Source organism: Rhipicephalus sanguineus, chromosome 8 (assembly GCF_013339695.2).
Source record: "Rhipicephalus sanguineus isolate Rsan-2018 chromosome 8, BIME_Rsan_1.4, whole genome shotgun sequence".
NCBI lineage: Eukaryota > Metazoa > Arthropoda > Arachnida > Ixodida > Ixodidae > Rhipicephalus > Rhipicephalus sanguineus.
The window spans coordinates 90,441,683-90,511,249 of record NC_051183.1 but is presented as its reverse complement, the minus strand read 5'-3'; the positions used below and the strand labels follow the sequence as shown (position 1 = coordinate 90,511,249).

Here is a 69,567-nt window from a genome sequence, read left to right as displayed (position 1 = left end):
TGGATATTTGCTAAAAAAATCTAGAACTAGTAACCTAAATAATCATTGATCATTGCGTTAAGCTGAATGACTCATTACATGGTACAATAATGCTACGGTTTGTGTTGGCCTATACGCTGACACACAGAAGAATTCGCTGTCTATATTTTGAAACTGTTAAGCAGTTTTCCCTGCTTCGTTTCGAGAAGGTCATTACTGAAGATGGCCTTTCGAATCCTGTACCCAGTACCGTACATAAGCGACATCTAAAAAGCCCCTGCTCCTTCGGACGAATCGGGCTCTCGTATGTTCAGATAAATAAAGACGGAGCTGTCATTCTTAAAACAAGGCCTCAATGTTACTTCGTGATGTGTGATGAGTAGAAGCAATTCAAAAATGTGGGAAGAATGTCGTAAAAGTCTAACCTACAGTTCTTTTTCTCTTTGTTACAAAGAGCATCCTGAAACTCCACCAAAGTACAGCACCTTTAGTTTCTCCGATGCATATAAGACGAATATGTTGCGCTTGCACTTTTTAGACACAACAGGATTTCAGGGGCAGATGGAGGATCGAAATTGCGCAATCATTGCACAGGATACGTCGCTGGAGCCAGTGTTTGAACAATTTCACTTGTCGAAACGCTCGGCATTTTGGCAGATTTCACGCACTGTCGGAATCGATTTCGTGCAAAGCAGTCTGCAAGTACCTGCCTACACTCTAAGGCAAAATTGCCGGAAAATGAAGTCACGGAGCCCAATATGCGCGCGCGATGAACTTATAGATCGTTGAAGGAGCAACCACAGAGGGATGCGTGCTTTGTGCAAACCAGATAGTCTGGAAAGGCAACAAAGGGATCAACCGCGCGGGAGATGCAAGCCGTGTGCAGAGAGAGACGTTCCGTGTAAAAGCCGCTGTCAAGGGAAATAACCGTGCTCCTCCTCGCTCTTGGGTCAATCTTCCCACTTGATTTCCCGGTGGCGTGTTGGCGGTTGTGTCGCGCTTGGAGAATTCGATGATCGAGGCACTACGCTGCGTTGGTTTAGCGTTTGGTTATGCTTTTACGTTTCGCCGCACCAATGAAATCTGGAGCTGGTCTCGACACGTAGTGACGCCGCGCTGTATATCCCCGGCGTAGTCACGGTACTGCGTCGCTACCGGCTGGTAATGGCGGCCGAGAAGACAGTAGGCCTATCGGTTCTATGATTTCACTCTAACTCTGGGCAGAAATTGGCGCTGGATTATTTCCCAAGTAAGTGATCATTCTTTATTCTGCCGTACCTGTCGCACCCGCGAAAAGCATCACGCTTGCCGGCAATGGGCTCGATCATGTTGAATATCGCGCGCACAGATTGCACCGCGAAGGCCGGCTTCGGCGTTAGCTCTCCTGTGCTTTGTGACCGCCTGGAAGTCAGCCTCCATTGCTGTCGACCACGCGGACGCTCGCTTATCGAGTGTTCGCCGCAGTGATTAGCTGCGGGCTCGTGATATTGGGCAGGGGCCTTGCCGCTACGCCGCGACTGGTTCGAAATGCATTGCGGTGGCCGGCAACGAGCTCGGTTGTATGTCACGTGCTTGAAGTGCACCGGCATGGGTTTACGGGGGCTTTGGATAGCCGACTTTAGCTGTGCTTCGGAACTCTATGGTCTATCCGTCCATGACGTGCACCTCTTGGGCTCCGTTGCACCTCTTTCGGGTAAATTTGCCTTAGAGTGTAGGTGGCTAGATAGATAGGAACAGTCGAAGTGGCTTTGGTCGGCAAATGCATATATTATGTGAAGAATATTGCAAAAGTCTAAAGTGCAGTTCTCTCCTTTTTTTCTTTTTTACAAAGAGCGCACCGAAACTCCAGGCAAGTGCAGCACCTTTTGTTTCTCCGAAGCACATAAAACAAATGTATTGCGCTTGCACCTTCCGGTCGTGAAAGAAGCTCAGGGGAAGATGGACATCATTGCGCTGGGAACGTCATTGCAGCCAACATTTCGATATTCGAAACGCTGCCTCAAGCGTCATTGTTTGTTCAACGGTATTTGATCCCTTAGAGCCCACATCGTGTTTCTTTTTCGAACATCAAACTCCCAAAATTGGCCAGAAAGCAGGTAGAAGACGTTTGCTATAAACTCTTGCGATGGAAAAAAGCACCGCTGTCTCAGACGGCGAGTTCCATTTACGCTGTGCCAAAGCCGCTGCCCAGCGAGACATTTTTACTGCTCACACAGATGTGCTACTATCTTGAATTAGCAATTGCACGAAAAGCGTAAAAAGCCAATTACACTGTACTGTAAAGGGAAGAAAGTTAACCAATGCGCTGATGTCACTTTTACCACTGAAATATTCAATTCCGATAAGCAAACCATGAGGCCGAATTAGTCGCAGGCCACCGTGATGTTTTCAAAGGAAATATCCATCCTTACATCCTCCTAATAATGGGTCTGCTATAGCACAAATTAGAAATCTGCTATGCAGGTTTTATAAAATGCTAATACATTTTATCTGATAAACCCGTAGAATGTATGTACCCTACAAAAGTGCTGGAATTCAGTGTGGCTGGTTCTATGAACAATTTAGCGATTTATAGATCAATTACGTGTTTAAAGTTTCGCTCGAAATAAAGAGGGGCAGGGAGTGATAGACATGAAGTCGAGTTGACTGCAGTAAAGGTAACAGTAAATTGTAGAATCGGTACTCCAAATGAGTAAGTAAGAAAATAAATTCTGGAGGTGACTTGGACGTCTCGTATTCGTCGCTTAGCCAACTGCAGCACTCTTGTTTTCTTCCGGCAGCGTTTCGTGGAGGTATGCAAGGCTCAAGGCTAGAGTAGTAACATACGAGCCTTACGTCTTATGACACTCCCTTTATTGTTATCGCAATCATTGCTACACCCTTGCTACCCAGCCGTGACTTTCTTTAGAGCGTATAGGGACTTTGTGGTTAAATAGATAGTGATTATGATAATCGACATATTTGAGCAATACATTATTGAGGTCCTTGCGCAAAGTTCTTTTTTAACACGAAATTGTTTTATACCGGGGCCCACGAAGACTTCAGTGACGTATTTCCGTCACGGAAATGATGTCGAAAGATTGGACACGATCAGATGGCAAAGAAAAACTGAAGAAAAAAGTTCGAATCCATGACCTCTCGGTCTGCGGCAAAAGATGCTGTGAACGCTATCCACTGGGCCACGGTCACACACTACAGAGGCTTAACAAACGCGACTTTTTTTATCTCACATTTACCTTTCGCAGTGTACTTGGTCGGCGCGGTAGTGTCGGCCTCTGGGAGCGATAAAGTGAAGTAATGACCCTGGCCTCCGCGATTAGCTCCGGCAACGTGTCGTTGCTATGCGTCCGTCCCATTTGGCGCCTTGTGCAATTTTGTGAACATCTTAACACACCCCGACGTGGCCACCTTAACCCGATTCTTGGCCTCGCTCGCAGCATTGATCCATGTTACAATAGTCCTGACACGGGCGCCTGCCTCGCCTAGCTGTACCATCGCGTTCGCCGATTACGCTCGCCCCGAGAAAAATTGCGCCCGGGCTAAACAGGAGACAAGACGCGCGTTGCGTTATTCTCTAGTCCGGCTGTTACCACAAAGCTACCACAAAGCTTTGTTTTACTTTTACTTTTTACTTTAGTGTTATACCGATTTCTATGATGGAGGGATGAACCATGTTTCTTTTGTTATGAAAACATAATCGTAATTTAAACGAAGGGTCACTGTGTTCAATATTTTCTACTGATCAGTGAAACTGATTGATTTTTTTTACCTATTTACGTGGTTTTGTTCGCGCAGATGAGCATCTGGAAGACAAAACGGCGGCGGAAAGCATGGCAACACGTAAGTACTTCAGTGATACAATCTTTTTATAGGAGTATTACGTCTTCAGAGATTGCTGCCTGTCACACTATGGTTATTTTTAGCCCCTTCATGGTTCAAAACGCATTCCTCAAGGTGTTGCTTGAAAAGATAAACAGATCTTGAATATATTAGTGAGCCTTCACTTCTTACTACGGTTCGTTCCATATTCGATGAACGTTAACTTATCTCTAAATATCACGGCTCACATTTCTAGAAATATTGTTCCAATATGTTCATAAAACATGAGACGTGCTAAAAATAAATCATTTGGATATGCCGGTATCTACAGAGGCTTACAGTGGGGTGGAGGCTGGTAAGTGCAGGCTGATGTGCTTTCTTTTCAGTTTTGCATGCATCATACCAGGTATCAGTGGCGCAGCTATGGGAGTGGTTTGGGGCAGTTCAACCCTCTGCCCGCCCCCTCCCTTTTTTAGTTTTTTATGTATATACAACATTTGTATATTTTTGCTGATACATATTCAAGCAGAGATCTTACATGTAATTTGCGTACCGTTGCGTTTGTCGGGCCAATGTGCCGGGCAAACTATGGTGTACAGTAAATTGACAACCAAATTTTTCTATTGTGCAACAAGGTTCCTACATTAATTCAATACGCTAGAGAGGCTACAAACATTACACAATTTAGGAAGCGAATTATGAATGTACTAAACTGAACACAATTCGAGGGTACATGTGCTGAAGGCATTTAATGTATGTAATATATTTAATGTATCTAATATATTAGTTGTATTCATCGTTGTCCCCACTACGCTTTAATTTGTATGTATTTCAATATCTGTTAAATTGTGCTGGTCATAGTGTATATTGTATTTAATGCTGAGGAACAGCTTTATCTGCATCTTTATCTTGTAGTTCTTCAATTGCTGTAGTATTCCTCGTTTATGTTTTTATTTATATTGTATATTCTATAACTTGTCTTGCTGTAACTGCCCGAAGTGCCTCACGAAGAGTGGGCCAAGTTAGGAAACAAACACTGTCCTTTTGCCCTCTTCGTGGCAATTTTGTGAAAATGCCCAAATACACAGACTGAAATAAAAAATGAAATATATAAACGCACACATGCAAAGAAGCGAGCGAGAAAATTTCCATCAAGATGGGTCGGACCGCTAACCCCCCATCCTCCCCCGAAAATACCTTCTGGCTACGCCTCTGCCAAATATAGATTTACTTGATGTATGTGTTTAGGGAGTTCTTACGTATTCAACAATAGAAAATAGGCAGGATAGCAATTATGGTCTTTGACTTTTTTGTTTAACGCAATTTATTGTGTGCGCTGCCACGTCTTTCGCGGAGACGTAAATTACTTTGTTCGGCCGATGAGTTTCACTCGCACATAAAGGAGGTTCCAGAGTTGAACTCGAGGCCGGCTAACGTCAGTGGTAGCGAAAGGCAGCGAATTAACCGTTGAGACGGCGCGAAATTGCGTTCTGCCATTTTCTGCAGAATCACAGGAAATACTGACATGTGTAGAAAGCTTAGTCAGGTGTAGTAGCGGTTTCTGAAACAGCGATTTTGGTGCAGCTATCTTAGTTGTCATTTATATTATTTGTAGAAAGCGCAAAGAGCTCGCTTTTCGGCGTGGGCTCAATCGGTGATGGCACGATGTGTGGAGAGAATGTCACAGCCTAATTTGTCGTTGTGAGCAGATGATGGCAACGCAATTAGTTGTGACATACAGAACAGTCTCAGTGACGAGGCATCCTCGTTGACGACATCATCAATGTAGGCGCCGAACGGCCCGTCGTACTGCGTACAGACAGAAGTAGCCATAGACGTAGGGACAGTCCACAAATGGGCGCTGTCACTTCTCCATAGTTGTTGCAGATACGTAACATCTATCGCTAAAAGAGCAGCACCGCTGTCGGCAAATGCTGGCGCCGATATTCTCTCTAGTACCGAGGCTTCAAAAAGTTAGCAGCATCATCAACTCTCTGTAACCCTTCAGGGCGAAAGCCTGCCGCAAAATTCGTAATACATTAGTGAAACAAAGCAATTTAGTCAAGCTAGGTAATTAATTTACTTAATCGGGGACCAGACTTCTTGCAGGTTAGGGAGCTGTGCAGTGTGTGAGAGACGTAATAAATTACCTTCTAATTCTTACTTGATGGTACTGTGCGTACTTCAGCACATAAGTGTTCATTCCTATGTCGGCACACAATTTTTACTCGTGAAGTGCTAACGAAGTACTATTCCTCTACCAAATATTTTGCTTGTTTTCCGTAAAACCGCGCTTTACAATAATCGTGTACGTGCCGGCTTTTCAAAGATGTTGAAGACAGACCGCGGTAAGCAAAACAAAATTTATTTCCTGCAATATCACCTTTTCATTACTACCCTGTAACTTGCGTGTAAGTGGATACCCATGCTTTAAAGGACTACTGACTTGATACTGAAACTTCGCAAAATGGACATATTAAGTTTCATTTCATGCAGTGTTCAAGCTCTCCACACGCCGGAGCCCTTCAAAACGCACAAAATATTATAATTCGATTTCAAAGCTTTCGTCGCCCGTGATCTGCAAGAAAGCCCCACCAAAATAAATATTATAAATTCTAATCACGAGTCAACATAGTAGCAGTTAACGTACTGATTCTACTTCCAGCATGCGGCAAAAATCGTTGTCGAAGTCGTTGGACGACAATTCACTCGTCCCTGCTTACGTGTACCACGTGCAAGTGACAGGGTATGACAAAGCTGCCGCTAGAGCATTACGAGTGGCTGTCCTGACGTAACGTACACCATGTCAGACTGTTGACACGTCACAGTGAAACCGCCTCCTCAATATCTCAATCTAACGTTAGTTTTTATAGTAGCGTTACTTATTATATGCGCGTCAAAGCGTTCCGAGGTACGACGACGCTTTCTAAAGTGGTCTCGATATCAGCATTGTTTTTAAGAGTACAACACGAGCATTTTATAGTTCGTGCCAGGACTCCTTTAAGAGCGTCAGAAGAGTGTGTAGTCCTCGTCACTAAATTAGTTTCTTGCTCAGTTCAAAGCTTAATATTTTTATAGCAATATCTATTCAAAAAGAAGCAGTTGTAACAAAGGCTTGAATTCAAGTTTTCAAGCGGCGTTTTTTTCCAAACAAATAATTGGCATTCTGTCTCACGGGCTCCAAACTGTTTATCAGCGAGGATGCAACCCTCCATATTTTGTCTCCGATATGTAACCACTTGACATTCTCGATATATTCGTTATGAGGAAGGCGTACGAAGGCATCAGAAGCGACTGAATTATAGCTATTGTGAAGGAACACGGACGTGGAGAACTATATACTTACAAATATACTTGCATAACTTAGAAAAGGCAGGCTCCAATACATACGATATACTTACTAAATAATATTTACAATAGGCAAAATAATGTTCACGAAAGGCAGCTTGTTCATTTAGAGCCACGCCACATTTATAACATTCGCAGATCTGAAATGCGGCAGATTATAACGCTGCTAGTGATGAGACAAAAGTCGTGGTTCACTATTGTGAGTGCATAGCTTTTTTTTACAATAAACCATGGAACGTGCCTAAAACGATCGGGCTCCGTGAAGCTTTACCTAGAATTTCTTTGCCGCACTAGAACGCTTATAAAATTGTACAACAATGTCAACTAACCTTGTTTCAAAATATAGCATGCATGCATTCTATCGAAACAGGAGCAAGAGGAGTTTTTAGATTTCCTAAAAAAATCACAGCATATCCACGGAGTGAATGATGATGAGTGGGCCAAGCTGCGGAGGTTCATCGGTAAACCGTGAATCTTCCCTGAATTCTGCTCAGTACATCATCACCGACGTGAGATCGGGCGCGTTTATACTAAAGGTTCGATGAGTTATGACGACTTGCAGCTCACTTTAATTTTACATGTACGCTGTGAATTTTTATTGTTTAGAAAACCATTGCTTTAGAAAATATCTGGCGTCTTTCGTTAAGCAGCTGGCGTCTTTTCGTTTTGCTTTAGAAACATCTGGCGTTCCTTCGTTTTGCTTTTAGAAAACATCTGGCGTCGTTCGTTGGTTTATTTCATCAATCAACGGCGTTTTGAACAAAATTTTTTATTGTTTAATCACGCACAGGAGAAATCTCACCAGGCACTACCTTGGAGGTAAACAATGGCTGCTAATGGGAATGAGAGACAGAAGAAGTCGGCTTTTAGCTAACACTTACCCTTCTACTTCTACTAACATTTCCTGCTGGAACATGCCAATGGCTGCTAATGGGGAATGAGAGACAGAAGAATTCGGCTTTTAGTTAACGCGCACGCTGCGAATTTTTTATTGTTCAACAACGCACAGGAAAAATCTCCCACCGGCACCACCTTGGAGGTCAAGATCTGGTACTAGTGTTACGACTGGTTACGCACTACGACTACGACAACTACGAGGAACGAACGCGTGCCGCCTTAAGGAGCTTCGCCCCTAAAAGGCGGAGGGGGGCGGTTGTGTTTGTCAATACACAGCTTTCTGTGGCATTTACTTCATTAAACAGTTACCCTTTATTACACCTGCGTGTTTTGCGGTTAGTCACTTAACACTTAACAATTTTGTAACAGCTCTTCTTTAGAAAATGCGGCAGACTCAACGCACTCTGGCAATCAATTTTCATGCGCAGCACTCAGTCAGTAGCAGCCTTTGTCGGGTTTTTCGCTTTGAACAAGCGTTCTGAGGTGGATCGCCGTCTATGTCTAAATTCAATGCTTTTGCACACATCGTGCGCTTACCAGGAAAGCCAAGTACACTGACGTCTGAACACACTTCTGTTGCTGTTAAACCAACTAAACATGTATCGACTAAACTTCACGCCGTTGTGCACAGCATACATTTACCATGTCGCTCTTCATTTCACACGTCTTCGCGACTCTCAACTCCAATTATCACTGCTATTTCTTAGCTCCGTACTGCCAAAGAATTTACGATAGTCTCGCACGCTAAAATTTGAAATGCAGAAACGGATGACCTAATATCTGCCCCTGTTCGAAAAATACATAAGCTGGAATGAGGAAGACTTAATTTCCGGGCTTTTATTATTCATCAGGTAACACATAAGTGTGTAACCATGCCGTTAGTGTCATTAATGAAAGAAAAGCTACGGTACCTCCATCAAGCCATCTTGGTACTCATTCGCAGTCCGGCCTGTTTGTTTTATTGCGATATTAATTATACGGGCACTGTAAGCGCATTTGTGTTGTCGCTTTCGGCGTAGCCGTGATGCTCCATATAAAGTCCAAGTGCGATGCAACATTGCCCCGCGCTTTGCACGTTCTTTGAGCGAGTGAAATCGTGCGAAGGCAACCGTCGATAGCGGCTCATGCGAGGAGAAAACGCACCGGCTGCCTTCCGTTGCGCAATAGGGCTGGGGGAGCTGCGTGGCTGCGGCAGGACCTGCGAACGCTGAGCAGTCGCACTCGACCTATCTCGAAAGAGATGCGCACGCATCTCATAAATTTGTGCGTGCCGCGTTCTCACCACCCCGCTTGCGTTGAAGTGATAGAGAGCACAAAGGACGTTAAGCTCGCTGCTGCTGCCGTGTTTTCTTACGCCAGCGTTTCGTTAAGTTACGACAGGTTCAATGTTAACGAAGTTAGCTGCTAGCCTTACTTCTTGTGACATTCCAATTTTGTTGCAATCGCATTCATTACGTGGCCCTTGTGGCGCAACTGTGACATATTTGTTTAGCCTCTCAGAAAGAATCATGAATAGTTGAAATGCGAACATGTTAGAACTAATACGCTTTTATTCGTCGTTGTGTTGACCGGTACGCATAATTCAAACATGACTTCTACTTGATTTCAACATGATTTTTGCAATCCATAAACTATCGCAGACTACCACATAATTATCTGTTCGAGATAAAACAGTGAAGTTATCGCATGTAAAAACAGTTCTACTTTGTTATTTATTGTTTGCCTTTCATTTGCTTGTTGCTACACACTGCCGTGTTTCCTTCGTGTATCATCCTTTGTTCAAAGTTGGCGTTTGTCCCCTTCACACCATGATTGTCTGTGCGCTCAACATTAAATGAGAAACTTTACGGCAATGAGCTGAACGTGTAGCATATAGCTACAGGCGCTGCAGCCATACGACATAAAATTTACGAAGGTATAGCTTTTAATGCGGTGAGTGCAAGGGAGAAGCTGGCAACAGCGAACAAAGCAACAAGTATGTAGCGAAACGTAATATTTATGCCAGTAATTTATTGTTCTCTCCTACTCGTCACAGACACCGGGAACACGAACAGCAGCTGGACTTCCGAGGAAGCGGAAGCTACATCTTGTTCACCTGCATCATACCAGTCATTCTGGGCTTCCTGGGATTAGCGCTCATCTTCGTCGTGAGCCGTGAGTGAATTACGCGCAGTAGGCATACTACTCTTAAGCGCACACGGTTAGGCCCTGTACCAGCCATGTAATTAAAGGCTTTTTTGAGACCAATTTGCTCTGAAACTGCTATATGCAAAGCGCTCGGGTTTGTTTCATTTTATTTGCCTGCCTCTCTTCTTGCAATGGAGCCAGAATTACAATCGTATTTGAAGTGCTGATATTTTTGCAATTCTTTTACTAAATCAAGTAGTACTTGTCATTACTTTTTAAGTAAAAATACCCGAAAAATAAAACTATTCCGCATACATGCGCTACTTTAGTTCAGTAGCTTCCTGTTCATGCTTCGTTTATTCTGGTACTAAGTCAGCGTACTGTTTTTTCGAGTTGTTTTGATAATGGGGCAAATATAACAGAAAAAATGATTTCGAGATATTGGCAGTTAAAGACGAAAAAGAAGTTCATTACATGTTATGTTCAAAAAGAACTTGTACTGAACAATTTAATTAATTGCAAGCTGCCATACAGCCATCACGCCAATAAATGTTTCTCCTCTTTTCTTCTTTTCTTGGTTCCCTGACTTGTTTTTCATATCTTCTGTATCTCTATGGGTCAAATACAGTCGATGGCCGTCGAGCTCACCCAATCAAATCACATTCTAGCGCCTAGGGGACATGGCAAAACACCCTGACAAAGCTCACTGGGGCCATACAGGCCGTCTTTAAAGATAGAACGGTTTCAAAGGTGGCAGGTCTGAGTGTTTCCATTTCAAGGAACACGATCTATTGTGTTCTCTACGAGTGCCACGGTTTCTCTGCATTATGTGCAGACACAGTTTCTCTTAACGCGGTTTGTGAGCTCCACATCAATCAAACGGTAGCCATTGTCACTACAGGCAACACTTCGTCCTTGTGGCGACGCGGAGTGAGGACAAAGCTTACTTGCTGAAGTGCTCACGCGAGTGCTCCCGCTCTCGTTTCTGTTAGTAGACGAAGCGTGTCAATTTCTAATAATACTGCGCCTTCTAGACAGTTTTGTTGATTTGTCAACTGGCGAATATCTTTTGCCACCGCAAGAAAATAAACAAAGGCGCAACTCAACTCAAAATAAATGCACAGAACCACGTCTCTATGCGCGTCTGACACACCCAAGGCATGTGGGCTCGCTAAGTGCCACGCGTGTTCAAAACAACTGCACGACGGGCTTTAAGTAACCGGAGTATAACTTTAAAAATTTTATTAATACAAATTACTTGAGGCACAAAGCTAAGGTTATGACGACCTGAGGAAAGGGGGCTTGGCCGCTCGCGAGTTGGTTTTGAAAACCTGGTCCTTCTGGCTCAATCAAAACGCGCAAAAATGCGTGGGGAATTAGATATTGTTAAGAAAGGCTTTATCATTTCAAACAGCAAAAACCGAAAATTTCTTGCTTAGTGTCCTTGAGCATTACTTCGTAGATGCGGGTGCGTACACGCACACGTCCATGTATGTATATGCATGGCAAACCAATTTATGCATCGCTTTTTATGCACATGAAAACCTGTCGCGCCTTCCAGAAAGGTCTGTAACAAAGAAGCTGTAGAAGCAACGATTTATGCAGCATTGAATGTTTGCCACATACATGAGAATCGTGTTAGCCACAGCAGTTTACAATCGTATCAATGTTAACAGTTACTAGCTATCAAACCTTGAGGCCGTTACTAATATAGCGCATATATCGCCTCAGCACCTTGTAAGCAATAACAAATAGAGTTCCTCAATTGTCATTGCCAAAACTGACCATGTGTAACTACTGAGTCAGAGTAATGCGACTTTACTTTAATGAACACATCCAATCCAAAAGGCAAACGCTGAAGGGCTCACACACATTCATTTTTAATTCTAGTCACTACTTTACTAATCAAGTCAATAAAACTATGATACCAGGAACATTAGCATGCGTGCAATTACTTGCACTTTGTTGAAGTATATACAAAAGAAAACAGCATATCATATAACGAAATGTACACACAGATACAATGACATTTAGCTGCCAAAAATGTAGATGTAGTCACATTTTTGATAACCGTGCTCACTGTCTGTGTGTACGCATGCCTTGTCGGAAATTGTTCTAGTCATAGTCGTTAATTTGTGTGGTATAATGCGTCCTTGCAAGTGCGTAATGTAGTAGCACACAAGTGATAATTTGATTTAATGAAAGCAGTAATAATGAAAATATGGCCGCTGAGAAAATATCCTGAGCTGGATCAATGCACTAGTAGCAAAATGAGGGTGTAGCCATTACTAAATTACCTGAAAGACAGCTCTGAAACTGTAGCGTGACTATATAGCCGGAAATAAATGGTCACTTTCTTTCAAACGTAGTAACACCGGAGGTTACGAGCTATTTGCTTGCATTTAAAAGCTTTTTACTGCCCTCTTGTAATAGTGTAGACATTAGTACGTCTGCTTCATTCCTCAATCGGCGCGAAAATTCGCAGTTGTTTACAGTCTGTAGCTACAAATCACTCCTCCAGTATGTCGATGTGGCATTCCGAAATCAAATTTGTATTGATTAAAACGCACTGAACTTTATCGCTCATCTGTATTGAATATTTATCCACCATGTGGAATGGTGGATTGCACCATCCATCATTACGGTGGATTATGGTGCTGGAAGATGGCGGCATGTGGTGTCACGCAGAATCACGCAGCGTAAAACGGCTTACAGCGTCAGGACCATCGTGCCTAGCTGTCGCACATAAATAATTGTATAAAAGGCGATGTAGAAACCGTTGGTGCAAAAAAGAGGAAAAGAAAGACATATGCAAAAAAAAAACTTCTGCCACTAGGAGTCGAACGTTCCACCTTTGGATCCCGAGCCGAGCACTTTACCTGTACGCCATGCTGACAGAAGTATTGCTTTCAGTAGAATGACTGGTCAACATACCAATACACCGTTTGGATTCAGCTTTGTATGTCTCATACTCGAGACAGACGCGATCTCCACCTTCTACTCAAATTTGCTCAGTTAATAAACCCATACAAACAGCTGCCGGTAAAGAATGCCACGCCGATAATGGCATCAGCGCTAACTTTCTTCAAAATATCAAAATTTCAAAAAATAGCAAGTGGACCGAGCAGCGGGTATAGTTAACCGGATGTTACTGCGAAGTTCTATAGCCGTTTCTCACTTTTTCCAAAGGACGAGAGGCTTTATGTGCAGAGGCTTTATGTTGACTGTAATCTCATTCGATAAATACGCGCGTACAATTGATTGAGTAGTGTGATGTTTTTTTTTTTTTTCGCGCAACGTACAGCGCGGCCGTGCTAGCGCACTGATCTGACGTTATATCATTAGCTACAACTACATAACAGCTGGACCAAAAACGAGTGCAGTGAGGAGAAAAAAATATGCCATCATATTGATTCAGTAAGGCGGACGAATTGACAAGTCTATATCATCGAATAGGAGTAAGAGAACTGCCGGCGAGTGCGACTGGCGGCGGTTGGTGAACGGAGGCCTTTGCTGAAAGCGCGTCGCATCGATGCTCATCGCTTCTTGTGCCGACACCGTACACAAGAAAAGATGCTTTATTTAGGTTAGCCGATGCCACAGCTATGCTGTAAAGTCATTCGTACTCGTCGGATTCGTGTATCCTGAAACGCAGAAGCGCCGATGACACGTAGACAGGCTCGGTCGGTACACTATGCCTAACCTTTGCTGGAAATCATGGTGGTAGATTATGATCGTGAAATTCGTACTTGGTAGGGCTCATCTCGACGAAGGCCGAAGGTAAAAGTTTGTTCATTTTATCTGCGCGTGCATTTTCCCTGTTACCTTAAAGTGCCGCTGAAGTGTGCAAGAATTGCCAGAGTTGCGTATCTAGCGTGGAGGTATCAAGGGGCGGGTGTTTTCAGGTCTACCCGCTGGAAGGGGTAATTGCGCAGCCAGGCTCATTTACTTCTCGACAACTGCACGGCGGTGTAACACAGTTAGTGTCGCAGTTCACACCGACTCCCCCCCCCCCCTCTAGACTTGTAAACATCACATTACATCAACACATCACGGATGTAAACCTGATAAGTACTTGCGTAAAATGTAAACATTCATGGCTGCTATGCTCCACAAAACTTGAGGCGGTTATTGGCGCAGCATGAATGAAAAAAAAATGCCTCCATCTCCCCGAAGGGAATCGTGAGGAAATGGGAATGCATTTCTTGCGCCGAGAGTACACGGCGTAGTAATTTTAATGGCGTAAAGGTGGACACATCGACGCGCTCAATGTCTCCCTTTTGGGCGCCTCTTTCAACAAACGCTTCCTACGTGCGTTCGTAATCACCTCAGGGATGTTGCCACCGCCTTCAATGCAGCACAAACGCGTTTAGAACGCGCTGTTTTCAGGCTGTGCTAAGGCAGCACAAACGCGTTTCAAGCGCACTGCATTGAGGCGGTGGCGCAGGTAGGGGAGAGAGCGAACGGCGAGAGAAGCAGGGGCGAAGCACTCCACCTACCCTCTCCTACACTCTCTCCAAACACGCGGGAGCTCCTGCCGCAATGCGAGCACCCTCACACGCCAGAGCGCGCTCCTCCTCTCCACTCACTCTCCGCTACTCCACCCGCGCCACCTGCTTCGGTTGCTAGGGGCGAGGATAAGCACGCGCGCCCGCAGCTGTTGCTATGGGAGAGGGAGTGAGAGCGTAGAGGCGCGCGGACAACGCCGGATGCCTTACATAGCCCGACTAAGAAATGCATTCGCATTTAAAAAAGCGTGCTAGAAAACCTAATGATCGGCGTTGGCTTCATTGAACTGTAAGCATATTTTTCTGCATATTCAACAGGAAAACATAAAAAACGACAGCGATTTCACTGTTTCACATAATGTCACGTGCACTTCCATCATGCCACAATCATCCGTCGTGCTTCCATCATGCCACCGTCATCCAGCTTGTTCACCAAGCCATCCACCAAAACATGTTTTGCATCGACACCACCAGCCAGCATTCTCCACTTAACACCAAAGGAGCTCGCCACCACCATCACTATCTGCCACCATCAGCCACCACTATCACCACTCTCGCCATTATAAGTACCACAGCTTTCACTATTCTTATTTAAAAATTGTAGCGCTATATTAGACAAGAACAAGGAGAAAGGAACATGACAGGACGGGCGCTAACTCCAACTATTTTTATTGAAACAGCCGCGCAGCATTTTATAGAAATAAGGACAAGGCACGCATGCGCATTCATGAGGAACAGAGTATGGGGTGGGATCCGTGCACGCTATCACTTTTTGTTGAGTACCTCAAATTCACTAGCACGCAATGATACAGGTGTGGTGCTGACGCACATGTCGCCTTTCTGTGTAATGAAAAGCGCTTCTGATTGTTTGCGAGCTAATATATCTTTACTTCTGCTTTGGATGTTGGTTTTCTCAAGCCGTGGTTCACAGTTTCTGCAAGCGCTGCAATGAGCGGGTAGATTCTGGAACAACGCTGACTCATCGCCTAGCGACCGTTCATGTTCCTTGGCGCTCTGGTTGATGCAGCGCCCAGTCTGACCTACGTAAACATTGCCACATGAAAGGGGGATCTCGTAGACCACACCCGTGGCACACCGCACATACGGTTTGGCGTGTTTCGTTCCACAGCCGGGAATAAGAATTTATCACCAACTAGCCCCGCAACGTGTTTTATTAAGCTTTCACCACATCCACTATTCTTTTTCCTTGTCCACTATTTTTTCCACCATTTCCACCAAGAATGCCAGCGTCCCCCAAACCACGATTATCAATATGGATGCATCTACTGAGGCCGAAGGAAACGCCCTTAGCCAAGCGAATTCTGTTTATACAGCTGATTTCTTTTCTTCTCAGGAAAATCAAAACGCGTTCATAATATAAGATTTCTCACGGCCCAATATTTCGCGCGAAGGTGAAAAAAGTGTTTGCTCAAAATGTCTCAAAAGTAAATTCATGATCTCAATTTATTTGAACGTATGCGGAATATATTCTCGACCGTTTCTTTTTTTCTTTTGTGCAGGTCTTGGAACTGAACCCGCTGCTGCAAGTGAGTAACGTGGTTTCAAGTGCGCGAAAAAAAATATTATTTTACCTTAATCCATGACATCGGTGTCTGGCAGTGAGTATATTTCGGTTAACTTCGTTTTTCGAAGAGCTGTTGAAGTGGCTGTTAGAGGCCACGTAAAACGAAGCGCGTGGTGAAGACCTCCTCCGCTAGGTGCCGCTACGATCCTAGCTGCTCACAAGGAAACCGTGTGCTCTTCCAGTGAACTCGTTCAGTGAAATTTCAGCAATTATCCTGACAGTTATTTGTCCCTTAACCAAAATTAACTTAGTCTCTGATATCATACGTACCCAATAGAAATCTTGAAGCAGAATCATTGATTTCCTTTGACTTTATTATGCAAAATACATTTTCTGAATATTTCGAAAATCGCGCGCAACTGCCCAACCGGAAGTGCTCGGAAAAGAAAGAGGAGTGTCACTTAGTGCCCGTGTCACTAATAAATTAGATTCCTGCATTTTATAAAACCACGTTGTGATTCTTATACAAGCTCTAGTAAGTGGTTAACCTCCCACAGCGTGAAAAAGAATCACAAAGGGGGCAAGGGAACCCTGGTTGACATCAACGACCTCAGATTCCATAACGTGCACCTAAACGAAGTAGAACGGTTACTCCATTATAATCTCGTAGATTTGGGTCTATGAGGAACTCAAACGCCGCGCCCTTTCGTTTAGCAGAGCACGATGTTAGTTGTTGAGCTGTCATTATGGCTAAGCTTGTTATCAGAAACACGCTGTTATTAAGGCACTGTGCGACTTTCTATTACTATAATAATATCTGGGTTTTAACGTCCCAAAACCACGATATGATTATGAGAGACGCCGTAGTGGAGGGCTCCGGAAATTTCGACCACCTGGGGTTCTTTAACGTGCACCTAAATCTAAGTACACGAGACTTTCTATTGCAATGTTGCTGCCTTTAATCGTCCTGCTCTCACACTTTGCTTGCAACCAAATGTGACAGCCGGACACTTGATGTAAAACAAAGTAAGGTGACTGTGTGAATAAAGGGGCCTTCCAACACCGCTTCAGCATGATCCGAAAACGCTGCCGATCGGTAGCCAAGGCTCCTGAGAGCACGTGAGCCAAACATTATTGCACAGCATGTGGCTTGCAATTTACAATTCATTCGTAAAGTCAGCCTGATATCGTTCCCTTTTGTCTCGACAAATGATGCCATCAACTTAGCTGGCCGTGGTCTTACGTTGATGGCATCATTTTTGATGGCATCATCAGTCTTAATTTGATGGCATCATCAGTCTTAAGTTGATGGCATCATTAGTAACTATGCATCGTGAGCTGCATAGTTACTGCGGACGCCGGGGAATGCCGCCTCGTGCCCGCAAGCGTGTTCGGGATCACACTGAAAGTAAGGCGCGCTTTCGAAGAAATTAAAAGAAAGTACTAAGGTCATGACGCGCGCTGACGAAGGGACGCATCTTACTGCCCACTTATCATGCCCCTCTCTGCGTAGCTTTCAGTGCGCTTGCCGGTACGAAAGGGGAGAGAAGGCTCTTAAAGCGTGCGGCAAATTCCTGTAACTCCGCTCGTACATGAAGGATTATAAAAATTTTGCGGCATTACATTTGTGAGCTAATGAGCTCTTTTAATGAAGGGATTGCACTAGGGTTGACAAAAATGCGGTCTGTGGGCCGCATGCGGCCTGCATACCTCTCGCTAACAGCCTGCGGCTCGCACATTGCTGCCTTCGTCTCTTATTTTTTGTCAGGCACCGCATGTAGTCATCCTGTGTCGAAATTTAACAGTGCAACAAAAAAAAATCACAGTTTCGCCGCAACGGCGAAGCAATTAATGCGATAGCAACCAACTGGAAGGCAACGCAAAGAACGGAAGACAGCTCGAAATTTCCAGCGCGTCACTCAAACGCAAAGGATGCACGAAAAGAACACGCACTGGACGAGCGCGAACTATCAAGTCTCACAGTTTTTACTTATTTCTGTTCGAACAACATGCTCGTTATTTCTGTTTGAACAGCGTGCTCGGTCGCGTTGCAGCGGTCGCTGCAACGCGACCGTTGCATGCAGAAGTAAATGGTGTATATAAATAGCTCGCCGTTAGCATGCTGAGAGACGGTACTCTTCGTGGCCTAGCCATCTAACATCGTGCGCTGCGCATCAAGAGGTCCGCGGTTAGAATCCGCGCGTCGGATAGTATTTCTGAATTATTTTTCTTTGTTGCTTTTATATATATATATTATATATATATATATATATATATATATATATATATATATATATATATATATATATATATATATATATATATATATATATATATATATATATATATATATACGTTATATATATTACGTTAATAAAGTGCTTCGCACGCGCGTCTGTTTGATGTTTCTGTGAATATTTCATCGGACCTAGAAACCTTTTGTTGTTTTGATATATATATATATATATATATATATGGATGGATGGATGGATGGATGCTATGAGCGTCCCCTTTATCACGGGGCGGTGATATGTCTGCCACCAGGCTCGAAGAAAGAAAGAAAGAAGCTTCCTTGTTTCATGTTGGCCTAATACCTTTGTACAGAAGCATTAGAACGCTGTAATGGGCCGTCCTCTTGAGCGCCTTCTAGTGGGTCGCCCTCTTCGCCTCTTCTCGGAGAGCACGCCCCTCGTGCTCTTGCTCGTGAGAGTCTGCGAGTCTGCGCTCTGTCGTTACTGTCGTCGCTGCGCATCGTCGCCGTCGATCCCGCCGTCAATAAACGCCTTTACAAAGTGGTGGAGAGTGCTGTACCGTCCCCACAACTTCGGTCTCCATCTGATGCCCCTGGAGCTTCGATCCCGTACCGTGCCATCTACCATGCCGCAAGACGCCGCTCAGCAAACGCCGCCTCCTGACCCGACCGCTTGTCCCGGTGTCCCCCGTATCCGCGACCCTCCTATCTTCACCGGCGCGGATGGCACCGACGTGGAGGACTGGCTCACGATTTACGAACGGGTGAGTGTCCCCAATAAATGGGACGAAGCAGGCAAGCTGAGCAACTTGGTTTTCTACCTCGCGGGTGTGGCCGGCATGTGGTACAACAACCACGCATCCGATTTCCCGACGTGGTCCGCTTTCAAGACCGCCATCATCAACGTGTTTGGCCGCCCTGCCGTTCGTAAGCTGCAGGCCGAACAGCGTTTGCGAGAACGAGCTCAGCAGGCCGGCGAAACCTTTACCAGCTACATTGAAGACGTCCTCGATTTGTGTAAGAAAGCCGACGCCACCATGTCGGAATCTGACAAGATGAGGCACATTATGAAAGGCATCGACGACGATGCCTTCACGATGCTGCTCGCCAAAAACCCCAGCACTGTGGCCGAGGTCATCACGCTCTGCCAGAGCTACGAGGAACTGCGCCGGCAGCGGTCGATGACCCGTCGCTCTCCATCCCGCGACGCCGAGCTCGCTGGCTTGTCGACCATATCCGACCACTCCGCCTTGCTCGCAGAGGTGAAGTCATTCGTGCGCGAGGAAATCGCGCGCCAGTTCTCTCTGCTGGACTTTGCTCAACCTCAGTACGTTCACCAGCCGTCAACCACTGTTCTCCCTCCCCTCCGTCGAGCGATTGAGCAGGAAATCGCGGAGGTCATGCCTGAGTACCACCAGCACCATCCCGCTCCTGCACCACTGAGTTACGCCCAAGTTGTCGCAAGGACGTCCCCAGTAATGCCTACGGCAGCCCCACATAGTTACGCCGAAGCCGCCGCTAGACATCAGTCCTTCGAAGCGGCTGTGCCGGCTACCTACGCCGACGTAATGCAGAGGCCACGACCGCAGCCCACGATGCAGTCATATCAGTCGCTACCCCGTCAATCACGTCATGCGCCATGGGCGGGACCTGCTCCGGCAAACCGATGGCGCACACCTGACAACCGCCCCATATGCTTCGCATGCGGTTACGCCGGCCACGTGGCGCGTTATTGCAATCGCGTCCAGCCGCCTCAAGTCGTGTCGCCCGCCACCAGCCAGACGAACCGCACATTTTACGCCCCACCTACGCCTCTGTCACCGACGTCACGCCAAGCTCCATCTACTCGGCGCTCTCCGTCTCCCCGACGTCGCTCACTGTCGCCGATGCGCCCGCGTCCGGTCGCACGCGACCAGGAAAACTAGTCGTCGCAGTCCACGAGGCAAGGGCTGCGACGCTATCGAACTGCGAAAGCCCTCAGCGAAGCCCATCGAACGTAATAGACGTTTTTGTGGACGGTGTTCGCGCATCTGCCCTTGTCGACACTGGAGCCGCCGTATCCGTTATGGACGCTAAACTAAGCCGCCTGCTACGAAAAGCGACGACGCCACTTTCCGGTCTTTCCCTCCGTACAGCCAGCGCCCAATGTATTCACCCGACGGCGGTATGCACAGCCCGTGTCATCATTCAGGACGCTCTGTACGCCGTCGAATTCATCATAATTTCCTCATGCTCTCACGACGTCATCCTGGGATGGGATTTTCTCTCCCGCCACGACGCCGTCATTCATTGCGCGCCAGCCGAAATAGAGCTTTCACCATTCTCAGATTTGACGCCGGCAGACAGTTCATCGGCTGCGACCAAGGTATTCGTCAAAGACATCACAGTTCCTGCAAATTCGTCAACGGCTGTGTCAGTCTACTGCACCGGTTTCTGCGATGCCGTTGCACTCCTGTCTCCATGTGACCGCGTTTTCACTAGGAAAGGCTTGCTGGTGCCATTTGCGACCGTGGAAATCACTCAGGGCGACACGGATATTTTTGTGACCAACCCATCCCCGTTCATTGTTACGTTGGTGCGAGGGGAATGTCTCGGCAGAGCGGAACCCCTCGAAGACGCCCAAGTTATAGACGCACCGGGTGACACGCACTGCGCCAGCTCCCGTACGCTCAGTGCTGTTTCCACGTCCGATTCGTCACCTGCTGATGTGTTTAGGTCCTCCATTGCTGACAACCTCACATCGGTCCAGCGTTCCCAACTTCTGTGCCTGCTGGAAGAATTTCGTTCTTCTTTCGATGTCGGGCAAACTTCTCTCGGCCGCACTTCCGCTGTTACCCATCGCATCGACACTGGCGCCCAACCACCACTGCGGCAACGTCCATATCGCGTGTCTCCAGCAGAACGCCGGGTCATTAATGAACAAGTCGACGACATGCTTCGACGCGACGTTATTCGGCCCTCGGACAGCCCATGGGCGTCTCCCGTTGTTCTCGTTGCGAAGAAGGACGGTTCCGTGCGGTTCTGTGTGGACTACCGACGGCTCAACAAGATCACTCGCAAGGATGTTTACCCGCTGCCGCGAATCGATGACGCGATTGACAGTCTGCAAGGAGCCGAATTCTTTTCATCCCTTGATTTGCGCTCGGGGTACTGGCAAGTACCCATGGCGGATGACGCTCGAACGAAGACAGCCTTTGTCACGCCCGACGGCTTGTACGAGTTTAACGTCATGCCGTTTGGTCTGTGTAATGCACCCGCGACCTTCGAGCGCATGATGGACACCGTTCTGCGCAACTTGAAATGGCACACGTGCTTGTGTTACCTGGACGACGTCGTCGTTTTCGCTCCGGACTTCTCCACGCATCTCCAACGTCTGCGGCATGTTTTGACGCGTTTGCGCAACGCAGGCCTCCAACTGAATCTGAAGAAGTGCCGATTTGCAGCGCGGCAGCTGACAATCCTCGGCTACGTCGTGTCCAAGGACGGAATCCTTCCCGATCCGGCCAAGCTTCGGGCCGTGGCCGAATTTCCCAAACCTACGTCCGTCAAAGAACTGCGCAGTTTCGTAGGACTGTGTTCGTACTTTCGACGCTTCATACGAAACTTCGCCACCATCATATCGCCGCTGACGAAGCTCCTTGGAAGTAACGGACCCCTAAATTCATGGTCGTCCGAGTGTGACGACGCGTTCGCAAAGCTCCGTCGTTTGTTGACGTCTCCTCCCATACTACGCCACTACGATCCTACGGCCCCAACGGAGGTACACACGGACGCCAGCGGTGTAGGCCTCGGCGCTGTTCTTGCGCAGCGCAAACCAGGGTTCCCCGAATATGTCGTGGCATACGCAAGCCGTACGCTTACCAGAGCCGAGACCAATTACACAGTCACGGAAAAAGAGTGCCTGGCGATCATCTGGGCCCTTACAAAGTTTCGACCTTATTTGTATGGTCGCCCATTTGATGTCGTCACCGACCATCATGCACTATGCTGGCTGTCGTCATTGAAGGATCCCTCAGGCCGTCTCGCCCGCTGGGCACTTCGACTGCAAGACTACGACATCCGCGTGCTGTACCGCAACGGACGCCAGCATGCTGACGCCGACGCCCTCTCGCGCTCTCCCTTGCCTGACGACAATACCCCCTGCTCAGTATCTCACATAGCTGTTGCTTCAATCGACGTTCACACCATTGCTACCGAACAGCGCAAGGATAAATGGATCACCTCGCTGATCGACTTCCTGACGTATCCGTCGGCAACACCATCCACTCGCGCGTTGCGTCGTCAAGCCCACCACTTCGCCATTCGTGACGACCTACTGCACCGACGCAATTATAACGCCGACGGCCGCCAGTGGTTACTAGTGATACCCCGCAGTCTGCGTTCTGAAATATGCGAGGCCTTCCACTCTGACCCGCAATGCGCGCACTCTGGGGTATCCAAAACTTACCACCGCATTCGACAACGATACTTCTGGCGAGGGATGTACCGCTACGTGCAGAAGTTCGTTCGCTCCTGCCTCGATTGCCAACGCCGAAAACCTGCAACGCACGTGTCGCCAGCAGGTCTACAACCATTACCTTGCCCTAACCGTCCGTTTGGGCGCGTGGGCATCGATTTGTATGGACCACTTCCTCTGACTTCGGCTGGTAACCGCTGGGCCATCGTCGCTGTTGACCATCTAACGCGATACGCCGAAACCGCCGCCCTCCCAGCGGCTACAGCGCGCGATGTGGCCTCCTTCCTGCTCCACCGATTCATGCTGCGTCACGGTCCGCCCCAGGAGCTGCTCAGTGATCGAGGCCGTGTCTTCTTGACGGAAGTCGTCGAAGCCATTCTCAAAGAGTGCAACGTCGTTCACCACAAAACTACTGCTTACCACCCGCAGACGAATGGCCTCACCGAACGCTTTAACCGCACGCTCGGCGACATGCTCTCAATGTACGTCGCAGCCGACCACACAAATTGGGATGTCATTCTGCCCTTCGTCACGTACGCATACAATACCGCCTCTCAGAGCACTACTGGTTTCTCGCAATTTTTCTTATTGTACGGCAGGCACCCGTCGCACACAATCGACACCATCCTTCCCTACAGGCCGGATTGATCTGAATGTGCGCCTATTTCGGACACAGCCAGGCTTGCTGAAGAATGTCGCGAGCTTGCGAAGACCTTTACAACGCACGAACAAGAGCGGCAGAAGAGCATTCGCGGTGGCACCACCACTTCTGAGTCCACGTTCCTCCCTGGAGCGCTCGTGTGGCTCTCGGTCCCGACCGCTGCAACTGGCCTCTCTTCCAAACTGCTGCCCAAATACGAAGGCCCCTACCGTGTCGTCGAACGCACGTCCCCGGTCAACTACCTGATTGAACCCATTGAGCCTTCTTCGGACATGCGCCGTCGAGGGCGCGACATTGTGAACGTGGAGCGCCTCAAGCCCTACCATGACCCGCTCATAGTGACCAGCTGTTAGGTCGCCGGGCGGCTCCCTTTGCGTACCCGGGGTAATTGTACAGAAGCATTAGAACGCTGTAATGGGCCGTCCTCTTGAGCGCCTTCTAGTGGGTCGCCCTCTTCGCCTCTTCTCGGAGAGCACGCCCCTCGTGCTCTTACTCGTGAGAGTCTGCGAGTCTGCGCTCTGTCGTTACTGTCGTCGCTGCGCATCGTCGCCGTCGATCCCGCCGTCAATAAACGCCTTTACACCTTATCTACATTGATTAAATCTATGTTATTATACCAAAAAATATAAATTCATGGTCTATCTCTCTGCCTCTTAAGGCAGAATGACCTTATTTTTTCTCCATTATTTACTTTTGTTCTTTATCTCTACTTTTCTGCCACCAATACTCTAACCGTCTCTTACTTATTTCTATCGCGGACGTGTTCAGCTTTCCATTGTTGTCCCTAAAACCCAAGGCTTCCTGTAGACTCGTGCCCACACGTATACCTGGGTGAATATCGCCACATTCAATCAGTACATGTTCCATCGTTTCCTTAGTTCCCCCGCAGCATGTACGTTGTTCTTCTTCGTCACTGAATCTCGCTTTATAACTACGCGTTCTAAGGCAGCCCGACCTTGCTTCAAACAGTAAAGCGCTTCCCCTTGAATTATCATAAAACCTTTCCCTCCTTATTTCGTTTTTTCCCTTTCGGTAGTTACTCAGAGCCGGCTTCTTTTCCATCGCTGCCATCCAATAAGTCATCTCCGCCTCTCTGACCTTGCGCTTAATGCTCCTTGTTGCCATATCACCCGCACTGCTAGCCGTATATTTACTGGTGAGCCTCCTAGTTCTTTTTCTCCACTGCGTGTCAACGCTTTTTCTATACAAATACCTGAAAACCTTCTCTGCCCATCTACTCTTCTTCATTTTCCTCAGCCTCTCTTCGAATCTCATTTTGCTCTGAGCTTCCCTCACTTCAAAGCCTGTCCATCCCATATCTCCCTTTACAGCCTCATTTGTCGTCTTCCCGTGAGCGCCCAACGCGAGGCGGCCCACCGTCCTTTGATTTACATCCATTCCTGACTGTACCTCTGACTTCATGCACACCACTGAGTTCCCAAATGTAAGCCCCGGGACCATCACACCCTTCCACAGCCCTCGAAGCACCTCGTACCTATTGTACCCCCATAAAGCTCTGTGCTTCATAATTGCAGCATTCCTCTTTCCCTTTGCTACCGATGCTTTCTCTTGTACCTCCATATATCTATCCCCCTCATTTACCCATACTCCGAGGTACTTGTACTCGCTTACCCTCGGTATTTTTTGGCCCTGTATAAAGACCGCATGGTCTTCGTGAACACGGGGCATTACAGCGGCGCCCACAGCAAAAATCAGCCGAGAATGTCTATAAATTGCTATCACAATTAAAGTCTTCATTTCCGAATCGCCGCCCAGATTTCAGTCAATGTGGAGATCGGTATCACAATTTCTCGAGTCCTGACGCCTAATTCTTATCAGACATGACATATACTACAGGGAGAAAGGGTCTTTCAGATGGCAACGGTAATTAGCTTACGTTTCATTCACACACCCCTCCCTCTCTGCTCATACCGTCTTTACTGTTCCGGCCCTTGAGCGGCTAAATTTCGGGCGCACGGTCCGCTAAATGAGGTGAGCTTGCGACCCCTGGATTGCACGATTAGTTGAAAACGTGTTGCAGGGCAATTTCAATGGACCAATGGTAGTTGAGATACCATGTTTTATGGCTATTGCACAGCTAAAATGAAACTGCGTAGGTCTTAGACAAAAATTAGAAGCACACACTGCGGTGTAGAAAGCAAAGTTTGACAGCCATTTGCGGAATAAACTGCGTTTGTCATGCGCGGGTGTTGAACTTAGTTTGAAAACATGTGGACCCGAAGTTGTATTCTCATATTGGCCTCTATACTATTTTGTGCGTGTCCCTTGATAAAGACAGGCAAGTGAATTGCTCGCTGGATCGTTTGATGAGTGCCAGCGTTAGCACCAAATTGCAGAAGCATCAAGTGACTTACTTCTTGGTGCGCTTGCGTAAATGCAAGCGTTTTGCTTAGTATGTTTGCGTTAGTGCAAGGGCTGTTTCCTGTGAAGTTCCGAATTGTTTCAAGACGCTCATAGTTGAGCGCCGATCCGAATGTCGCGGGATCGAATCCCGGCGGTGGCGGCCGCATTTTGATGGAGGCAAAATACTGGAGGCCCGAGCGCTTAGAATCAGGTACACGTTAAAGCACCCCAGGTAGTCGAAATTTCCAGGGCCTTCTACTGCGTTGTCTCTCGTAATCATAACTCAGTTTGGGAACGTGAGACCCTAAGAGTTATTATTGTTATTATAAATGCGTGCAATATCCACTTCCCTTAGCACCCGGCAGACCGTTCCTCATCTGCCGAATGCGCAGCAAGGATCTCTGGAACGACGTGGTTCAACCCGCCACCGAGTTCTGCTCGCATCTCATCTTGACACCCTGGGGCGCAAACATCCAAGAGCGCGGTGAGACGTCTACAGCTTCAACAAGTTTCAGTCTTGTGCAACCTCTGTGCTATTAGGACTGCTTACGGCAGATTTCACAATGCCTGGGGTTTTACGCGCCAAAACCACGATATGATTAAGCCGCGCCCTTAACGAGGGCTCCGAAGCTTCCGACCATCTGGTGTTCTTCAACGTGCACTGAAATTACACATTACCGGCCTCTAGAATATTGGCCCTATCAAAATGTGACCACTTGGGCGGGGCCGAACGTGGACCTTCGGGTCAGCAGCTGGGCGCCGTAACAGGTGTATATCAACATCCACGACGGACTTAAGCCAGATTTCTTAGCTACATTGTAGATACGTTTGGCACAATTTTTATGACTCTTTTCCCTGTGATACACGAAGAGTCATACTCACAAACAAACAAGAATAAAAAAAAATTACACCATCCCCATTAAAGAGAACTATGTGGGGATGCGAAGCAGCGCATGGGTTGACCTAAAATTCCGTTCATCAAGGGCAGCTTGCCCGATGCTAACGCGTGCTTGCAAGTGGAGCACACCACGAATTTCCTGCAGTTGCTGTCGCTGTTGCTCGTCCCGAACTCTTGTTGGAGCACGCCACGCGGGTTCATCGCGCGTCTGCAGAATGTCGTTTCCCGACGCCATGACGTGATTGCTGAGAGAGTGTAATGGGGAGAGGCCACAGCGTCTTAACCAGCCCCTTACACAGGCCCGAACGCGCTTGCGCGTGCCGGCGCGCCCTGACAAGCAGAGGACGCGTAGGTTCATCGCGGGTCTGCAGAATCTCGTTCCCCGACGCCATCATATGATTGCTGAGAGAGTGTAAGGAATAGATGCCACAGCGTCTTACCCGGCCCCTTGCACAGGCCCGAACGCGCTACCGCGTGCCAGCACACATGGTTGCCTTTAGTGGGAGATGAGCGGACGGTCGCCAATGGAAGAGCGGACACAGCCCCGAGAAAAAGCTGCTTCGCATCTAAAAATCCAGGGATACCATACATACTGCGGGAATTCGTCATGCAAAGCAGTTTTATTTGGAGATCTGGCTGAGCCACATTGCACTTTTTGACGGAGTAACTTACCACAAGCAGCATATCCCTTTATGCCGCGAAATGCATCGGTTTTCCGCATGCGCATGGCGTTTATTGCACGTCTTATTTGATGATGATGATGTCCTATTTCTAGTGGCGTCCTCGCGCAATGAGATCGGGGCTGAAAACCGGGCGGCCGGATGCTTAAGTTTCCTGCTAGTGAATTGCCTTTTCATGTTTAGTGCACCGGGGATGAGTACTGGGATTCGCCCCATTTCCATGGCACATAGCTTCCCATGAGCTTTTTCACAGACGCAAAAGGAACCACAGATGCAAGCCCCTAGCCATACAAAGCTTCTGTGTAAAAATATTTTCCTTTCATTTGTCTGCTGGGAGGGAAAAAGCGGTACAAATGTGAAAAGTTCAAATGACAGCCAACAGCAGCCGACGTTAGCTATCACTTAAGCAGTAACAGCCAACATTATCTATAACTTGACCAACACATACCCACCCTATCCATAATTTCTCAACAGCGAAGCCCTTAAGGCTTGCCGTAATTTGTCCGTCGGAAACAGAAATGATGATCATCACGAAACAGCACGACTCTCTACATCCTCTTTTTCAACTTTGTTCTTCTGCTTCGCTCCAAGAACACGTGTGCCAATTTCTTAGGCGTGGCCTCTAATAACCCTGATGGCCGAGAGAACGAGTAGAAAAAGGGAAAAAGAAATAGATATGAAGGAAGAGAAAAAATATAAATTTTCGGCGACAAAAATATTCCGAAGTTGTATCCGCGCCAGCATATCCTCGCTCCGAATGCGAGCGTCCTTAGTACTCGGCTACCCAGGCACGCTAGCAGTGCATAACATAGCCTTATATTTTATAGTGCAGCAAGAGGGTGGGGAAGGGAAGTGGGCGTGAGGAGCGGAGACATTATGGGAAGAAGGAGTCAAAGGAGAAGGAAGAGAGCAAAGCATAACCTAGAAAGCAAGATAAAAAGTGAAATAGACAGAAACAAAATCCACAGAGACAAGGAAAGAGAGAACAAAAGGAAGAGAGGGAAGGAAAGATAGCGGCAGATAGAGAGAGAAAAGGATAGAAAAATAGAAAGATAGCAAGAAATAGAGACGGAAAGAAAGGGATGCGAAAGAAAATATGGGAAATAGAGCGAAACCGCAAAAGCGAGGACCACATGCGAAACCTAGCGAAACCGCAAAAGCCAGGACCACACGGGGAAACGTGCAGCACGTACAGGTGGCGCAATAATCCGCTGCGCCAGTGCGCCAGCGCCTCGAGTGTCCACTTGCGGCCACTCACAGTTTCTACTCGTGTGCTACGAATTGTGGTCTCTCCGTCTGCTACGCCCGTGTTGTATGCAAGTACGTGCGCGCCAAAGCGACAGTTCCATAAAAGGCGCAGGCCTTGACAAAGTTAGCCAGTGCAGGATTCTTTTAGGGCACCAGAGGAAGAGAAAGGATATAAGATAGCACGGACGTGCGACAGAGTGTTTCGATAAGGGCAATCCAGCGTGAACCCGAAAGCATAGGTCATCACCATCAATGTTTGTATGCATTGTTTCTTGTAATTTTAGATGAATATTGTTGAGTAACGAAGTGTCGGACAACTCATTAGGCTGGGCACTAGTAAACCCCACGATCACCGAACTGCAGGCGTTGCATTTAGTAAAGTCGTAGCCAGTGGCCTAGCCAGGGGGTAGCACACCGGGCCCATGTCCCTCCCCTCCCCGAAAAATTGCTCCGATGAGATAGAGGGCACAAAATGACACTAGACCACACACATCTGGCCAGACCCCATGTCGAATCAAGGCGGTGCCTACCCCCGAAAAAATTTCTGCCTACGCCACTGGCCGTAGCAATTCCGCGAAGTTTTCTGTGCTGTAGTTCCACTCAGTTTGTAGACGTTGCTCGCGCTGCATGAGTGCTTGAGTAGCTGTGCCACGGGTCAGCTCTGCACGTGATTTCTTAGCCGTCACCTAGCGGAATAGAGCGGCGTGGCGCGACTTCTCTCGCAAACAGAGTGTTGTTAAGTGGCAAAGGCATACAAGGCGAATAAATTTTAAAATTCTCGCGGTCCCCGACGCATTTTGCCACGCACCTAAGGCTTCTTCATTGCTGTTCCTCTTTACGGACTACGCAGACTGTGATGTGCGCCGGTAGGCGACCTACGGTACGGCGGAAAAACAGTGCTGAGCAGCGTACGAGGGAGCATTGCTGGATCTGTCGATGGCTTTCCTTCAACCAACAAAATATAGACTGCAGACTCGAGATCACTTTGCCGGCTGCGACTCAGTTCTGTCAGCACTGTGAAAATGTCACTTAACTCGCGTGGAGCCTAAATTGACAGCGAACTAGCTACAGCATGTACTTCATAAACATGCCTGGGATCACTTTCTTTACGCGGCGCACGCTTAGAATTGAGTGGTCCCGCTGCTCTCTGAAGCATCGTCAAGGCCGAAAACGGAATACCTTTGTTCCGGGTGGGTGGTGCTTATAGGTATTGGCACAGTTACGACGCACCTAGTCATAAGCGATATTTCAAAACACCGCTAACAACCTGACACGCTCCACTCATGGGTCGGCTGCCGCACGGAGCACGCCAGTTGCTTTCATTCACTCCCGCACCGCGGCACCACCACCTGAATGCACGTTTCCTATAGGTGCCCATCAGATTCCGCTGTAGTTTTAGCATTGCGCCACCAGTGCAAGCTACGCCAATTTTTTTCAATATGTGGGAGCATCTACCGATTTAACCAGTAAAGGCAGTACGCGGGCAAATGTAGTAGGCCAGTACACCACCGCTTACGCATAGTGAGAGGTTTCGTAAAGACATGATGTCGTACATAGTAAGGAATCCCAATAACGGGACACAATTTGCTCGTGCAGAGAGAAGCCAGCGTGAATTCTTCAAGGCGGCTGTAGGCCGTTCGCGTCTCTACGTGACCATCGACAGTGACCAGTGCCCGCAGACGACAGTCGCCGATCTCCTGGCGCGGATGAAGGTCCTCAAACTTACAGGCTACGAGTTCTACCTGAAGGGAAACGAGACAGCCGACAATGTGAAGGCGTGCTTCGACATCGTCGACCAGCTAGTTGCCGCCAAAAGTGGGTGTCTAAGCTGTAAGCAAAATTCGGCTTAACCAATGCATAAACATGGCACTGAATTACATCGGCTTAACGAATAGATAAATGCCGGGCTGATTTGCGAGAACTTCATTCAATCAAGGCTGGGCTTCTGGTTATGTACCTTCGTGACAAAGCGCTGTCTTCCGACAGTTTCAATCTGAGTCTAACAAATTTGGATCGGCGACACAGAATTCGGCTGCTTTCTTTAGATTCTGTCCTGTTGAAATGAGCGCCTATCCTATCCCAAACATCATGTAACTTAACAGCGTGAGGGTCCCAGCTAGTTGGTACTCCATATTCAATAATTTACTAAGGGTAAAAGCGTTTACAGAAGAGAGGGCAGCAGACATGGACAAGCGCTGACAACAGATCTTTTTTTTTTGAACACGAGTAGCTTATGCGCAACCAACACATCAGAACATGACAAATTTCTAACATGAACATGCGCAGTACGTCCAAGCACATCTCTCTCAAAGCCAGCGCTACCAAGCAGGTCATGCTAACGCATCTACTACCTACACACTGCATTCGGGTTGCCTCACCAATTTCTCGTGCAATCTGATTGCCGTCCCGGAGCAAAATTCGTTTAAAGTAAAATCTGTTGGAAGTTAGCGCTAGTCCTTGTTTGTTGCCGTCTCTTGTCTAAAAGTTCCTGCCATTAGTATTATTGAGTAATTACCACCTTTTGTATTAACTTGAAATGCATGTTGCGATTCTTCGTGAGTTCAATTACGAGAATTTTGCATCTGCATCGAGTTCAACATCACGCGCCGAAATATTTTGTTGTGCGTTCGTTAGTGAAAGCCTTGCTCGGGCAGACACTGTAACAGTGCGGTGCTTAATTTGGTGCTTCGCCGGCTTCCCGCAGGCTCGGCCGTGGTCATCTTGCGTAGCGGTCCTTACGGGACGCAGGTAAAGGCTAATGTGCTCGCTAACGTGTACCAGACGCACGCGCCCATAGACGGCTCCGGAACCATACGTGACACCATCTTCATGAACAACTTCAACTACACGGACCCGAATCAACAAGCAACAGGCCCGGCACTGACCATGGTGAACATGCTGAGCCGAGCCAGAAGCGACAGGGCCAAGAGCATCGCCTCCGGAGGTCCCAACGTCACCAACATCTGCTACAGCGAGAGTCTGATGGGTATAAGGGTGGACACGCGGTGAGTTTATTCCGGTGAAAGCCCCGTACTTCTCATGAATAAGAATTGTAGGTGACCCTAAAGCATCACGTAAGCGTCCGGCACTGGCGTTCGCACCTGGTGTTCAGGTGCCCTGGTGCATTCCTTGGGTTAAGAAAGGGAAAATAGACAACCACCCATTTGTAGCACGAAGCCACCAAGAAATCCATACGGATTTCTCAAAAATAAAGCCTCTTAGTCGCCGAAAAATTCGTCCTGGTCCATGGTTCGAACCCGGGACCAACGCCTTTCCGGGGCGGTCGCTCTACCAATTAGCTAACTAGGTTAATTGAGCTAACCAGAAAGCTAGCGTCCTCGTTAGCTACAAAAAGGTAACCCAAGGAATTGAAAATCAGTTTTCCGGAATCAAGGCGGCGGGAAGGTTAAGAAAGGGGAAATAGACATATACCCATTTGTAGCACGAAGCCACCAGGAAACCCATACGATTTCTTAGAAATAAAGGCTCTTAGTCGTCGAAAAATTCGTCCTGGTAGTGGTTCGGACCCGGGCGGTCGCTCTACCCTTTCTGGGGCCTTTCCGGGGCGGTCGCTCTACCAGTTGAGCTAACCAGGAAGCTAGCTTCCTGATTAGCTCACTTAACTTGGTTAGCTCAATTGGTAGAGCGACCGCCTTGGAAAGGCGTTGGTCCCGGGTTCGAACCGCTACCAGGACGAATTTTTCGGGGACTAACAGGCTTTATTTCTGAGAAATCCGTATGGATTTCCTGGTGGCTTCGTGCTACAAATGGGTGTGGTTGTCTACTTTCCTTTTCATAGCCTTTCAGCCACCTTGCCGGATTCCCAGAACTAATTTTCAATTCCTTGGGTTACCTTTGTGTTTCGTCGCACTGCCGAAGCGGATCTCAGAAGCCACGTAAAAAGAAACTAGTGGTTGAGATCTGCTCCACCAGTTGGCGTAACGAGGCCAGCTGTTCACAAGAAAAGCGCCTGTTTTTTCAATGAGCGCATTCGAATAATTTTCATTTTTTACCATGATATTTAATTGGAACTTACAGTTAATGAACTTACGCTCCGAGATCATATGTGTTCAATGTAGCTCTTCATTTGAATCAGAACCATCGATTACGTACCAGTTTTATTTTTTAAAGGCGAAGCGTTTCTTAGCGAACCTTTGGCACTTTCAGCTTTTCTATCTATCTATCTATCTATCTATCTATCTATCTATCTATCTATCTATCTATCTATCTATCTATCTATCTATCTATCTATCTATCTATCTATCTATCTATCGATAGATAGATAGATAGATACCACCTACGTCTAGGGGCTCTCATGATCGCCTCCTTAGCTTGGTGTAGACCAAAATTGGCATAAGAGAGTAAGAGGTTTTGACGAATGTGACTGTCGGATCATGACATACATAACGTGAAAATACCACTGCGTATGTCGTCAAACCCTTTGCTACAGACACGTGTGGCCCATACCCGTCTACAGCATAGAAATGCTCTCCGACTGCTTCGCATGAAACCGATTCCCACAACACGTGGGATCTGCCGACGTTTGTAGCGTTAGCTACACTGGTTTAGACGAGCCAGTTTCGCGTGGCCCCTCAAGAGGCGTGCTACGCATGCGCGAAGACCAGAGATGTCAGACAGCTGGCGCATCAGAGCCGTCACCTCCCGCGCACTCCGCCGCCGCCGCGCGCGTCTCGCTGCCCCCGGTCTGCGCTTTGCAGAGGAGTGACGTCGTAGCCAAGGTAGACGCACTGGCGCCGGCGCGTGCGCAGCTATTCGCCTTCGCTGTGCAGTCGCCGTCTGACACTGCACTGGAGCCGCTTGATGGCGCATCTGACTGGCGTTGTCCAGTGTGGTTTAGCTAAGGAGAAGGAGAGCGCAAATGCTGCTACACGGCGCAGAAGAGCGGAAAAGCTTCACTCATCGGATCCCGAAGTAGTTGCCTGGCAAAATAAATATACAACTGTTACATAATATGTATACCATGTGTGTGTCACTCGAGCAGCCGAAAGCAAGATGATCAAGCTTATCCTAGACAATCAGGAAAGCTAAGAACAATAAGCTGGACCTTTGCTAACGCTACATTATCCTGGCATAGCCGAGCTAAGCCACTGCAACATTTTTTTTTTTCAAGACTATCTGAATGCTTCTAAAACGGGAAGTACGCCTCGACCTTAACCCTTTCAGACGCCACCTATGAAGACCTGTCTGTAAATGAGTCAAATCGATACAAAGTTATTTCAAGGCACTCGATATTCTATGCAACAAAATAATGCCATAATGCGCTAATTTATGTGTGTTATAGTACTTCATTCCAATTCACTTGTAATTATATATCTATTTATTGTGAAGTCAGTCATGCTCCGCTTTGGCATTAATAAAAATAGATCTTATGGCAGAAATATAGTGTAAATTCGTTTTCGGGTATGTCCTTTCGGAGTAAAGAAAAATTATACTTTTGACGTAGCTCGTGGGAAGGGGTGCATTGAACTACTCGTCTAACAGTGTAGTGCCTTCAGCAAACTGATCATATGCAACAGTACACTGCAAAATGAGTTAAATGAATACAAATTCATAATGCAGGAGGTTCATTTCATACAAAGCTCAATGTATTTTGCACTCCCTTAGTACCTAGCCGTTACAAATGGTAAAAACAAGTGGTGTACACAATTGCGTATATAGCGTGTCAAAGAATTAAGCGCGGGGAATAGAAAAATATTGTCAATCGTCGCTCATGCCTCTGGAATTCCGGTATCCGGCGTGGGCGTTCAACGGTGGCCTGCACAAGAATTCTAACTTGAATACGCATCGAATGAGGCCAAGAGCAAAATGCCGCATGACATCATTTACGGCGCATGTGGAAATAATTGATGACATGGGGACATAAATTATTGTTACCCGCATTGTACCCACTGTAGCTAAGCTTGAATGCGAACCTGTGCAGGGCGGTGCTTAGATACTCGGAGATATGCGAGACGGTCCAGTGCTGCTCCACAGTGAAGCCGCCCCAGCGCAACCACCTGAGCCGTTCCAGGATCGTGAGCGTCAAGAAAGGCAGCCACTACCTGGTCTCCTACGACGACCCGGCAACGTTGGAGGAGAAGGCGAACGAGATTGCTGAAATCACTGATGGACGGCTCTGCATCGCGGCCGATGACGCCGATGCGGACGACTTTCACGGCAAATGCGGCGACAAAGCGGCGCTCCTCAGCAAAATGACCGAACTAGCGCGCAAACGCAACTCGGCCTACATTCACTTTGTGTAGAGCACGTGAAATGGCCGGGGCGTGGTTAATCCAGCGAATGTCGCAGCTGCGTTCTTAAGCTTATACCGACAATTGAACACTGCTAATCTTTATATGTTGCAGTAATAGCTCGCTGCAAAGCGTATGACGCAATCGTTTGCTTCGGCGCTCAATGGAAGCCGTTTTTACGTCATGCCGGGCAAGACCCAACAATAAACGGAACTGTGTTGAACGCGTTTCACCAGTGGACGTGCGTTCGATGTGATTAACCAGTGCATTTGCTTGTAGAAATGCGTATTGCTTTATTCTTGTTTGATTTGTAACAGTGTGTCAGTAATTTTGGTTTTGACCACATTCACGGCATTGTGCAAAGTGTGTAGGCTCGAAAGGGCATGTCGAGGATTCGTGCATGTTGCCTCGTATGTCCGGAAGCCATATTTACTAGTCACGGTAGGAATCATGCATTTCTTTCTATCTCTCTTTGTCTATTTCTTTCTCTCACTCTCTCTCTCGTTCTTTCTATCTTTTTTTTTCATTATCTTTCCTTTTTTCTCACCCTCTCTTTCTCGCTTCCTCTTTGTGTCTATCTCTTTCTTTCTATTACTTGCTCTTTCTTTCTCTTTTTCTTTTTCTGTATTGCTCTGTTTTTATTTAGTTGTGTTTGTTTCTCTCTGTCTCTTTCTCTCTATGTTTATATGTCTCTTATGTTCTTTTTTGCTACGTACTCCACTCTATGGTGGTGATGCCAACTTTTATTCGCATAAAAGTCATTGGACTGGCGTCTCAGCGTGGCTCCACGCGGGAAGCGACTCTTTCGGCCCAGGAAACGATGGTCAACTGTTTCTCCTAGTCGGGAGTTGTGATAAGTTCATCCCATGTTAACTTTGAGGGAGCTGGTAGGAGTGATTTTGGAGGCGGAAAACCCCCAAATACCCACAAGATGTGGTCTTGGGCAGCTAGTGCATTTTGACTACAATTTTGACAGTTTCGCTCCAATTCTCCGTTATTGATAATTTCCAGTACATGAGGACTGACGAAAAAGTGTGTTTGCATGCGGCATAGGACTGTGGCCTGCGCTCTCGTGAGGTCGCCATCTGGCGGAGCGTAAAGCCTTCTTTCGTTCGTGTGGTTCTCTGTGACGTCGTTATCAGAAATCGGAGCCTCGCCCGGCAAAACAGGGTCCGGGGTGCGCACCTCCCGGTTTGTTAGACCTCGGGATACACGATGCGCCTCCTCATTCTCTGGGTTCCCCGAGTGGGGAGGAACCCACACAAGCACGACGGTTGCTTATCCCGTTCTTTTTCAAGGATCCTTGCCGCAGGAACGGCTACGCTGCCTTTAGCGAAATTTGTTATTGCTCGTTTAGAGTTCTTGGTCTTTCATTTTAACACGAAAGTGTTTTATACCGGGCTCCACCAATACTTCATTGAGATTTACGTCATAGATGTGACGTAGGCGAAATGCACACGTAGATGCATAGGTTGGGATACTCACTTATGAGGCGACTCCCCTGACTCACTGAGACTCAGATGGAGCTGTGAGTCTGGTTTTGAGTGAGTACAGGGGAGTAAAATTTCGATCAGTATGAGTCTGAGTGAGTCCTGTTTACAAGTCCGAGTGAGTCCGGTTAAGAAAAGTTTCGGTGAGTTTGAGTCTCAGTGAGCCATAAGCGGGAAATAAATTTCTTAGTGTAACTGAGTGAGCACATTTTTTGCCGACCTAGGGTGACAACTACACAACCTCAGCATCACTATAGGCCTTATTTCGGCTCAAGTTTACACTCACGTCTACTCGGACATACTTCGACACACTAGCCTTCATACACCACATCAATATTTATTGATTAGAGGCGTGAGTGACAAGGAAGAGGTGCCCCCCTCCCCCAAAATCGTTTACGGGAAGTTCTTCGTAAAATTATCTCGTGTGAGTCATCTCTATCAATATTAGTGTGCTTATTAGATTGTAGCTTTTAACAACCCGTATTTTTAAATCTTAGACCAAAAGGCACCAAATGCATTACATGAGGAATTGGTTTATAAATGCATTGACACCATGGCCGAAAGAGCCAATCATCCGCTCACGGAATCGTGAGTCGACTCACTCAGAGTCACTCAATCAAGTCCGCGAGTCTGAATCTGAGTGAGTTCGAGTTAGTAATATTTTTGTGAGTGTGTGTCTGAGTGAGTCCTGTTGAGGAAAGTTTTAATGAGTCCAAGTCAGCCCAGTTGAGGAAAATGTTGGTGAATGTGAGTGCGAGTGAGCTCTGGGGGCAAAGTATATTTCGCGAGTGAGCCCGAGTGAACTCCACATTTTTTACTGACCTATGCGCAGATTACAAAGGAAAACAGAAAAAAATTCATTGATCAGGATTACGTGGGAGTCGAACCCACGAGCTCTCCGTCCGTGACCACGGGAGCTGGGAGCTTTACCCACAGCGCCACCAAGGGTTATGCGTGAGTCTTCACCAACACGCTTTATATATTTCACACCTGCCTTTCAGAGTGACCTTGTTGGTATCAACAGTGTCACCATCTTGGAGAGGAGAAATACTGCATGATGACACTAACAAGCGCAGACAGGACACGCTTCGGCAGTCTCAGGGCTTGGGCGCCTGATTCCAGCGTTGCTTTCTACGAAGGAACGCAGGCATCGAGGCGCCCTACTCGGCGCAGCAGAGGCTGGCTCTGCCATTTGCACTCCATTTCGTTTCAATACAGTTTAAGTGAGCGCTTTGTTCCAGTAAGAAACGCTAATGGGCAGAGGTACGCATTCGCGCGTTCACGGCTCGAGCTTCGAGCTCTTCCTGTCGCGTTCCTGAAGTGCTGTGTGGTAGAGCATGCATGAGCAGAAGTGTAGGGTATCCAATTACTGGAGAGCGCGCACCCTGCCGCTTCTCTCCTCAATTCACGACGCTTTCGGTGAGCGCATACCGAGTACTAGTAATTAGGTGTTGGTTGATGCCATCTTTGTGCGGGATTCACCGTACGCTGTGCCCGGGTTCATGTTAACTACTACTTCAGCTACCACAAAGGCTTATCTTGATCATTTACGTTAGTCTTCGGGATGGAGGTGTGCCACCAGGTGTCAGCATAGGTCTGTCCACATGCAACAGTGCTATGGTCGCCAGACATCAGCAGACTTTGTGCTAGCTCTCATTTATCAATGTACAATGAACATTTAGCTAATATTGTAAAAACACGTTTGAATTTCCTGGTATATCGTTTCCTATGATGGATACTTCAAGCATGTTTTTTTCTTTTTTCATGTGCTTCTTTCTTTCTCTTTCCTACTATCTCTTTGTTTCTTTCTCTCTCTCTTTCTCTTTCTGTGTACGCGTTCTCTCCCCATCCGAGTTATTGCATCCAACGCTACAGAAATCGGCGCAGCGGGAGAGCGCGCGGTGGGCAAACGTGTTTATGCTCCTCCATCTGCTCCTCCTTCTCTACACCCTTGGGGAACGAAGTTTATGATGCAGTGATTTCGTGCAGTTAATTTATACAATCGGTAGGACTATCAAACTTATTCTCGATAGCGCTATCGAACGAATAGTGAGAACCGTGTAGTTTTTACCATCGATAGTTGGATAGTGACTCAACTATCGATAGTATCTATAGTACCACTGATATATCTGCATCACTACAAGCCGGGCCCTAAAGTGCTCCGCAATTTAAAGATAGCTCTGCGACGCTCGCCTGGCTGTCACATAGCGTTCACCGCTCAAACCATGATATATCATGACCAGACTCTAGAGGAGACAGACGCGCGTCGGATTTCCCGTCGCGTTTGCCGTCGCTTTTCTAGCCCGGCCCTGGTGTAACCTTTCTGTTAACTCTAACATTCCGAAATATTGCTACCTTACCCCTAGCTTAGTAAAGACGCTCAGCGTCCAATAACCGACGCTCTTCTGGTTGTCACACCGCTTTATTACGCTCTCCCCGTGCGAATAGAACGGACTGAGCAACACCAGCAAAGGTGCGCTGCCAGAGCCAATCTCGCAGACCACGAATGATGCATCATGACACTAACGAGCACGGGCTGCGAGCGTTTCGGTAGTCCCAGCGCGGCGGAGGCTTTCGCTGCAATATTGTAGAAAATTATACGGATGGTGAAATGCGGCGTCCACGGGGATTCGTTTCGGCGACGACGCAGTTACGGGAATCGCCTTTCGCGTCGGTGTGTGACGCCTCCGCGCCAGCGTAGGGCCGCTTCCAAATAGATAAACGGTGTTTCTCTGCCGCCTACTGTTTCTTGTGCACTGCCACCGACTACTAGGGAGCGCACACCCCGACGTTTCACTCCTCAAAGAACGACGCTTTGAAACAGCGCATGTCGAGTTAGTGTTTATTATGTGCTTGTTCAAGACATCTTTGCGCGGGATTGGCCATGGGGTTTGTTCAGGTGCATTTTTAACTACTGCAGCTACCACAAAGGTTTAATCATGCTCATGGACGTTTGCCGTCGGCATTAAGATGTGCCACCAGGCCTCAACCAGGGTTCGTCTACATCAAGTGGTGTTATAGTTTCCAAGCACCTGTGGCCATTTTGGAACTATCGTATATCAATGTATAATAAACATTCAACTACTTCTGCGAGGACAAGTTTCACTTTCGTGTTATACACATTCATATGACGGATGGATCAACCACGTTTTAATAGTATAAAGAAACTACTGATACTAAGACTAATGATAAACTATCCATAGTATATTGACAGTAGCATCGGTGGTATTAGTGCCGATTATACTATCGTGTGTGCTTTGAAGAATTATTTTGTTGATGGCCGGTGATATTGCCAGAACATTTGCCATGGCCTACCATCAGCACCACTCAGATCGTTTATTTGATGAGCAATTTCTTGGCGAAAGTCTGAATGCTGGAATATGTCCAATAAATTCATATTCAAAATAACTGGTTACGCCTTACAAATAACAACCTTAGTTCTTTATACTTTTATTTTGCATTCAGAAAATGCAACATAAATTTGAAGGCGCGCTCTTCCACCACATGTAACCGCTTCTTTTCCGCTACAGCTGAACAGTTAAACTTGTCATGTGTAGCACACTCCTAGAAGGCGACACCACACCACCGACCAAGAGCTCTGCGAGAGAAAAGTGAGATAAAAGAGGCGCGTTTTTAAGCCCTCGACAGTGTGTGACGGTAGCGCAGTGAATAGCGCGCCCGGTATCTGTTTTCGTGGACTGAGGGGTCATGCTCACGGTAGTAGAGTCGGAGAGGTGGCCAAACGGTGCCGCTTCGGCAATGCGCCACGCGCTGCGCGATAGCGCTCGAGTTGCCACCAATTCTCCGCAAGGTGGCCGCAGGGCTACTGGGCCGATTTATCTGCTTCGTCGCACTTGAAAGCACGTATACCCGGGGGGCGCCGGAAGAAATATTAAACAGTATTTTGGATGCGAAGCAGCTTTTGCTCGGGGCTGTGTGCGAAGTTACATTGGCGACCGTCCGCTTTCTACCACCTAGCATAGCCATCTGTAACATATTGAACGCGCGCTCGCGCTGAGGAGTAGTGATCTTCCTCTTGTTTTTCGACCGCCTTGCTGATTATACGTGCAGAGCACTTTAGGGGCCCGGGCTGCCGTATGCTGTCCTAGCTTGGTGTAACGCAGACAAAACCATGTGCGCTGGCGCTCGCTAACGCGTTGGGGCCTGTGTAAGGGGCTGGGTAAGACGCTGTGACGTCCCCCCCTTACACTCTCCCAGCAATCATGTGATGGCGTCGAGGAACGAGATTCTGCAGACAAGCGATGAACCCGCGTGGCGTGCTCTAACAAAAGTTCGGATAGGGTACCTCGATGTGTTCCTCGGGAATAGGGTGTAAACACTGCTCTTGTGGACGCCATCTTGTTTCAAACGTTCGCGTTCGGTGGCAATGCCTGGCATGCAAAGATGGAACGCTTTGAGCGAAATGCACGGTAATTTCGCTCGGTTTCTCCCTTCTGGCTGTAGAGATTGCAGATATAATGTTGGTAACAAATAGAGTAGGCACTCATTATTACGCACGAAGCATTTGATGGCGAAATAAAGGCATTTAGAGCGTATGTATCAGTCTGTCTATCTTACTGGCTGCGTAGGTCCTCGTGCTGTCGCGGCCGATTGATTAAGTTGAGGAGTACCAAAATTGACATGACATGACAAGAGCTTGTGAAAAACATAAATGACTGCCCATTACATGCAAATCATGACATGCCTTTAATGTTCGCCCAGTGCCTCCTCTATTTTTCAGTGCCTGGGCGAACGCTCTCCTCGGGCCGTCGAGCGCGCGCTCCGCGTCCGCTCGCCGCTGCCGCGTGGTGGCGCTGTGCAAGTAGACTACGGGAAGCTGGCGCTGAACGGCCGCGCGTATCACGACGCTCACAAATTCGTGTATGCGTTCGAGTTTAATTGCATTTGTGCTTCTTGCAGGCTTTCACAGATACAGGGGGATGGAAAGAAACGCAAACATAGCGGCGCGCTGTTTTCATCACGCGCTAACCGGGGCGGCAATAAAAAGGTGCTAGATGGTGTTTATTGCGTCATGGATAACGTCGTGTTCACATCAATCATCGAGGCTATAACCACTTGAAAATAGATGCGAAACAGCAAAGAAGGCAGATGCCGCATGTTCGCGTGTCTTTCCATCCCCGCTGTAAGTATTCCGCAGGCAGACTGTCAGGCCGTGCTGCCGGTTCGATACTTGCACTCGAGTTTGGTAGTATTCGCGTTTTATTTTCTATTTCAGTCTATTGAAACAGCCCCAATGCCTTAGTATGTCATACTGTTGTGTTCCACTCTGCAAATGGAACTGAAAGAAACCACGATTGTCTTTTTTTTTATTTCCCTTTATTGATAAAGAAAAAAAAATCTCACAGGGTCCCTATGCATTCATCTAAGACGACTGAAAGGCGAAAGCTATCTCCTTTTTCTTCCAGTCAATGTATTGAACATTTCCTGCCTCCGTCCGAGATATTTCTGCGCCTAACGTGGTTTTCTTACAGCCTCACGGATCGGAGGCAGTGCAAGCTTTCTGCACATCAGCGGAGGCATGCACTGCCTCCGTGATCGGCCCATTTTGACCAAGGGAAGATGTAATATGACGACGTCACGTTATGTGACGTCACGACGATGTCACAAAATTTTATGATCTGTGACGTCATATGATGACGTCATCACGTAAATATATTTGCATCGCTCGTGCTGACGCCAGCGACGGTGAATTTTCGCGTTTGATGAGGCATCTAAGGCTTTCATGGCTGTCGTTCCATGAAATTCCAGCTGCCGCTGGTGTCCGGTAGAGGTGGCTTGCAGTAATTAGGCGGGATAATTGGTCTCCTAATACATCTTCAAACTACGCTAGAATATGCAGCCATCGTTTACGACGCGAAGATTTCATACAATATAAGAAGCGGCGGCTCATGAAGGATGCAGTAGCGTCACTCTTTGCAGCCTACCCTTCACGTTTGCAGCCCAAAGTAACAACTGAATCAAGCATGGCAAGTATCCCTAAACGTGACCGTGTTGCGTCCGAACAGTCAACGAATGCATGTAGTACCAGTAGCAACGCTGCCTCGCGATCGCCGCCATGTGCATGCAGCGCTGACATTAGGTCCAGAAGCTGAAGAATCGGAGCCCATGGACACCACATGCGCTACCGGCGAAACAACCGACAATCATTATGTACATTGTCAATGGAAGCAGCTCAGTGACATTTCATGCTATTTAGCGCATGAACTCATGGCTTGCGTATAGTGTGCTACACCAGTAGACGGTAGCACGCATCGGGGAACTTTAAGCGCCCAAGCTTTCAGTATTAGCTCTTGGCAAATGCTGCTTTCGAAAATCGACTTTCAGACAGTCAATAACCGACTCTCAGTCAGTCGAACGTAACGGTGACCAAACAATTTTCCGCGCATCACTGGCATGCGCTCTCTGGAATCGGGCTAGCAGACGACGCGTGAGCGTCTCGATCAAATAGCCGCGAAAGACACATGCCTTCGAAATGGGCTGGTTGCCCAGAACGACAAATGCTTCATGATTCCAGTTTACAAGCTTCATTATCTCTTAAACAACGCTAATACAGCCAAAAACTGAAGCATAAAGCAGCTTCGAATGCAGCCACGGCATTCGTTTCCGCGAGCGACGACGCGACGGCTGGTCTACTACGGTGGCGGCGCCCGGCGGCTAAAAGCCGCACTAACGCCGACGGTCTGTTCCCATTGCGCTCCGCTCCTTCGCCCAGGCACAGAAAAATAGAGGAGGCGCTGGTTCGCCATGACATACGTGACATGATCAAGGAGCTACAACGGCCGTTTGGTCAACTTCTTGTATACCAAAATTGACATGGTATGATAAGAGCATGAGGAAAATGTACCTGACTAGTCATAACATGAAAACGTTGTCATGCATGTCATATAGGCCATGACATACATGATCCGGTCATGGAGCTCTTACGGCCGCTTTATTAACTTGATGTGTACCAAAACTGACACGGCATGATAGGAGCGTATGACAAACATGAATGACGGGTCATAACACGAAAGTCGTGTCATATATCTTTATGTGCGCCGTGACACACATGACGCAGTCATAATGATCTAACGGCCGTTTTATTAACTTTATCTTAACTTTATCTATACCAAATTTGATAGGCCATCATAACAGCGTAGGATGAATAAAAGTGACTGCTCATAACACCAAAACGATGTCATGCATGTCATGTACGCCATGATATATATGACCCGGTCATCGAGCTCCAATGGCGGTTTTATAACTTGTTTAGTACCAAAATTTACACGGCATGGTAAGAGATTATGAATAACATAAATAGCTGATCATGACACGTAAACCTTGTCATGCATGTCATGCAGGCTATGACATACATCACCCAGTCATGGAGCTCTAGCAGCCAGTTTAATTATTTGGTGTCTACAAAAATTGACACGACATGATAAGAGGGCGTAACTACCATAACTGACTGGTCCTAACATGAAAATTATGTCATGCATGTCATGTGCGCCACGACACATGTCTCATGGTTAGCTTCGCGATAGAATATCTGAGCTTCGAGTAGTTTTGGCGGGAACCACTAAGTGTCTAACTTCACACACGTTTGTTAGTGATGCTTTGGTCGGGTCAATTCGAACTAGCTTAATCCGCGCCAATCCGAATAGACCTAATCTTCTGGGCCTGCTCAAATTATTTAGGATTGCCTTGATCAGGATTAGCTTAATCCATGATAATTTTATCCGGCTTAATCCATATTGTCTTATTGCGTCCATACTCAGTCATCTAAATCGCTAGGCCCTTTCCACTTACTACATATCGACTTCTTCAGGATGGGTTTAAATCAGATTATTTAATACGAACTAATATGGATTGGCTTAGCGCGGCCATGCTCGTGCATCCAACCGGCTAGACAATGTAAATTCACTCTAAATTCACTTGCTCGTGACCAGCGTAATGCCGAATAGCCTAAGCCGGCTTAACCCCTATTGTCTTATTGTGACCATACTCAGTCATCCAAGTGGTAGGCAATCTCAACTTACTCAAAATAGATTTCTTTGGATTAGCTTAATCCGGGCTGGCTTAATGTGGTCATGCTCAGGCATCCAACAACAAGCAAGACAATCTCACTCCAACTTCACTTGCTTGTGATTAGCTTAACGCGGATTACTTAATCCTGCTTATTCCACACTGTTTTCTGGCCATACTCTATTATCCAACTGACTAGACAAACCAAATTTGCTCAAAATGGCTAGTTCGGGGTTACATTAATCCGCATTACCATAATCCAGGCTATATTATTCCGGCTTAATCCCTATTCTCTTACTATGGCCATACTCACTCTTCCAAATGGCTAGGCAATTTCAACTTACTGATAAGAAACTTACTCAAGATTAGCCTAATTCGGATTAGCTTAATCTGGCTTAATCTGGATGGGCTTAACGAGGCCATGCTCCGGCATCCAACAGTCTAGACAATCTCAACTCACTGCAAATTTACTTGCTCAAGATTAGCTTAATGTGGATTAGCTTGGTGATATTCTGCTACACGGGCGACGATACCCGCATCATTGTGGAAGCAGCTCGCATGGCTTGTGAAGGGCGCCCGTGCGTAAGAAGGCATCCTTATCCTAATTCAAACAAGATATCACCTTAGAGCTTGCTGATGTCGCATCGCCATTAACAGTATCATTTGTTGTCCTCACGCGAGCGCCCAATGGAACGTGTCCCACAGTCACGTTCACATTCAGTCTTGATTGCACCTCTGACTTCAAGCATAACACCATCTTCCCAACTGCATGTCCTAGGAGCATCACACTTTTCCAGTGTATATATATATATATATATATACATATATATATATATATAATATATATATATATATATATATATTATATATATATATATATATATATATAGTAGGCAGGCATCGTGGTGGAGTGGCCGTAGCGTTGCAAGTAGTCAAGTAGATCCTCCATGAGAAGTCACAACGTTGTTTACTTCGACGTTTCAGCCAGAGTCTGGCCTTCATCAGGAATGAGGGTACAGTTTGTTGGTGCTCAGCTTTATACAATCTTAGAGGAGTGAGGGTACGCGGAATAATGATAATAATAATAATAAAGAAAAAAAAGAGAGAAAAAAAATTGAGAACATGAGGTAGACCCCCCCCCCCTTTTCAGCGGCCGCCCCCTTCCACCCCTCCGACGATCACTTTTAAGATGTCCGCGGCCTGCATATCCTTCCCTCCATTAACGTATTGTTCCCGACCAGGCAGCGCCTCGTGGCTCCGGCGGTGCGGTGTGGGGTAAAAAGGGCCTTTTTTATGAAGTTAAGCCTTTAACTACTCAGTGCCCCGTGGACGTCTCGTCCCCGGTGCGGTGTGGGGAAAAAAGGAGCTTTTTTAAGAAGTTAAGCCTTTAACTACTCAGTGCCACGTTGACGTCTCGTCCCCGTAAGGGGGGCCACCGCGTATTGCCGGAAAGGCTAGCAAGCGGGCGCAATGTCAATTTTGGCCCGCTCCTGGATTCCGCAGTCGGGGGCTCCTGATTGTGCACAAGGGTGCTGTCAGACATGTCATGCTTGACACAATTGATTGGTTAGTAAGATAGAAACAGCAACAGATGACAGCTGTACTTAGAAATTAGTTACACTTGGAAGTATTTTCAGCTGTCCAGTGACCGTCGCAGCTGCAGTGCCGTGAACTCTTCAGTTATTATTGTCATTATTGCCGTTATTGTTTTCTAATGCTTTAATTGCTGCAAGTGTACCCGGATTCTCATTTATTCCTCTTTCGAGGGTGTTAAATCGGTGGATGAGGTATGGCTCTCGTTGTTCACGTTCTCGGTTTGATTTAAATCCCGTTTCTAAGAGTGTTACTGATAGTTTGTCGAATGCATGGTCGGGAAGGTTGAGATGTTTTGATAGAGGTAGACTTGGGGCTGATTTCGCATGGGCTCTGTAATTATTGAAACGAATCCTAAATGGTGTTTCTGTTTGTCCGATGTACTGCATACTGCACACGTTGCATTCGAGTAGGTATACCACATTAGAGGAATCGCATGTTAGGTTTCCTCGTATGTTAATCGAAAACTTGGAGTGTGTGCTGGTTGCCTTGTCTGTTTCTCGCATCGCTTTACATACAAGACATCGTGACTTTAAACAAGGTCGGCATGAATTATTAAGGGGTGAAGTATTGATCTGAGAGTGCACAAGTGTGTCTTTGAGGTTGCGTGGTCGTCGGTAAACGACGCCAGGGGCGGATGGAAATGCGCGTTTCAGACGTTCACTTTGTTCCAGAATATTGTAATGTCGTTTAAAGATTTTGTTTACATTGGGAAAGTTCGTGCTGTAAGTTAAGCAGAGGTTTGTCCGTTGCGGGTCTTGTTGCGGTGGCCGCTTCATAAGTAAGTCATCACGCTTCAGTTTTCTGGCTTTTTGAACGGCGTCCTCAATTACATGTGAGGGGTATTTTTGTTTATCGAGCATAAGTTTTAGCCTCTGTGAGTTCGTGTCAAAATCAGCGTCTTTTTGAGCAGATTCGCTTAAACCGGTGAGCCTGGCTGTATGGAATACTGTTTTTACAGTGGCGCGGGTGATCGCTCTGGTAATAGAGGTATTGTTGTCGATCCGTTGCCCAGGCAGCACGCCGCCATTGGACCGATCTTGGCCCAACGTCGGCAAATGACGGCAGCGATATTGGCCCCACGTCGGCAAATCACGCTCGCGCTACTTTCACCCGCATTGGCCCGACGTTGGCTAGCCGCCGTTGGGCCGATGCGGGCTTGCCGGCTTCGGGCCGACGTGGGCTAGCCGCCGTTGGGCCGATGCGGGCTTGCCGGCTTAGGGCCGACGTGGGCTAGCCAGCGTCGGTCCGAGACGGGCCTGCCGCTATTCAGCCGATGATGGCAAGCCGTCATTGGGCCTATGTATGCTAGCCGATGCTGGCGTGGTGTCGGCCCCGCCGACGTCGGGTAGCCGCCGGCGTGACCGTTTACACCCGTTACTATGTTTTTAGCAGTGGTGGCTTACCGTGCGTTAAGTACGGTAGTACTGTACCGTCGTGGTCTGCACCTAGTATATATGGGGACACCGGCGGTAGCTGCTCGATGCGTAAAGTAACTTGATCAGGCAGGCTGATACACGTGTTATAAAGTAAAATGGCTGCGTGCCGACCACGGCAGCTCGGTATTACTGTGGTTACTGCACTTCAATCAGCAGCGCTAAAATAGACTATTCGCGGCCCAACGGCATTCATCGACTACCATTGGTGCCATATTCGAAAAATGCTTCCTAATTAGAACGACTGCTCCACTGATGTCTTAGTGTGCGATTAAGACCCACAATTCTGTCGAACCGTGCAAGGCCGAGAACGAAAGTCAATATTGTCTCTAACACAACTACATTGATGAAAGGCCTGCTGCACCAACTACGCATGCGTCTGAGAAATTAAGGAGCAACACATTTGCAAGGTGATAAACACAAATTTATTCACAGGTATGAGCACACGCCAGCAGTTCCGGAATAATTATGCCATAAAGGAATATCTAAACATTTATAGATACCGTAGCCGACATCTAAAACAACCCCACAGCCGTATTCCTCCAAAAAAGCAGGACAGTCCTAATCGAGAATGAGGTCAGGCGCAAAATCATAGGCGTGAGCAGGGTTCCCCTTCAGAGGGGGGGGGGGCGAATATTAATCATGGCGCCCCCCCCCTCAATGTGTTTGGCAGACCTTGCGCCCACCTCTTCTTAGGTGACTACGGGGGCCGGCCGCCCCCCTGCCCCACTGTACGCACGCCTATGCGTAGAGTTACAATCTCATCAACGTTATGCGTGGTACATTCACTATAAATATTGAAAGAACTAGAACGCGCAAAAATAGGAATAAGGATTAACGAAGAATATCTTAGCTACTTGCGTTTTGCGGACGATATCGCGCTTTTCAGTAACGACGGTGCCGAATCACGAAAAAAAATTCTGGAGATGTAAACGAAAGCAGCATTAAAGTAGGAATAAAGACGGACCCGAAGAAAAGAAAGATAATGTTAGGCGGCTTGCCGGAAAAGCGAGATTCAGAGTGGCAAATAGACTAGAAGATTGTGCAACGCGTGAGCTAATTAGGAGCAGAGGAGCACCCCCCCCCTCGACCTTTATTAAATTCACCAAGGAACGGTAGGCATTCGCAACACATGACTGGCAATTAAATTAGCGTTATCATATAAGCGGAAATTGCAATTTTTCAGTGATAACTTAAGGGCCAAAAAGATGGATAAACTGCTGCACGCGACGCGATAAACATTGCGAGCGGTACAACAAGATCCCATGAACTCTACATCTAAACAAGATAGACACGCACGCATTCCTAATCTAAAGGTAAGATTCTAACAGAAAGGAATCGTGCATAAAAACCACTCACGTGTGCCCGTTGGATCGCTAAAAACACGAGCGAATAAAAAATGCAAGCGCACCATATCAGAATACACAAAACAGGATGGTCAATAGAAAATACGCGATAAGAAGAGAACAAAAATCTGATGACACGTAACAGTAGTGAACACGTGGCCTTATATGAGGTGAGCGAGTTCAACATGGAAGCAGGGGGCCACTGGTTTCTCGCTGCAGTGATCTCTGCCGAAAACAATGTCGGAATCCTGCCGCGTATCCGTCTCGTGCACGATTTTGACTGCTCCCGCAGCTACGATTGTCCCTCCGTCGGGACGGCTACCCTACCCTGCCTGGTCAAGCGAGTTTCGCGACAATGACGCTGAACGAGAGGAAGGAAGGGAGGGTGGGGGGGGGGGAGTGGAGGTTGAAGAAGACGAAAAAAAAAGTCGAATTCTCCCTTCTTGAAAGCACGGCTCAGCCTACCACAATGGTGTGCGATCCCCCCAGCATGTCTATGGGCATGCCGTTTGAGAAAGGCGTTCGTCGAATTTTCGATGCATCTTGTTGCCACATGTCGCTACATGAAAACGTACACCACGTTGGAGCCGCATTTTTCATCGTATTTCACGTGCCATAATAATAATTTTATGCGACTGTTTCTGAAAGCACGTGGGAAGCAATCGTTGAGCGAGATTTTTACTTGAAAAAGATATGTATGTCACAAAATGGACGGCAACGAAGTGCAAATACGAACTGACAAACGCCTGGCAAACACGTGTTTGTCAGTTCGTTAAAGGGATACTGAACAAAATTTTCGCCGCCGAGATAAATGACTCAGTTGAAAGATTGGGTGCTGAAATCTGTTGAAACAGCCTTCATTTCAGCCAGAGACTAGCAGAAAATAATGAATTTAATGCATTTTTCGCGAATTGGCGCGTCTAGCGGCCGCGCCGCGAACTAGAGAGGAAGTGACGCGAAACTCCGCGGATAGCGACTCGCCAACCGTGCTCGCAGCAAAATAGCTTACCAATCGGCATCGCAAGCCGCCACCCGCTGCCGCGCGTCTCTCCCAAAACGTGTTTTCACGGTCGGGAAGGTGTTCTCCGTGCGTGTTCTCAACCGGCAGCCAACGACGCCATTGCCGCGCTCTCGGCCGTATTACGGTCCCTAGAATAGACTGTTTTCTCAAGCGGAGCTTGCGCCCACGTCTACGAATTTGCCGTCTGTGTTGTGTGCTACTACGTAATGTGAACGGTGAAGCACCTGACACAACGCAGAATGCCTCAACGCTGTTCTGCGCTAGGGTGTGCCCTGTCATACATTTCCAACAGAGCCGAAGCTTCGAAGGATATGGATTCGCGCTGCGCGCCCATCGCAGCCAACGTGGGTGCCTTCAAAGCGTGACTTTTTGTGCTCCGAACACTTCGAGGATAGTGATTATGAGTTACTGTGTAAATTGCTGGTCCCGGCTGCCGACCCACGTTGGGCTACGGCGGCTCGTCTGGCTCGTCGTCCTTGCTGTCGCTTGACACAGCAGAACGGTCACATGCATATGGTTGTATTTGGCGCATCCGTTTTGGAGGCCTGTCGAACTCGGAGTCGCAATGACCGCTCGTGGAACCACTGTCACTCGCACCTTGCATCTTGCGCTCTCGCGACACGCTCGGTAGTTGTAGCGGTTTTTGAGGAATAAGCGCTATTTTGTTTCCTATGTGGGGAAAAGAGGACAAGGCTCAGCGCCACACCAGCCACCCTCGGTTCTTGAGAGGAGAGGTGGAGAAAGGGAAGTGGCAGGGCAGGAGAGAGCGTGCCGGTTGCCCCCCTCTTGCTGGAGCACTCGACGTCACGTCCGCCGACAAGCGCAGTGGCATGCAGCCGCCGCGCTCTCACAATCCACTAAAAATACGGCCAACTGCTCGAAATTACGTGAAATAAACGCTGCGTACAGGAACAGTCGTGTCGTCCGAGTCGAATGTAAGTGTTTTCGTAGCTTTTTCAAATTTTTGTTCAGTATCCCTTTAAAGTTGGTCAGCGGGCTAGTTGATTTGGAAACATTCAAACGACAAAACGTGTCTTCACTTCCTGCGGTCTTTTTTGCACCATACTAATTTTTCTCAAGTAATGAACCAACTAGCTCAGCAACACGCCTTGCTGAGCTTTTTACTATTTTGATAAAGTAAAATTATGTGACATCACTGAAGCAAATGCGCTTGTTACGCTTGACCCAAACACGCGCGTGAGTAAATGTGTGTAAACATAGAGATCGGAAACTGTCCGTGTGGTATATGAGCGCTCTCGCCACACATTCAGCGGCTGAAAGGATATAGCGCTGTAAATATGATGACAGGCTCGATTTATGCAGAGAATTAGTATTCACATAACACTTCTTCCGCTAAAAGCATTCGTTTGGTAATGTTTGGGTGAATTTTGATGCTGGATACATTAGTCAAGTCGGCCGACCAGTGGCAAACACATTTACAAAACAAAAGTACTTCGAATTCGGCCCATGAAGTTAATGGTATGTGTTATAACGTTTCAACATTTTTTGATAGCGTTGAACAGCTGGTCAACGAAGTGGCCATTTAATTTGAGTCAGTTATTCTTGTAAAGACCACCTTTTTTTGGTAGAAAAGTGACTGTGCTAGTGATAGTTGTTAGTCATTGTCATAGCAGAAACTAATAAGAGAATGCAAGCTATTCAGTCGGCGATACTTCGCGCCCCGAGTCGTACGTGCGGCATTAGCACGGTACAATATTTGTACTTTGTTATTTGTGCTAGTACAGCAATTCATGTAGTGGTATTCTGCAGCTTAAGCTACAAATATTCAAGTGCCTAATATTTGCATTACGATTGTATCCTAGGCGGGCGAGCTGCCGGGCTTCTTCGGCGGGCTGAAGGTAGAGCGCAACGTCGAGGTTATTCTCGTCACTGACGGCCGGCAACACGGCGTCAAGCGTCGTTGAGGGGCCTCCGTGAACTACTTTGAACGGCGTGATATGTGCGCCGTTTGTTACGCTGCCTTGTTAACTTCAGGTTATGTGCGGAATATATTATGGCGTCCCATGTCGTGTTCGACGTACAGTACATTGCCAGCATGTCGGCGAGGGTTTCATTTAGCCGCTCGGTGAGGCCATTCGCCTACGGGTGATGTCCGTCGGTGACTTGTGTGGCTCTATTTCAAGATGGTTTGCGTTAGCTCTGCCGTAAAAGCCGTACCTCTGTCGGTGACGAGGACTTTTGGAGTGCCGCGACGCAGGAGGACGTTCTCAACAGGTCATGTATAACTGTCTGAAGGGAGACAAGAAAGTTCCAACATCGTCGATAAGCCAACGGCTCCGCCGATGTCAGCTGAAGCACGGCAGAATGACGGCGTGCTCGGCCCGATGTTGCCGGTGAAAACCATCGGCTCGGCCGATGTCGGCGAAAGTACGGCAAAACGGCGGCTAACTCGGCCCAATGTTGCCGGTGAAAGCCATCGGCTAAGCCGATATCGGCGGAAGAACAGCAAAACGCCGGCAAACTCGGCCCAATGTTGCCGGTGAAAGAAATCGGCTAAACCGATATCGGCGGAAAGACGGCAGAACGCCGGAAAACTTGGCCCAATGTTGCCGGTGAAAGTCCAACATCGGCTGAAAGGCGGCAAAGTCGGTCCAATTTCGCCGGCGAAAGTGAACGGCACCGCCGATATCGGCGCCAGGCTGGCAACGCTGGCCCGAGGTGGGGCCGCGCACAGCCGCCGTAAAACCAATATCGGCCCGACGTTGTGAGCTGCCTGGGTGGTTTGCGGTATAAGGTTGTAGAAAGTTTGTCTTGTTCTATCGTTACGGTAACGTCAAGAAAATTTACGGTTATCCTTATGTGTGTGTGTGTGTGTGTAAGCCACGAAGGAAAATAATTGAGAAATATTTTCCGAAGCGCGAAATCGAACGGGTGACCTCTCGCTCCGCAGCGCGCGGCGTTAACGGATAGGCCACGAGGCGTCCGTCTTATGGCATGCTAACGGCGAGCTATTTATCTACACCAGTTACTTAAGCGTGTTTCCTTGGTCACCAGCGAGATGCCGCGAAAAGCGCGAGGGGCGCGCTTTCAAGGTAGTCGCCACGCTCATTGAGATGGGCTCGCGCCTCCTGGTCGCCAGGCGCACTTTGCCCTACTGGGCGTCGTCACCTGCGCGCGCGCTTATCTTGTGAAGGGGGTGGTTTGTATGGCTTGTTGCACGACGGCGTCAACTGTCTCCGTATGTTCCGAGAGCGGCTCATCTTCAGACTCCACACATTCCAACTTTTTGCAACCGTATTCACTGCTTCGCCGTTCCGGCGAAACTGTGACGTTTTTTTTGTCACATTATGCAATAATAAAGGCATTACTGGCTGCATTCACGTCCACCATGAGATATTTAAAAAATACACAAGCTGTATAGTGAAGAAAGCGTTTACAGCATTTATAATTATATCCAAATCAAATTACATCCACTGGACAGGTGCAAGAAGCACGAGGCATAAAGCGATTCCTGCATCGCACCTATTGTAAGATAGTTTCAGCAACCGCTGTCAATATAACATGCAAGAGAAGTACCTTGCCAGACTATTTTACACAGATTGTAAAGTCCTGACCACTACATGATGTCTACCCACCTCTCAGAAACTGGGTATCTCCTTCACATTGAAGGTAAAAGTGCTCAGCCTTCTCCAGGGCTTTTATGTGAAACTTTTCTAAATTTCACCTATTATGACTAATTTATGATGCACAGATTTCGATATAGCAGTATTAGCAGTTCAGTTGTTTTTTAGTGGCTTGGCATTGCAGGCATTGGACCACTGTCATTGGGTTATTTTCCATCTTTTGTTTTTTTCGCTGTTGACGCGCATACTCCGTCCCACAAACTGGATGCAGGAGGGTGGAAGCTACGAGGTGTAAGCAAGCCATGTGCTGGCGCAGCAAAACCTCATTCTTTATGTAATTGCATTAAAGCACCCCTAAACCACCTCCAATATTTTTTTTTAATTCAAGAACATGCGCGCATTTTTTCTGCGCGCGTGTTTCAAGAACATGCGCGCAGAACATGCGATTGATGCGCGCACCATTCACAAAGTTGAATCCTGAGAAACGCTGAGTATCTTGAATGGAATACCGAGTGCTGGCACTTTGCTATGGGTGCCGTTTGGTTTGAACATTCTATCTATCTATCTATCTATCTATCTATCTATCTATCTATCTATCTATCTATCTATCTATCTATCTATCTATCTATCTATCTATCTATCTATCTATCTATCTATCTATCTATCTATCTATCTATCTATCTATCTATCTATCTAACGAAAGGGGGCAACAACTTCACTGTCCGCGATATTCGTTGGACATAAAAGCTGTAAGCATGCGAGTCTGTGTGATTGTTAAGCGCGCTCCCATGAATAATCGTCACGCGATTTTTACTCAGATGAGTAGTTTCGTCACGTTAGGCGATTTTAGCCACGTGACCAAGCACGTGATGCGACGTGACTTTAGTCACGTGAGTTGCAGTGTGATGTGTTGTGAGTTTTCGTCTCCTACTAGTTCTTACGTGGTTTTACGTTATCCTTAGTCCCGTAACAGCAAAGTGCATGTTTGGGCTAGTTGGTACTCCATTTGAACAGCTAAATAGCGCGAACTTCGGGGACGAAAGACAGGACAATGCGACACACACAACCGCTAACTTCCAACTGAATTTTATTAAAGAAAACACATGAATATAAAGGGTAACACCACGCCTGCGCAGCTTCACATCCACATAACATTCATTCCTAAGTGATAAGATTCATCTCAGGGGCATAGCCAAGGGGGGGTTGGGGGGGGGTTCAAACCCCCCCGAAATTTTTTCAATTTTGCTTGCGTATATAGGCACGCACACATACAAACGCACGCACGAACATACATAAAGTATGGTTGAACCCCCCTCCCCCCCCGAAAGAAATTTCTGGCTACGCCCCTGATTCATCTCTCTAAAGGCACAACACCAGTTACATAGAACAAATAAAAGTTAATAAATCACATGTCACTATCTTGCATTACGCCCAAAAAACATAGTTCCTTTGCTGACAGAGCAATGGAAGGCACTCTGATACAATGCCTTACATCCTTGGCCACCTCTGCTGCTCTACTATCTCTCGCGTTTTTTGGTCATCATGAGCGAACAGCACTGCACATTTTTCAAATTCCGGCGTACACCCACAGCTTCGGCAATGCGTCGCCACGTGACCTTGCAGACCTCCCCGGACATTGTACGCGCGCCCCATGAGACGGTCGTTTAAGCAGCGCCCGGTTTGTCCCACATATCTGCTGCCACATGTTAAACGAAAGGAGTAAACCACTGCTTCTTTACATTCTGCAAAGCGTACACGATGCTTCGTAGAACACGTGCGCTTTTCTTTGGCCGTTGGGCGTGTCATCTTGCAAAGGCTTGACAATTTCTTGGGTGCTGACATGGCAACCTTGACATCTGCGTGTTGCCACACTATGACTGGACCATCATAGTTATTGCCTTTCAGGCCGGAAAAATCGTCGCACGTGTTATGGGCGCGAAGCGGGAGTTGAAGCGGATGAAGCCAGCTAGTACCGGTTTATAATCAGAATAATAAGCCTGACTGGCTGCCCAGGCGGCGCTGCGAAAACTGTGCTAAAAAGCGCCCCCTACGATAAGTTCTTTGGTTTCGAGTAGTCAGACTGGCGGCCGCATGCAGCACTAAGCTCAGATGCGCAATGGGCCGCCGCTGTCGGTTGTGCTGCGCTTTGGATCTCGGCCCGTTTCTGGCGTGGCTGAATTCTTCAGGCCAAGCAATCTGCGTAAACGCAAGAAGCTCGTCAACATCAAGTATGTTTACGACGTGCAGGAGATTGAAGGAACCATTTCGGCGCGCTGCAACTCGCAAGTGCAGCGAATCTCATACGACCTTGAACTCGAGTTAAGTTTTACGAGGCATGCTCGCGCGATTAACGTCAGTGCTTAAACGAAAAGATTGTTGTTAAGAAAGCCGAGATGATTTGCATTACACGACGAAACGGAATCAAGAAAGGTCCAGTGACGAAGGCTAGCCGTCGGTGGCCCGAATGAGCGCATTCGCGCCGTGTGCCGTTTTCTGCAACACACTTTTTCCCCATGCACGGTCGTAATTTTCAACATTTGCTTCTAGGGAAGTCGTAAAATTCTGTCAGCGTGCGGTGGCGGTCGAAAAGCGACGGCGCACAATGTTTACAGCCGGCCGCTGGAAGCAGCCGGCTGTAAGCTGCCGGAAAAATCGTAGGCACATACGCAGGTTGACTCATGGCATCGTTTTTCTCGTTTCCCACGAAATGCCGGCTGCATATCCCCGTGATCGCCGTCGGCAGCCACGGCGTGCCGTCTGGACTGCACACGGGGAATATATACATATACAAACGCGTGCACGCGCGTACGAAAAGTAATCAGCACGTACGTTACGTTGCAAACCACGTTTTGCTCGCGTACTTACTTCACGCGTCGGACGGCACGTATCCAGCGGTTCCGTCGCTCCACTTCGCACGGCTTTCAGGGGAACCAGTAAAACCGCACATTAGGATCCTTACCCCCACGTTCGAGGCAATTAACCACGCAACAATAACGGCGGCGACCGCGCGCTGCTCAGAGCCGTCGCCCGGACCACCTGCTTTCGGCACGGTTTGTTGAAGCAGGGATCGTTTGTTAAGCATGTCAGACTCTGCAGGCATATCGGACAAGTTCCTGCGTACGTTTTAAGCACTTTTTGAGCCTGAAAACTAGGTGCAAAATTAAGTAAAACGCTCAAAGCAACTGATAACTGCGTAACTCGCTGGTCGGCGTCCATTTTTTGACTACCCAAGCAACTTCGGCGCACGCCACCAGGCTCCGCCACAGTACTCAAAACTCCAGCGCGTCAGCCCTATACCTCTTCGCACTACCCGGCGCATCGAAAAGCTTAAAGAGATCCGCTCTTAAAGGGACACTGAAGCAGTTTTCAATTCTAGAATTTAGCGGTCATTCGGAATCTTCACTTCAAATAACGGTGCGAAGTAGATTTTTTCGAGATACGTAAATCAACAATGGTGCTATAGGCGGGTAAGTGGTGCCATCTGGAGGCCACGCAAGATTGCTACATTAGTTTTCGCCTTTACCTGCTGCCAAGGGAAGCATCAGCACCGTGGTTCGAAGGGATTTGTTTACCGCCGCACCATCCTATTCGCTCACTTCAATATTCCATCAAATAAGCCCGTCGCTGAAACTTCGACCTCCATAAGGACTTCGTCGACGTGAAGCTTCGCTTCTGTGTCGGGTTTTGTTGTGGGTTGCTTTCACGAAGGCATACACAACATTAATATGAATGACCGACAATCCGTCATGCCAGCTCTGCGGAAGCGATGAAGACATCGATCATTTGCTATGCCGCTACCCTCGACTTACCTCAAAAAGACAAACACTTTTTTCTGATGCGATGCGATGACTGGATCACCGACCGCTCTCTGTACAGATGCTGCTACAGCACCAAAGTCCCCATCGCATGTCGGCTCACAAGGCAGTTTAAGCTATTTTGTGCTTTATGAACGCCTATGACTATTGTGCAGTGCCATTGCCTTATACTTCTCACCACATTTATTGCTCACTTCATCATTTTTTTCGCCCATCTCTCTCTCTCCTCTTTCCACCCCCTTTTGTCTTTCCTGCAGCGTAGGGTAGCCAACCAGACTAGTGTCTGTTTAACCTCCCTGCCTTCTCATTTTTCTGTTCATCCTTGCTTCCATGCGATACCGAAGTTCACCAGCAGCGTTTATACGGCCTTTGCAACAGCCCATGCACCGTCTTTAGGCGTCCTCAACATGCTGATTTCGGCGCGGCAATTGGCTGCAGTAGAACCTACCGCCGTGATGTAGTCGCATTTTACAAGTTCTCTCGAGGTCAAAAGATGGCTGCAATGTTGATCACTGCTATTACGAGCAAAACCTTCAAACCTACACAAACAAGCCTGTTATGCCCGAAGTATTTCCGAAACATAGACTACGGTTCGAATTCCGTCTCAAATGCAGCCGCTGTGTTTGACTGCAAAGTCTGCGCGGCTGATACGCGACGTGCTCTCTTCTGTATTTTTAGAGAATAGAAGGATGTCACCGCCGCCAAGATATGGTTTCACGAAAAGAAAAACTGAGGTACACCTCTGATTAGCATCTTTGCGTGGAGTGCACTGTGGAGCGCTCTCAGTGCCACCCCGCTACCGAGAACGCTGTTCGTTACGTAACGACAGTCACAGAAGTTATATCCAGCGTTATACGCGATGTCTACTTGCCTCTATTTTGTGAACTTGCGTGGTCTGCCATTGTCTCTGGAGGGCCACAACATATTGTCACGTGGTCGTGACGTCGACGAAGGCAGCAGTCAGCACGTCCGAGATGAAACTCTTTATTAGGCCGAACTTGTGGCCGGGAAAATGAAACTCCAGCTACAGCAACAAACTGATAGCGGCGATCAGAGCGTCGACCGTCGATCAACTGACAAGCGGTCAAGTGCGTCTTTTATGCAGGCGCTATCGAACTTTCCAGCGATATCACTGGTGGCAGCGTTATCGCTCGATAATGCTGGAACATTCGCGTGCGGCGCGAAATCTTAACAAAACGATCCACTACAATCGCGAAGCTTCTCGAACACTGTTTCGCAGACAGCCTCGAGCGTCGATAACCGTCTTTGCTGGTCAAACCCAAAAACATCAAAATAAAATAAGATGTGGGCGTGGCAATACGGTCCACTCCCTCGTTGGCCTTCGGAGCTCTCACTATATTAAACGAAGCAGCATGCAAGCTTCTTTCTTAAAGGAAAAGAAGTGCTCCCTCTGAACGGTACTGTTATTCTTAAAATGAAATCGTAGAAAGAAAACCCAACGGAATTCTCAAGGAACGAGCACTTCAAATTAAGGTCGTCGGATCACCGTGCGGTCCACGGTACTTAGCCCAGTGCGCCACCAAACATGAACAGTGGGACTTGTGAACATTGGGACTGCTTATTAGGCTGAATTTATTTGTTGAAACGTTAGTTACTGCTACGTCTGAGTGCGATGCTGGACAAACCATCAGCAATCGCATTAGCAAGTCGAATGAATGCAACCTTCTAGAAAAGAGGTAGCTGCACCCGTGTAGCAGCGACATTTTTCGATCATGATCGAAACTATCAATCAGAGCGGACTATGCCACGGCGATATCACATCAACAATTTCCATTTCTCTCGTGGCCGACTGGGATCGTACTATTGCGATCAATATCGATAGCCGGCTGCAACGCGGTGTAACAGCCTTTCATAAACAGTCTTTCATATGATATTGTAGACGAAAGCCTATAGTTGCTACCGAGACGTTCGATTGCGATCTAATGTCATCTGATCAAGCAAAATTGCCATCCAAAGCGTCCATGTAGCATCACATGATGCAAATGTAGAGCAGCGATCCAGCTCAGCCTCCATGGTAATCACTCCGTGTGAAACTTATAGTTACATTAGATTGGTGATTATCGCCGAATTTAAATATGTTCATGTACTTCTCACGGTCGGAGGTAGCGGGGTGGGGCGCGCTTTCCGGTGCCGTGTCACCGGCGATGGCAGCATGTTCGGTCATCACTCGTACACACGAGCGACTGGAGGTATTACATTGAGCGATAAGTACGGAAGTACTACATTGAGCTCACTGCGACAGCCACAGACTGCCATTTCAAGATCTATGCGCTTATCTTAAGCGTAAAAACACTGAGCAGACGCTATTGTCTGCTGCTATGCACAGCCAGCAGTATTAGAGACACTCCGTTGACGTCACGAAGCCTCGATTAATTGTTGCAGCTAAGAGATTCGCGGCGCGCTCCGAGGCGCGTGCGGCGCGTTTTTTGTCATAATACAGTTCGTGATAGATTATGCAAGTTTCCGTCCTGTTTTTCGAGCTTGCCACAATAAATGTTATAAGATCGGACAAAAAAACGCCAGGCCTGCGCGGAAAGCGCAGCACAGTCACAGCGAAAGCTGTAAGAGAGGCATTTCTAGAGCCCGTTGTAAACTCTCTTATGGCTACTAATACAAGTAGATTAGCAACGTACCCACTACGCCAAAAATCATAATTTTGGGGAAGTTGAGAAGCACCCACCACGATATTATTCGTTATTCTGCGGAGAAGCGAGGTACCATCTGTGAGGCATTATGTGCACTTTGTTATTGCGGTGGTTGATGACGATGAATTATGGCTGAGGCCATTGTAATGGGTGGAAGCTTTAAACGACTCACTAGTTACGTAGGTCATATTGTGTGACGCCCGGTCGTTATTTAACTGTTCCAACAGACTTTACAACGTACGTTAACCGGAGAGACAGAGAGCGAGAGAGAGAAGGAATTTATTGAAAGCCTCCGGAAATGGAGCATGGGGGCCTTATGGGCTTCCTTGGCAACCACTAGAAGTGCACTTGCCAGGAACCCACTACGCTATAAATCATCATAATTTTTGTGAAGTAGGGAAGCAGCCCATATACAATTTTTCGTCATTCTGCGGAGGACCGTGGTACTCGCTGAACACCTGTAAGGCATTATGTGCACTTTATTGATGATGTGGCTGATGACGATGAAGAATTACCGTAGAGGCCTTTGTAATGGGTTGGAAGCACTCAACAACCCACTCGTTGCGCAATTTGCATTGTGTGACGCCCGGTTTCAGAATTTGCGTTTGTGTGACGCCTGGTAGTTATTTTACTCTTCTACCACACTACACTACATATGTTAATGTGGTTCCTTCCCGACATGAAGCCTGTATAGGGTCTTTTTGCAACGCAGTTTTAAGCACCGGCATGGCCCCGGGGTAGAGCACTGGGCTCCCACGCAGAGGACCCAGGTTCGAACCTCGTTCCATCCTGGAAATTTTTCTTATTTCTTTTTCTTTTTTTGTGCGATAGTGGCTACGGACACCGGCGGCGGCGGCGGCGGACAACTACGGCGCCAAAAACGGCCGTTGAAATGATCTCACAACAGCTTTCGCTGTAAAACCTCATTATTGTGGAAAAGTACTTCAGTGTCCTCTTAATTAAACTGCTTCGCTGCAAAAAGAAATATACATTTTTGGAATGGGCCCGTGTCAATGACGGTTTGGGACAGATATTTTATCAGACCGCTTCCTCACCACCAGTTCCTGCAGTGACGAAGACTTGCGGTACTTTAAATACCGGTCCCGATATGCGCACGCGTTCTCTTGCACCCTGCAGTCACAGCTCCTAAGCAGCGTTCATGCTGCGTTATCGGCCAAGCGCGTGCTGTCTTTTCTACTCGGCGACCTATATCACGCGTCCTGTGTATCATCCCTGGCCTCTTGTCTGCGAGCGGGTCGGCCACTTGGGTCCACGATGCCCACCGGCTGTGTGTCTGTCCACTGCACACAGTCTCCCACGTTCCGCCATCGAAATTGCAATACTCGACCACGGCGTGGTCACTGGTGAATGCATCTAGAGCTCCTTATATTAACTCTTGTGAGAATGCGCGTCCATCCCAGTATGTGTGAATCGGCGCCCTCGGCTCATGAGGTGTGAGCGCCGAGAGGGGTTGCGTGGGAGTGGTAGGTGCCGACGAAAGCATAATGATTATGTTGATTTTCTCGCAAATTATTGCGGTATCGTTAAGGCGCTGGAATTTACACTTTCTTTTTCGCGCGGACCATTCAGGCCAAAATGAACTGTTCCAATCCAAATGAGCTAACGAGTGTGTGTCATATCTATATAAAAGCGCAATTCAAATATTACGCTTGAATATGAACGATAGTGCGCTATCCGTGTTCTAGCTGCAGTGCACGTTCGAGGTATTTTGGTGATATGAGCGTACTGACAAAAAAGGAACCTCCTCCGCTGTATTGTCAGTAGCAAACAACTGTTCTTCTCGGTTCCGCTTAATGGGGGGTTGACTCCTTCAGGAAAAAACATGGTTGATACCTCCGTCATAGGAACGGGTATATCGCGAAAGTTAAACGTGTCTTGGCAGATTTACTTGAAAGTTTATTGTACATCGATATGCAAGAGCATTGACTATATGCTTTGGTCTGGGCACGTTGGGCAACATTTCCCAAGTTAACCAGCACGAAAGGCGAGACGACACGCACATATACCACAGCACCAGTGCTTAATTACCAACTGGGCTTTATTCGATGACGGTGCTCTTTATATTCTCGTGTAGTTTCTAAAATTATGCCCAGCCGCGGATGGAAGGACATCGGCCAAACGGGCCGACGTTTTAACACGAGATTATTTTATGCCGGAGCCCACCAAGGCTTTCACGACGTATTTCGGTGACGCAAACACGCATCAAATGTCAAAGAAATACAATGCATGGCCCGTCGTTTATGTTCATCGCGCACTCGTGTCATGCCATACCAATTTTGGTACATATCCAGTTCCGGAAGCACACCATGACAGTGGCATGTAAATCATACCGTACATGACATGCATAACACGATTCGCATGTTAAGACCTCTTATTTGTGTTCGTCATACAGTCATATCGCGCAATACCAATTTTGGTGTATATCAAATGAGCGAAATGGCCGCGAGTGCACCATGAGTAGAGCATGTAAATTATGTGCCATGCATGACATGCATATCATGGTTTTTCATGTTACCAGCTGTCACTAATGTTCATCATACAGTCACATCGCGCAATGCCAGTTTTGGTGTATATCAAGCTAGCGAAACGGCCGCGAATGCACCATGAGCGTGGCATGTAAATCATGACAAACATGACATGCATGTCATGGTTTTCATGTTACCACCTGTTATTCATGTTCTTCATACAGTCACATCGCGCAATACCAATTTTGGTGCATATCAATCTAGCAAAATGGCCACGAGTGCGCCATGAGCATGGCATGTAAATCATGTCGTAGATATCATGATTTTCATGTTACTACCTCTCACTTACGTTCGTCATCGAGCCGTGTCGAGCAATACCAATTTTGGTGTATATCATGCAAGAGAAACGGCCGTGAACGCACCATGAGCGTGGCATGTAAATCATGACATACATGTCATGGATGTCATGGTTTTCACGCTACCACCTCTTATTCAAGTTCTTCATACACTCCTCTCGCACAATACCAATTTTGGTGTATATCAATCTTGCGAAACGACCGCGAGTGCGCCATGAGCGTGGCATGTAAATCCTGTCGTACATAACATGCATATCAAGATTTTCATGTTACCACGTGTCAGTTATGTTCGTCATACAGAAATGTCTCGCCATTCTAGTTTTCGTATATATCCCTTCATTTAAACGGCCGCATGCGCTCGAGCTGATCGTGGCGTTGCGCAGGAGAGAATTTCAGCATGTCTAGCCCGCGTTTCAGAGGAAGAGTGGAAAGGAGGAGGGGAGTGGGGAAGTGGAGATGGGTATGGGAGAGGGTGAGGGGAATGGGAAAGGGGAGAGGGTGAGTGGAGAGGGGTGGAGGAGAGGGGAATGGTGAGGGGGAGTGGAGAGGAGGTGTGTAGAGAGGGTATACGCATGCGCAGTAAGGGTGGTCACGCCGCACACCACCACCGGATTGAGCTCCGCCTTAAGATACTTCGCATCTAAAAAAAAATCACAGCATATCCATGGAGTGAATGATGATGAGTGGGCGAAGCTGCGGAGGTTCATCGGTAAACCGTGAATCTTCCGTGAATTCTGCCCAGTACATCATCACCGACGTGAGATCCGGCGCGTTTATACTAAAGGTTCGATGAGTTATGACGACTTGCAGCGCACTTTAATTTTACGTGTACGCTGTGAATTTTCATTGTTTAGAAAACCATTGCTTAGAAAACATCTGGCGTCTTTTCGTTTTGCTTTAGAAACATCTGGCGTTCTTTCGTTTTGCTTTTACAAAACATCTGGCGTCTTTTGTTGGTTTATTTCATCAATCAACGGCGTTTTGAACAAAATTTTTATTGTTTAATCACGCACAGGAGAAATCTCCCCAGGCACTACCTTGGAGGTAAAGAATGGCTGCTAATGGGAATGAGAGACAGAAGAAGTCGGCTTTTAGCTAACGCTGCGAATTTTTTATTGTTCAACAACGCACAGGAAAAATCTCCCACCGGCACCACCTTGCAGGTCAAAGCGTAAGACTGGTTACATGCTACGCTACGAGGGACGAACGGGTGCCGCTATAAGGGGCTTCGCCCCTAAAACGTTCCGCTGACAGGAGTAGAATCCATGACCTCCCGGTCCGTGAGGATGGCTAGCGGGAATTTAGCCCACTGAGCTAACGCCAAACGCATGACGGAGACTACATGAACGCGCCTTTTATCATTCACACTTTCCTCTCAATGTGCTTTTGGACGGATGGATGGATGGATGGATGGATGGATGGATGGATGGATGGATGGATGGTTGGATGGATGGATGGATGGATGGATGCTATGAGCGTCCCCCGTATAACGGGGGGGAGGGGGGGTGACATCTGTGCCACCAGGCTCGAAAAACATAAGAACGCGCCGTTGCTACGACCGTCCCCTTCGGCGCGTTTCCAACACTGTACTCGCGGACAACTTTTCTTTGCAATGAAGCGAAGGCTACAGAGACACAATGCACGTATCCTACCGCTAATGAATGTAGTCCCACAATTGCGTCCATATTTTCTGCGTGAGATATAAAAAAATACTCCTTCATTTTCTACATGTAGCTTTTTGAGACGGAACGCAGCACTCACAAGCGAGATATATGTATTTCTTTTACTTTATACGTTGTCGCTTTGCGTTTTTGAGTGCGTGAAAAAGTCGCGCCTTTTACCCGTACCTTAGACGCTAAGCAGCGTTTGCGTCAAAATGCAACGCTAGCCATCACTTTCCACGGCGTTACGAGACGCGCGCCAAACCGGACTACTTCGCGCAGCAGTACATGTGCAGACGCTCCGCCTCCGTAGCTTTCCCTTCATTGCCAAGAAAAGTTGTCCGCGAGTATAGTGTAATTTCTTCAACGCTTTAACACACCGCGAGGCGGTGGTCCAAGCCTCGCTCATATACAATCCATCCATATCGCAAAATAGCTCTCCCGTTGCTCGCCCGGCTCTCGCACCGCGTTCCCAGCTCGCCCTGTGCTTGTTATCACTGTTTGCTACGTGCTTGTTGATGCCATCTTTGCTCGGCATTCAATACATGCGATGTACAGGTATATCTTAACCACTCATCCAGCGCAGGGGTTAAATCATGATCATGGGCGTTAGTCGCCGCTACGGGTGTGTGCCACTATCCGCCTCGTGCGCTGCTGCTTTCAGTGGTACTGGTGGCGCCACCAACGGCGGACGGTGGCGATAGGTGGATATGCGCGGCTCATAGAAGCCGTGGGCAAAGCGCCTGTTACTCTCCGTTTTTCTATTCATGTTTCATTCTGGTTTGATATTTGTACTGCTAAATCTGCTCCACTAGACAACCATGCCGTCTGTTACGTCCATTGTTCTATATTATTTGTTTTAAAATGACGGGCCCGTTTTTTTATGCGTGCGCGCGATGCACTGCGTACGTTTCTTACGTGCATGTGTCCAAGTTGTTTGCGTGATCTGTTAACACAGATGAAATAAAAATTGTTGCAGTACAAAACAGCATTCTTGTTTTATTGAACACCCCAAACAGTACAACAACAATGACTATTACGGCTGTATGCCTGCTTAAGAAACGCACAAAAGACACGCGATTTTATCTTCGCCCAACACTCGTAGCACTCAACTAGGCCAAGAAAACCAAAATCTAACTTGCTGAACGTTTTAACAGCCGTCACACAGCTGCATAATAATGCGTGAAAGTACTTAAGCAAATGACCAACAAACATTCAGACAGCGTTTTTTTTTTTTTGTTCACAGACCGTGTTAACATATGAGAAAGTTGTAACTGCATTGCAATCACATATTTCGGAATATCTAATCACTTTCACCATTGAAGCCACAATCCTCTAACACATGCGCTTTAAATTGATCATGGCATTACTCAGACTTATATAGGAAATGCGCACGCGTGGCATTACTCAGATTTATATAGGAAATGCGCACGCGTGTAATGTATCTCGTATGCTAGATTCTCCTTTGGTACGCGCAACAAAGCATAAAATGCGATTCTGGAAGTAATGTTCGAGGAGTAGCGAGCATAGAGAAGGGCAACTACTTACAGCTTCACTCACCTTTGCAAAAACGGTATTCCAATTGCAATTCAATATTAACCGACGCAACAACGATAACAACACACTTGTTGCACACAGGCGTACCAGGTTGACGCGCGAGGCCAAGCGCGGTTTTTTAAGTGTAGCACAATCGGTGCGCGTACAGTACGCTAGAATATTCTGGCACAATGTCGTCAAGCTTGCAGTCACTTCAGCGGTTCCCACGACGTAGCACCAGTTGACGTCCTCGCGTCATCAAACTGCTACGACGCCGAGAACTACGCACACAGCTGACTTGGAAAAACGCGGTCTCGCAGGAGGCCATCTTGTCCCGCAACCAACGGACAAAAGTACACAACTGAGGCGTCTGAAACATTGCCGTTGATGAGATGGCAGCTGAACGAAATCAGGGCTCATCATCCGACGTATGGCCACCTCCTTAACAGAATATTAACGTTGCAACGTTCAAGGAAGACGCGATGAAAGCGACGAGCCCAGCCGGTCTGGTCGGGTGCGCTACAGCACAGCGCGCGCTCTCACGACCACCGAAAGAAATAAAAGAAAGTGGAGAGAGGGGCACCTAGGAGCATCGCGTATCGGTGGAAGCAAGAGGAAGTGTTGCGTCGTCAGTGTGGCGTATTGTCGAGAGATGGCGCTAGTTTGTTTTTGCGCAACGAAATCGCAAACTTCATTCAAAATGCATGAGATCCTATGGGGGGTTGGGAGAGGGCACAACCGTCTTAGCCGAGCGGTGGCGCCACCATACCGATGCACGAGGCGGATAGGCGTCAACGTGGGTGCGTCCATACCAGCGGTGCTATATTATTTGCCAAACAACAACAGACATTGTACAAGCTCTCATATGCTAATGCCACGCCCACCTTATATCTTCCTTTTCTGTGCTGATTAGGGAGGGCCGCTGGCAATGCTGTGCTTTAACGAGATGCTGAATGTGCGCACTAACATGTTAGACAGTCATAATTTGTGATTTCAAAGTGATGCGGCAATTGCCATGCGTTTCTGTATATTGAACAATGCTGTTGCCAGCTATTTTTGTTTATGGATAGCAGTCATGTTTTTTTTTTTGTTATTACTGGCTACTTTTGAGCGTGCGGCTTCTTGACGGTGGTGGCGAGTGACACTATAAAAAAGCGCCTACCTCGAATATAGCCTAGTTGGTAGTTCAGCAGTGGTGCCTTTGTACATGTGTCTTGCGTCTCGTCTTTTGTGGTGGTTAACTTCGCAAGTTTCACAATAGCATTGGCGCTAGGCAGATATAGCACCGCTCGATGTGTACACACCCACGTTGACACCTTGTGTCACATCCACATCCTTCCGAGTGACGTCCGTAGTGATGATAAAACCTTCGTGGTAGCCGTATTAGTTAACATACACCTGGACACAACATATGGTGACTCCCGCGCAAAGATGGCGTCAGCCTGCACGTGATAAACACCGGTACACAATATGCACTCTTTCAAACCGTCGCCACTGAATGGCAGACACGGCACGGTATGTGCTCCCTAATAATATAGTAACCTACGCCTGTGATCATGCGTACACTAGCACTGAGCGCTTCAGGAGCACGAGAGGCAGAGTTCTCAGCTCGAGCTGTGAGCACGTGAAGCCGTTCCACTTCCCGCTGGCCTATCTGTGCGCCAAAGCACCTACTTGCACGATATTTGCACTTCGATGTCATTGCATTTTAGCGGCGATTATTGCAGCAGTGTTATAGTCGGTGCCAGTGTACTCGAAACAGCAGGCGGCGAAGAAATACCGTAGGTCCCTTGCGGCCCTACGCTGGCGAGGTGACGTCACAAGCTGACGGGAAAGAAGGGTCACGCAGCACCGTCGTCATCTAATCGAAATCACCACACATGCCGCATTTCACTGTGAAGAATTTTCTGCAATATTTCAGCAAAAGCCTCCGCTGCTCTGAGACTACCGAAATGCTGGAACTCGGTGCTGGTGTTGTCACGATAACTATCTGTTACCCGTGGCCTCCGAGATTGGCTCCGGCAACGCACTGTCGCTAGTATTGCTCAGGCTACTCCATTCACACGAACAGTTTGTAATAAGAGACAGACGTGTGACAGCCACAAGAGCGTCACTGATTCGACGCTAAGATTTGGCTCAGGTCGCCAGCCCAGCGAACGTTAACCCCTTAACCGCTTTGGGCGAGCACATCTCGTCCTTGCCAAGCAGCGTCCAAACCGTTCTGGACAAATGTGGCTGGTGCGCTTGAGATAATCTCCCTAAGAGCGTTTGAGGCTAACTCGTTTCCAACATACTTCGTGTGTCGCTTCCCAAATAGCAGCTCTTGCTTGGCAATTTCTTTTTTTCTAACCACCATTTCACATTTTTTCGCGCACTGTGTTTATGAAATGTGCAGTGAAGGCGATGCGTGCGTTCCTCGTGTATCGTCGCGAAGCAGAAGCCCTTCTTCATCGTACAGCTCTTCTTGCGCTAATTATTCTGATACCGAAGTTTACTTTGATGACTTGATGACTTATATATGTTGCCAGTTTCTCGACGATGACATTGTTTCGCGAATCACGAAAGACACTAACAGGCTACGGGACAATCGACTTTATTATGATAATTTGACCTAATATACGCTACCATTTTCTTCTTCATCAGTCAAAACGTACCTTTCAGAAGCAAATTATTTCTAATCAACATGAAAAAAAAATTTTGACAGGAAAAGACTAAAAAGACGGTCAAGGAGTTAAATAGTTAACGAAAACAATTCGGGCAGGTACGCATACCAGGGCAAAGACTAAGGAAGCGGCAGAGCTGGTGACGTTGACGTCATCTTTTCCCTCCTCCTAACCGTCACTTCTCTTTCCCTACCCTTGCTATACTATGCATGGCTATGCTTGCTCCCTCTTTTTTCTATCTCTTCTTTGTGTGTGTTTCTTTCTATCTATTTCTCTCTCTCAACGCTCGTGCTCCCCCCTTCTTTTTTTGTTCGACAATGGCGTCTTAGTTGGGCAGTGCACAGAAAACAGCTCCCCTAACGTGAAACCTGCGGAGGTGCGAAAAACCGGTGTTTCCCATAGAGACACATCGATAGCAATGATAGGACAGCGTCCTCTAATTGCAATACTCGCGGACAACTTTTCTTGGCGGTGAAGCGAAGGCTGCAAAGCCAAATCCTACCTCCAATGGGCCGGCCCGTAGCCAGGAATATTTTCCGGGGGGGGGGGGGGGGGGGGGGCACTTGCTTAAAAACTTGACTATTTGAGAAAAACACCGTTTTTATTATTTATTTCTGGTAAGAACACCAACCCCCCCCCCCCCAACAAAATATCGGCTACGCCTCTGGTTGCTACGGTGTAGCAAGCAGAACTCCGGCAAGAAAGGATGCAACACTTTATTGGGCAAACTTGTGCCCAGAGGGCAAAGAAGTGACACACTCAGTGCGACGATAGCTTCGAGCACCGTCGTCGGTCGTCGGCGATCTGCTCAGCGGTAAGGCGTGTCGACATTTTTACTAGGGGCATCGAAGATTCGAGCCATATCTTTGGCGGCCGC

At 47.5% G+C, this 69,567-nt stretch overlaps 1 protein-coding gene across 1 annotated transcript; it reads left to right on the top strand.

The window, feature by feature from the left end:
* The first annotated feature begins 8,915 nt into the window (after positions 1–8,915).
* Positions 8,916–35,024, top strand: LOC119403375 (uncharacterized). Its single transcript, XM_037670317.1, has 5 exons — positions 8,916–8,920; positions 10,079–10,197; positions 16,199–16,225; positions 31,466–31,766; positions 34,703–35,024. Exons 1-5 carry the CDS (start codon positions 8,916–8,918, stop codon positions 35,022–35,024), a joined length of 774 nt encoding a protein of 257 aa, XP_037526245.1.
* The last annotated feature ends 34,543 nt before the right edge of the window (positions 35,025–69,567 follow it).

Coding starts and splice junctions, on each gene's coding strand:
- LOC119403375 (XM_037670317.1), top strand. Junction 16,226..31,465: donor AACTGAACCCGCTGCTGCAA/GTGAGTAACGTG, acceptor GGCTTCCCGCAG/GCTCGGCCGTGGTCATCTTG. Junction 31,767..34,702: donor GGTATAAGGGTGGACACGCG/GTGAGTTTATTC, acceptor GAACCTGTGCAG/GGCGGTGCTTAGATACTCGG.